The sequence below is a fragment of the Oncorhynchus clarkii genome, chromosome 14 (assembly GCF_045791955.1).
Source record: "Oncorhynchus clarkii lewisi isolate Uvic-CL-2024 chromosome 14, UVic_Ocla_1.0, whole genome shotgun sequence".
In the NCBI taxonomy this organism is placed as follows: Eukaryota; Metazoa; Chordata; class Actinopteri; order Salmoniformes; family Salmonidae; genus Oncorhynchus; species Oncorhynchus clarkii.
Window position 1 is genome coordinate 39,066,427 of NC_092160.1, and position 71,138 is coordinate 39,137,564.

Consider the following 71,138-nt stretch of genomic DNA (forward strand, 5'->3'; position numbering starts at 1 on the left):
GCTGGCTAACAGAGTAGAACAACTGTTCAGGAGAGGTGCTGGCTAACAGAGTAGAACACCTGTTTAGGAGAGGTGTTGGCTAGCAGAGTAGAACACCTGTTCAGGAGAGGTGCATGCTAACAGAGTAGAACACCTGTTTAGGAGAGGTTCTGGCTAACAGAGTAGAACACCTGTTTAGGAGAGGTGCTGGCTAGCAGAGTAGAACACCTGTTTATGAGAGGTGCTGGCTAGCAGAGTAGAACACCTGTTTATGAGAGGTGCTGGCTAGCAGAGTAGAACACCTGTTCAGGAGAGGTGCTGACTAGCAGAGTAGAACACCTGTTTAGGAGAGGTGCTGGCTAGCAGAGTAGAACACCTGTTTATGAGAGGTGCTGGCTAGCAGAGTAGAACACCTGTTTATGAGAGGTACTGGCTAGCAGAGTAGAACACCTGTTTAGGAGAGGTACTGGCTAGTAGAGTAGAACACCTGTTCAGGAGAGGTGCTGGCTAGCAGAGTAGAACACCTGTTCAGGAGAGGTGCTGGCTAACAGAGTAGAACACCTGTTTAGGAGAGGTGCTGGCTAACAGAGTAGAACACCTGTTTAGGAGAGGTGCTGGCTAACAGAGTAGAACACCTGTTCAGGAGAGGTGCTGGCTAACAGAGTAGAACACCTGTTTAGGAGAGGTGTTGGCTAGCAGAGTAGAACACATGTTTAAGAGAGGTGCTGGCTAGCAGAGTAGAACACCTGTTCAGGAGAGGTGCTGGCTAGCAGAGTAGAACACCTGTTTAGTAGAGGTGCTGGCTAACAGAGTAGAACACCTGTTTAGTAGAGGTGCTGGCTAACAGAGTAGAACACCTGTTCAGGAGAGGTGCTGGCTAGCAGAGTAGAACACCTGTTTAGGAGAGGTGCTGGCTAGCAGAGTAGAACACCTGTTCAGTAGAGGTGCTGGCTAGCAGAGTAGAACACCTGTTCAGGAGAGGTGCTGGCTAGCAGAGTAGAACACCTGTTTAGGAGAGGTGCTGACTAACAGAGTAGAACACCTGTTCAGGAGAGGTGCTGGCTAACAGAGTAGAACACCTGTTTAGGAGAGGTGCTGGCTAGCAGAGTAGAACACCTGTACAGGAGAGATGCTGGCTAGCGGAGTAGAACACCTGTTTAGGAGAGGTGCTGGCTAGCAGAGTAGAACACCTGTTCAGGAGAGGTGCTGGCTAGCAGAGTAGAACACCTGTTCAGGAGAGGTGCTGGCTAACAGAGTAGAACACCTGTTTAGGAGAGGTGCTGGCTAGCAGAGTAGAACACCTGTTTATGAGAGGTGTTGGCTAGCAGAGTAGTACACCTGTTTAGGAGAGGTGCTGGCTAGCAGAGTAGAACACCTGTTTATGAGAGGTGCTGGCTAACAGAGTAGAACACCTGTTTAGGAGAGGTGCTGGCTAACAGAGTAGAACACCTGGTCAGGAGAGGTGCTCGCTAGCAGAGTAGAACACCTGTTCAGGAGAGGTGCTGGCTAACAGAGTAGAACACCTGTTTAGGAGAGGTGCTGGCTAGCAGAGTAGAACACCTGTTTATGAGAGGTGCTGGCTAGCAGAGTAGAACACCTGTTTAGGAGAGGTGCTGGCTAGCAGAGTAGAACACCTGTTTAGGAGAGGTGCTGGCTAGCAGAGTAGAACACCTGTTTATGAGAGGTGCTGGCTAGCAGAGTAGAACACCTGTTTATGAAAGGTGCTGGCTAGCAGAGTAGAACACCTGTTTATGAAAGGTGCTGGCTAGCAGAGTAGAACACCTGTTTATGAGAGGTGCTGGCTAACAGAGTAGAACACCTGTTTAGGAGAGGTGCTGGCTAGCAGAGTAGTACAACTGATAGAGAAAACGAGAGCCTCACTCTAAAAGCTCAGATGCAATAATTGAATAACATAACATTTGCTACAGTTTATTAAAATATGTTTAGGAAGACTGTCTTTAATCCAATTAGTGGACTTTTAATTAACTCTTTGACTATAAACTGTTTTAATTTGGGGGGGGGTTGGATTAATTAAAGTACTTTAAGTGATTTTCTCTGGGTTACAACGCAGTAACACTAAAACGTAATATTCTTACTTCTGTTCATTACGAAATTATTCTGTAGTTTTACATTTCAATGTTTAGTACTACCTGAAAGTTTAACCTAAAATATATAGCTATCTAGCCCTCCTACCCCTTCCATATGTATGTTGAGTGGTATTTACAAATGGTACCCTATTCCCTATTTAGTCCACAACTTAGGTCCAGGTCCTGGTCAGCTACGATGTTTAGCATGTTCCAAACCCGTCTAGCACATCTCACGCAGACCAGAGATCCTTGTTGTTGTAACGGCAGACCAAAATGCAGCGTGAGGAGGACCAAAATGCAGCGTCGTTAGAGTTCATGTTTTTTAATGAGAAAAAACTAAACATAAACACAAATACAAAATAACAAATGTGGCCAAAACCCACCACAGCCCTATCTGGTGCAGAGAACACAAAGACAGGAAACAACCACCCACAAAACCCACCACAGCCCTATCTGGTGCAGAGAACACAAAGACAGGAAACAACCACCCACAAAACCCAACACAAAACAGGCTACCTAAATATGGTTCCCAATCAGAGACAATGACTAACACCTGCCTCTGATTGAGAACCATATCAGGCCAAACATAGAAATAGACAAACTAGACACACAACATAGAATGCCCACCCAGCTCACGTCCTGACCAACACTAAAACAAGGAAAACACACAAGAACGATGGTCAGAACGTGACAGTTGTATTGAAACTCCTTTCTGTTTGAAGTGGCACGTTTACTATTTTATGTTAGAAATGAACAGTGTCGCTGTTTCGTTAAAGTCCTCGTGATAATTCCACAGTACAAAGTCCTCATTATTCGCCTAATTAACTATATAAAGTACAGTACAGGTTTAAAAAGACACCACTCACAAACGCTAGAAGATTTCAACGTCATGGTTAAAGTTAAATTTAGCAGTATGTACATAATGGAACATTGTATTTGTCTTCCATTTTCCAAAGCCCATTTACCTTATCTAGCGAGAGGAGATAATATAATATATATATATATATATAATATAATAATATAAATCCTTATAATATAATATCATTTGACCACTTCAATATCCTTGATGCTCTTTTTAAAAAAAAATTATCAGATAGAAATGCAAATGAAGTGAAATTAAAAGGCTACATTAAAGTCTTCGTGATAATCCCACAGTACAAAGTCCTCATTATTCACCGCATGGCCTATGTAAAGTACACTATAGGTTTTAAAAAAAAAAATACACACCACTCATACTTGCTGTAAGATTTCAATCGTGCCGTTAAAACACTGTTAAGTGTCTTGGGAAGTCTATTAGCTGTATTAATAAAGAACTGGAGTTAAAAGAAAAATAAATGAAAGAAAAACAAGGTGTTCTTTACATCCAGTCTGAGTCAGATCGAGAGGAGCAAACGGATCCCTATTCCCTATGTAGTGCACTACTTTAGACCAGAGCCCTATGGAACCCTATTCCCTATGTAGTGCACTACTTTAGACCAGAGCCCTATGGAACCCTATTCCCTATGTAGTGCACTACTTTTGACCAGGGCCCATAGGGAAGTGCTCTATAGGGTGCCTTTTGGGACGTAACAAACACACTAACTACATGACCTAGTTGGTTCCCTGAGGGGATGATTTAGCTCATATCTGCTGATGAGGGCGAAAGAAGAAAGCAATGTTAACTTAGCAGGGAACGGGAGTAGCCTTGGAAAAAACAAATATGAATAAGTAAACAAACAAACAAGAAGTGGAGCAGAGCAGGACTTGATTCAAATATTGAATTAATAAGAACCTCTGGTTAACCTTTGACCATAGAAGATCAGGCTGGACATCAGGGTGAGTCTGAGCTGGCACCCTATTCCCTAAGTAGGACACAATATAGGGCACTACAACCAGGGCCCATTCACCCTATTTCCTATGTATGGTATTAATTTAAACCAGGGCCCATGAACCCTATTCCCTATGTAGGGGATTCGTTTAGACCAGGGCCCATGCACCCTTATTCCCTATGTATGGTATTCGTTTAGACCAGGGCCGTTGCCACCCTATTCCCTATGTATGGTATTCGTTTAGACCAGGACCGTTGCACCCTATTCCCTATGTATGGTATTCATTTAAACCAGGGCCCATGCACCCCTATTCCCTATGTAGGGGATTTGTTTAGACCAGGGCCCATGCACCCTATTCCCTATGTAGGGGATTCGTTTAGACCAGGGCCCATGCACCCCTATTCCCTATGTAGGGGATTTGTTTAGACCAGGGCCCATGCACCCTATTCCCTATGTAGGGGATTCGTTTAGACCAGGGCCCATGCACCCCTATTCCCTATGTAGGGGATTCGTTTAGACCAGGGCCCATGCACCCCTATTCCCTATGTATGGTATTCCTTTTGACCAAGGCGTCTGATAAAAAGCAGTGCTATTTCGTTAGGAAATCGAGTGTCAGACACAGTCCTAGATGATACAGTACACTTTCTAATACGCTACACGTTTGCAGGAAAATGATCACCAACCGAAGAGTGATCGAATTAAGATCCGACATCTGTAGGGATGTACTGACAGCCTGAAAACAGTGGCGGCAGATTGTCAAGTCGACTCCAAGTATTTTTCATGAATCGCAAGAGGAATATCTTATAAATAACATGGCTGTATCCGGTTCCAGTCGGGGATGGGGATTTATAAAAACACACACGTACAGCAAGCGTGTGCACACACACAAACACACACCCCTCCCTGCCCACACACCCTATACCACTGCATTCCTCCCTGTGGTGCGCCTGGACACAAACACTGCCTGCTGTGGCCAGTGTTTTTCACAACGTCTGTAAAGACCACCATTAGGAACTCAGGCTGACACCGTTATATTCCACATCTCTTCCTGGACATAGGAAATAGGGCAGTTGTTGCCTGCCAAATGGCCCCATATTCCATACATATATAGTGCACTACTTAGGGAAAGGAGAAAAATGACCCTGTGTATATATTAGGGATAATAGAACACGCTAGTTACAGTAGAGGGAGAGGTAGGGATAATATAACACGCTAGTGTCAGTAGAGGGAGAGGTAGGGATAATGTAACATGCTAGTTACAGTAGAGGGAGAGGTAGGGATAATATAACACGCTAGTGTCAGTAGAGGGAGAGGTAGGGATAATATAACACGCTAGTGTCAGTAGAGGGAGAGGTAGGGATAATATAACATGCTAGTTACAGTAGAGGGAGAGGTAGGGATAATATAACACGCTAGCTACAGTAGAGGGAGAGGTAGGGATAATATAACACGCTAGTTACAGTAGAGGGAGAGGTAGGGATAATATAACACGCTAGCTACAGTAGAGGGAGAGGTAGGGATAATATAACACGCTAGTTACAGTAGAGGGAGAGGTAGGGATAATATAACACGCTAGTTACAGTAGAGGGAGAGTTAGGGATAATATAACACGCTAGCTACAGTAGAGGGAGAGGTAGGGATAATATAACACGCTAGTTACAGTAGAGGGAGAGGTATGGATAATATAACACGCTAGCTACAGTAGAGGGAGAGGTAGGGATAATATAACACGCTAGCTATAGTAGAGGGAGAGGTAGGGATAATATAACACGCTAGTTACAGTAGAGGGAGAGTTAGGGATAATATAACACGCTAGTACCGGTAGAGTTGAAAGTTAGCTGAGGTAGCTGTATTGAACTGTGTGACCTGAATAATGACTTAGTAACGAGACCTGTCACGACTTCCGCCGGAGTCGGCTCATCTTCTTGTTCGTTCGGCGATCGGCGATCGACGTCACCGGCTCTCCAGCCATCGCCGCTCCACTTTTCATGTATCCATTTGTCTTGTCTTGTTTTCACACACACCTGGTTTTCATGTATCCATTTGTCTTGTCTTGTCTTCACACACACCTGGTTTTCATGTATCCATTTGTCTTGTCTTGTCTTCACACACACCTGGTTTTCATGTATCCATTTGTCTTGTCTTGTCTTCACACACACCTGGTTTTCATGTATCCATTTGTCTTGTCTTGTCTTCCCACACACCTGGTTTTCATGTATCCATGTGTCTTGTCTTGTTTTCACACACACCTGGTTTTCATGTATCCATTTGTCTTGTTTCTACACACACCTGGTTTTCATGTATCCATTTGTCTTGTTTTCACACACACCTGGTTTTCATGTATCCATTTGTCTTGTCTTGTCTTCACACACACCTGGTTTTCATGTATCCATTTGTCTTGTTTTCACACACACCTGGTTTTCATGTATCCATTTGTCTTGTCTTGTTTTCACACACACCTGGTTTTCATGTATCCATTTGTCTTGTCTTGTTTCCACACACACCTGGTTTTCATGTATCCATTTGTCTTGTCTTGTTTTCACACACACCTGGTTTTCATGTATCCATTTGTCTTGTCTTGTTTCTACACACACCTGGTTTTCATGTATCCATTTGTCTTGTCTTGTTTTCACACACACCTGGTTTTCATGTATCCATTTTTCTTGTCTTGTTTTCACACACACCTGGTGTTCATGTATCCATTTGTCTTGTCTTGTTTTCACACACACCTGGTTTTCATGTATCCATTTGTCTTGTCTTGTCTTCACACACACCTGGTTTTCATGTATCCATTTGTCTTGTCTTGTCTTCACACACACCTGGTTTTCATGTATCCATTTGTCTTGTCTTGTTTTCACACACACCTGGTTGTCATGTATCCATTTCTCTTGTCTTGTCTTCACACACACCTGGTTTTCATGTATCCATTTGTCTTGTCTTGTTTTCACACACACCTGGTTTTCATGTATCCATTTGTCTTGTTTCTACACACACCTGGTTTTCATGTATCCATTTGTCTTGTTTTCACACACACCTGGTTTTCATGTATCCATTTGTCTTGTCTTGTCTTCACACACACCTGGTTTTCATGTATCCATTTGTCTTGTCTTGTTTTCACACACACCTGGTTTTCATGTATCCATTTGTCTTGTCTTGTTTTCACACACACCTGGTTTTCATGTATCCATTTGTCTTGTCTTGTTTTCACACACACCTGGTTTTCATGTATCCATTTGTCTTGTCTTGTTTCTACACACACCTGGTTTTCATGTATCCATTTGTCTTGTCTTGTTTTCACACACACCTGGTTTTCATGTATCCATTTGTCTTGTCTTGTTTTCACACATACCTGGTTTTCATGTATCCATTTGTCTTGTCTTGTTTTCACACACACCTGGTTTTCATGTATCCATTTGTCTTGTCTTGTTTTCACACACACCTGGTTTTCATGTATCCATTTGTCTTGTCTTGTTTCTACACACACCTGGTTTTCATGTATCCATTTGTCTTGTCTTGTTTTCACACACACCTGGTTTTCATGTATCCATTTGTCTTGTCTTGTTTCTACACACACCTGGTTTTCATGTATCCATTTGTCTTGTCTTGTTTCTACACACACCTGGTTTTCATGTATCCATTTGTCTTGTCTTGTTTTCACACACACCTGGTTTTCATGTATCCATTTGTCTTGTCTTGTTTCCACACACACCTGGTTTTCATTTCCTCAATCAACCTACTTGAAATGTAACCCTCTGTTTCCCATCATGCTTTGTTTGTACCTGTTTTCATGTCAAAGTGATGTTCGTCAAAGCGCTTAACTTTATTGTTCCGTTTTTTTGAGCGCGTTTGTTTTTGTTGTGCTCCCGGTTTGGAACTATAATAAAGTGCGTTTTATTTAACCATACTCTCAGCTCTCTGCTCTCCTGCACCTGACTTCGCCTTCGTACACATGCTGACAAGATCTCTGCAATGTTAAGTGTTCCAGTGGTATTAGGATAGCCTTAATTCCACGTCTCTATAACAATTTAAGCAGTCGTCGTACCACTAACTTTTCTCTCCGAGACATTTCATTTTCCTATTTTTGATTTCATTTATTTTTTTCTGTACTTGTTATTGTGTGCTTGAGCAGGCCTCACTTGCGGAAGAGACGTTGGCCTAAATGGGACTTCCCTACCTAAACCAAGGTTTAATTGAACTAAAGAGGTAACCTAATGTATTGTGCTGAGCTAAGTATACTGTAGATTTGAATCGGTTAGATGTGAGTAGAGGTATGGAGTGAATGAGATGGTGCTGCTGTGCTGAGACGAGATCGAACGATGCAGGTAAGGTCTGATAGAGTTGAAAGAAAAGGGAAAAATCTCTTAATGAAAGCCATGTCCAATATGAAAAGCTGAATAAGAACGAGGTATGGTTGAAGAAAATGTGATGTGAGGACAGGGTGCTGGGAGGGCAGGGTGCTGTGAGGGCAGGGTGCTGGGAGGGCAGGGTGCTGTGAGGGCAGGGTGCTGTGAGGGCAGGGTGCTGTGAGGGCAGGGTGCTGTGAGGGCAGGGTGCTGGGAGGGCAGGGTGCTGTGAGGGCAGGGTGCTGGGAGGGCAGGGTGCTGTGAGGGCAGGGTGCTGTGAGGGCAGGGTGCTGTGAGGGCAGGGTGCTGTGAGGGCAGGGTGCTGGGAGGGCAGGGTGATGGGAGGGCAGGGTGATGGGAGGGCAGGGTGATGGGAGGGCAGGGTGCTGGGAGGGCAGGGTGCTGTGAGGGCAGGGTGCTGGGAGGGCAGGGTGCTGGGAGGGGAGGGTGCTGGGAGGGCAGGGTGATGGGAGGGCAGGGTGATGGGAGGGCAGGGTGCTGGGAGGGCAGGGTGATGGGAGGGCAGGGTGATGGGAGGGCAGGGTGCTGTGAGGGCAGGGTGCTGTGAGGGCAGGGTGCTGGGAGGGCAGGGTGCTGTGAGGGCAGGGTGCTGGGAGGGCAGGGTGCTGGCAGGGCAGGGTGCTGGGAGGGCAGGGTGCTGTGAGGGCAGGGTGCTGGGAGGGCAGGGTGCTGGGAGGGCAGGGTGCTGTGAGGGCAGGGTGATGGGAGGGCAGGGTGCTGGGAGGGCAGGGTGCTGGGAGGGCAGGGTGCTGTGAGGGCAGGGTGCTGGGAGGGCAGGGTGCTGGGAGGGCAGGGTGCTGTGAGGGCAGGGTGCTGGGAGGGCAGGGTGATGGGAGGGCAGGGTGCTGTGAGGGCAGGGTGCTGGGAGGGCAGGGTGCTGGGAGGGCAGGGTGCTGGGAGGGCAGGGTGCTGGGAGGGCAGGGTGCTGGGAGGGCAGGGTGCTGTGAGGGCAGGGTGCTGGGAGGGCAGGGTGCTGTTAGGGCAGGGTGCTGTGAGGGCAGGGTGCTGTGAGGGCAGGGTGCTGTGAGGGCAGGGTGCTGTGAGGGCAGGGTGATGGGAGGGCAGGGTGCTGTGAGGGCAGGGTGCTGTGAGGGCAGGGTGCTGGGAGGGCAGGGTGCTGGGAGGGCAGGGTGCTGTGAGGGCAGGGTGCTGTGAGGGCAGGGTGCTGGGAGGGCAGGGTGCTGTGAGGGCAGGGTGCTGTGAGTGCAGGGTGCTGTGAGGGCAGGGTGATGGGAGGGCAGGGTGCTGTGAGGGCAGGGTGCTGGGAGGGCAGGGTGCTGTGAGGGCAGGGTGCTGGGAGGGCAGGGTGCTGTGAGGGCAGGGTGCTGGGAGGGCAGGGTGCTGTGAGGGCAGGGTGCTGTGAGGGCAGGGTGCTGTGAGGGCAGGGTGCTGTGAGGGCAGGGTGCTGTGAGGGCAGGGTGCTGGGAGGGCAGGGTGCTGTGAGGGCAGGGTGCTGGGAGGGCAGGGTGCTGTGAGGGCAGGGTGCTGGGAGGGCAGGGTGCTGTGAGGGCAGGGTGCTGGGAGGGCAGGGTGCTGTGAGGGCAGGGTGCTGTGAGGGCAGGGTGATGGGAGGGCAGGGTGATGGGAGGGCAGGGTGCTGGGAGGGCAGGGTGATGGGAGGGCAGGGTGCTGTGAGGGCAGGGTGCTGTGAGGGCAGGGTGCTGTGAGGGCAGGGTGCTGTGAGGGCAGGGTGCTGTGAGGGCAGGGTGCTGGGAGGGCAGGGTGCTGTGAGGGCAGGGTGCTGGGAGGGCAGGGTGCTGTGAGGGCAGGGTGCTGGGAGGGCAGGGTGCTTTGAGGGCAGGGTGCTGTGAGGGCAGGGTGATGGGAGGGCAGGGTGCTGGGAGGGCAGGGTGCTGTGTTGTTTGTGTCAAACTGCTTTGCTTTATCTTGACCAGGTCGCAATTGTAAATGAGAACTTGTTCTAAACTTGCCTACCTGGTTAAATAAAGGTGAAATAAAATAAATTAAAATAAATATTGAGCAAAGCAGACGGATCCATTTTCTTGTTTTTAAAATGTACAGATAGCCAGAGGCACACTCCAACACTCAGACATTATTTACAGAAGATTAATTTGTGTTTAGTGAGTCCACCAGACCAGAGGCAGGAGGGATGACAATGTGTTTAGTGAGTCCACCAGACCAGAGGCAGGGGGGATGACCATGTGTTTAGTGAGTCCACCTGACCAGAGGCAGGGGGGATGACCATGTGTTTAGTGAGTCCACCAGACCAGAGGCAGTAGGGATGACCATGTGTTATGGCTGGTGGATCAGGACAGTAGAGGTGGATGGGTACAGTACTGGAAGGTAGATTTTGCTCCCCCTGATTTGCTTTGGGCTCTGTGTTATTGAAGAATGACATCAACAGCTAACACATGGTGCCATGATCCGGATTAATTGGTCTTGACCAACAAGAAAAAAACAAATCAACTGTGTGTTGATCCAGGGGAAAGATAAGTGGGTTGCGCGCAGCCCTCTTCGGGGGAGTCAGCTCTTAATCTCCATACTGCTAAGATATTGCTGTGTGAGTCTAGACCTATATCTAAAAGAACCAAATCAGGTTAAAATAAGTGTATGCATTGAGTGATACATATATGTGATGTATAGGGGTTCAAATCCTCTGTTAAAGCCCTAGCAGTTAAAATAAGCCACAATTGATTAAGGGTGTGAAACCTTGTTCCATAGAAGTGAGTTTCTAGTTGAGTAGCAATTTAAGGTAATGTAAAGCTTTTGAAGTGAACTCACGTTTTAGGGGTATCCAGACCCTGTAGAAACAATGTGTTCTATAAGATAGGAGGTTAGAGTGCTCAAGTGGTTGTAAAACTATAAATAGTTTTGAAGTTAATGTAATGCATTTTTTTTAAATGAGAGAACCACTCTGGAAAAGGGCAGGACAGCTGTTCTGGATGTGAACATGGAAAGTATAAAATTCACTGTCTAGTGATATGAAAAACCATTTCAAATTAGAGTGTAGGCAAGAAATATATCATAGTTGACAAAGATGGAATCTTTCTGATATACAAAAAGCTTGGGGAGAAATATAATGTCTAACTTATTGACAAAGACACAATGGTCTTTAACTGTATTAGCCAAAGTAAGAAAACATGATAAATTCCTTTGTGATTCTCATGATAGGACATTGCAGAGAGAGAGAATTTGAGGGCTCTTGGTGAACAGAGACATTAAAAGCCGAAATTCAACAATTACAGGAGGCAAGGGTGGAAAGGGCAGACTTGGCCCCTACCTGTGGGCTCTCTATTCCCTCAATCTACCCTCATGCTGAGTTGCGCAAGGCAGATCAGGTTTAAAGCATCTGGTCAGCACTTCCTGGCTTTGAGTCAACAGATTTTGACAGGGGTGACGAACGAGGTCTTAGGGAGTAAAGACAAACCTCCAGTGACAGTAATCACACAAATCAGCATCTCCAAAACAGTTGGATGAATGGTCAAAGACTTTGAAGCATCCACGAAGCGTGGGTATGAAGATGTGGGACCATTTAAAGCGATATAAGGAACTCCACAATCTACATCCTTATGATGGGTTACAGTTGTTCGCCTTTGTTTTGAACAACCATGAACATGGGGTACTTGAAGAAAAGGTTTATAGAGCTGTGGGTGATGAAGAGCAAGATGTGGCCGATGGATGGAGAGCCATTAATGTTTTCCTTAAGGGTCTGACCAATGCTGTGGGGATGTTTTTCAGCGGCAGGGACTGGGAGACTAGTCAGGATCGAGGCAAAGATGAACGGAGCAAAGTAGAGATCCTTGATGAAAACCTGCTCCAGAGCACTCAGGACCTCGGAATGGGCAAAGGTTCACCTTCCAACAGAACAACAACCCTAAGAGCACAGCAAAGACAACGCAGGAGTGGCTTTGGGACAAGTCTCTGGATGTCCTTGAGTGGCCCAGCCAGAGCCCGGACTTGAACCTGATCTAACATCTCTGGAGAGGCCTGAAAATAGTTGTGCAGCGACACTCCACATCCAACCTAACTGAGCTTGAGAGGATCTGCAGAGAAGAATGGGAGAAACTCCCCAAATACAGGTGTGTCAAGCTTGTTGTCATATCCAAGAAGACTCAAGGCTGTAATCACTGCCAAAGGTGCTTCAACAAAGTACTGAGTAAAGGGTCAGAATACTTATGGAAATGAGGTATCTACATTTTTATTTTTCAAAAATTAACATTTCTAAAAACCTGTTTTTTCTTTGTGTGTAGATTGGTTAGGGGGAAAAACTATTTAATCCATTTTAGAATAAGGTTGTAACGTAACAAAAAGTAGAAAAGGTGAAGGGGTCTGAATACTTTCCAAATGCACTGTACATCCCACCATGACACCAATGTAGCGAACAGTGGCGGTGAACGCAGCGTCCCTTGCGAGGATCGAACCTGGACAGTCATGACCCCAAGGCAAATGCACAGGCGTATAAACTTACATGACTTCATCTAAACATCCATTGAAGACAGAGCTCAAGTCAGGGATGTCGCAGTCCACAATGTCACAGCAGCAGCCAATATCACAGAAGTCTGGGGTCAAATCACATAAACACACTACAAGACAGCAAAGGTTAATCTCAAAACTATTGTAGTGCACTAATGTATTTTTTTCAATGACAATAGACAACCTACCTTTTGGAATCAGACTTGTTTTGGCAGTAGTTTCAACAGGAGGTGGGACAGTTTCAATGACTGGCTCGGGGGTGGCTTCAGATGATGGAGCCAGGTCCGTGGTTACCGTGGAAACACCATCTTGAGTGACAGTTTCAGCAGAAGCAGTTGCAAAAGTATCCAATGCAACAGTTGAAACGGTATACATCGGGTCAGTGGTACTGAAAGGCTCATAGGTTTTTGGACTGTTCGTTGTTATTGAAGACTCTGTGTTGACTCCTCCATCTGTGGCCGCATGGGTCACACGTGCAGAAAGTACAATAACTAGATGCACTGCGCGATACAAATGGTATGTGGACATTTTTGTCTAACAGGTGTGAACTCTACCGGCTAACGTTAGCTAGATAAAAACATGGCTAACGTTAGCTAGATAAAAACATAGCTAACGTTAGCTAGCAACGCGATTTGGCTTGAATAGGTTGCAAAGCTACTTCTGCATCACGTTTGCTAGCACCGCAAAACAATAGCTAGCATAAACTAGGAAACGAGACAAACTACTCACATGTGATCTATGCACGAAAATCCAACACTATTGAAGACATGCTAACAAAATGTAGCTATAAAAAGCCTCACGTTGCCAAGGAAGCTCAAACCGCTTAGCTTACATCCGTTTCTTCTTCTTCTATGGTATTTTGGAGGTCCGCGAACAATCAGCTGGCTACTGTGTACGGCCAGTCGTGTATACCCGTAACGGACATTTTGGTGACCTTATTTGACCTTTTCTGCTGCTTTTGAGACATGGTTCGATCCCTCCTTGGGGCACTACTTGAGAAAATAAAACATATAACAATACTGTAACTATTTGTCACTATGTATTATTATTCTAATATGAATTCATTACAGAATTGTGTCAGTTATTAAGGATAAACCTTTAAACTGCACTCTTCCACCCCTCCCTCCCCATCTCTCTATTTTTCAGTTCCAGGTGACAAAACCAATACACAGTCCAAGGGTTGCAGGTCTGCCAATTTCCTTCTGGTCACACATTCAGAGGCGGCCACTAGGAGGAGCACTCTTTTCTATTTGAAGATACTTTTTTTTATATGTATATCTACTAGGGTTGAGGTTAGTGCACCTGCCTAGTGATTATTTGGCTGGGTTTCAATACCTGCTATAGTCACAATTTTTTTGCTCTCCCAAAAGCAACACAGGCCTAATATTAGACAAATACCTGTAAAGTAATGAGAGTGACCATTTTAGAAAATCATGGGACATAGTCTTTGGTTGCATGCTATATTATGTCAATCAATGCCTATAACTGATGCTTCATGGTCTTATGCTGCCATCTATTGGAAATATTTAGCATTTAAGTTATTCATTTACAGACATTGGTGAAGCAGCTGAGAAAGTGTATTTTTCTTATTAATTCCTGAGATCAGTCTCAAACCTGCCCCACCTATCCCAGCCAATTGCTGTAATTTCACATATAGGTTACTAGGTCACACCCAGTTCAAACCACATTTGGAAAATAAAATGTGGCTTGTTTAGCAAGTGTTCTGCCTTGCAATAATCTATATTATAAAATAACTATAACAAAAATGGCTAAATGCTTGCATAGGGTTTGATTTAAAAAACATCTAAATGCTATTTAGTACTATAATGGTATTTACTAACATAATATTATTACAAAAATAGTTTAAAGTGTTCTAGGCTACCCTACCCAATAATTGGGGTTAAGGCTAAAATAGGTTATAACTAGGGTTAGGGTTTAAGGCAAAAACCAGTATGGGTTTATAGCTCTTGCGCCTCCCTGTGGCCTTCTGTGGTTACTACGTAACTCATCCGTGACACATGCTAGGCTCGTAATTGGAGATGGCAACTGCGTCAGATCTACAAATCAATGAGCTAGACCTATCCATTTGGTTTGCAACTCTGTGAACCTGCGCAGCGTTTGCTCCACCCGTTGCCTACTAACAAACCAATTGGCGCATATCAAATTACCCAGCAGCCATTTTGAAACAACAAATTGTCCAAAAAATAGGTTATTTCTTAATTTAAAAATGTCTTCTGGCTGTTTAAAAAAAAAAATCTGCCACATCTTGAAAAAGAGGACAGGGACATGCGTTTTGTTTAGGTTTACACCTTTTTCTGAAAGAAAATATAGTTATCCATGACCAGAAAATGTTTAACGCTATGCGCCAGCCATCGTTAATACTGTGGATCAGAATTGTGTACCCAGGTGAACAGTGAGTGCACACACCAAATAGCTGTAACCTAGTTAATTACCTGAGGTAAGCCTAACAGGCTGACTACACCGCAAAATATATTTAGACATACATGTTATTCAATTATTGCACCCACACTGCACGTGCGCGCCAATGAGCGTCTGCGTTGCCAAGGGCTAAAATAGAAGTCAGTTCTATTTCTAACCCAGATCACGCTGCAAGTCCTACCTCTCCCATCTCCTCATTGGTTTATAGAAGCAGGTACCCACGTGCCATCTCCTCATTGGTTATACCCACGTGGGTGACTGAAAGACGAACGAGGTCAGTGGCAGTAATGCACCTAATTTATGAAAGTTGCCAATTGCAATATAAAGTCAAGAGAAGAAAAAGCCTGGAAGGAGGAGAGATGTCTAGAAACGATTCGGTTGACTGTTTTATGTGTGGATTCATTGGCGGAGTAGAGGGCCTTGTGCATTTCAGGTAAAATAACAACTCAATGTTTTTATCCCGGGACAAATTAGTTAGCAAAAGCAAGCTAGCTAAATAGGACAAACTAGCTAGCAAGTGCAAGCTAGCAAAATTGCCATATATGTTTAATGCTTTTTGACCTGTCCCCAAAATAATATAATTGGTTCAGAGTTTGTTTTGATATTTTAACCTGCATGTCGTGATCGCGTTTGGTTTGGGGGGACAAAATGTATTTATGCACGATGGCGCACGTGCCACCGGTTTGGGTTCCGTGTATGAGTTTAACGTGGGCATGTCTCTTTGCCAACAATTGCGAAGCAGGCATTGTGACATAAAACAATAGGTTGGGAATAGAATCTTCGGAAGGCGAGTTGATGCCACGGTGCTCAATAGAACTAACAGGAGCTGGCAGGGTGAAAATGCCCTAAAATAAGTGCTGTTTTTTTAACTACGGCATGCAGTTGGGACAGATGGTGATATTATGAAACTGGGCTCCACGGCGGGGTGGATGCAATGAACTAGTTATCAGAAAAAAGCGTTGTTAAAAATGTTGTGTCCAGCCTACTGATATGCCTCTGTACTCTTCTAATTTTTCATAGTGGAACCATCCACTCCCAAGGAGAACACGAAGTAATAAAAAATGTCCCCATACGTAACTTCACGCAATTTTATCATGTCTCCTCATGGACTGCACCAGATTTGCCAGTTCTTGCTGTGAGATGTTACCCCACTCTTCCACCAAGGCACTTGCAAGTTCCCAGAAATTTCTGGGGGGTATGGCCCTAGCCCTCACCCTCCGATCCAACAGGTCCCAGACGTTCTCAACGGGATTGAGATCCGGGCTCTTCGCTGGCCATGGCAGAACACTGACATTTCTATCTTGCAGGAAATCACGCACAGAACAAGCCTACAAGCCTACAAGCCCTCAGCCCAGCCTCTCTCAGCCCAGCCTCTCTCAGCCTATTGCGGACAGTCTGAGCACTGGTGAAGGGATTGTGCGTTCCTGGTGTAACTCGGTCAGTTGTTGCCATCCTGTACCTGTCCCGCAGGTGTGATGTTCAGATGTTCGGATCCTGTGCAGGTGTTGTTACACGTGGTCTGCCACTGCGAGGACGATCGACTGTCCATCCGGTCTCCCTGTAGCAGTGTCTTAGGCGTCTCACAGTACGGACATTGCAATTCATTGCTCTGGCCACATCTGCAGTCCTCATGCCTCCTTGCAGCATGCCTAAGGCACGTTCACACAGATGAGCAGGGACCCTGGGCATCTTTCTTTTGGTGTTTTTCAGAGTCAGTAGAAAAGCCTCTAGTGTCCTAAGTTTTCATAAGTGTGACCTTAATTGCCTACCGTCTGTAAGCTGTTAGTGTTAACGACCGTTTCACAGGTGCATGTTCATTAATTGTTTATGGGTCATTGAACAAGCATAGGAAGCCGTGTTTAAACCCTTTACAATGAATATCTTTTGGATTTTTACAAATTATCTTTGAAAGACAGGGTCCTGAAAAAGGGGCGTTTATATGGATCACTCCAATATATTGGTATCACTCCGTGGCGGAGGGATACATCCGAGGTGAGTATTTACAGATTTACTCCCGTGTACACCTGTGTCACGGCTGGTGGTCCGCCCCTATATATGGCCGTGACACGTTCTCTACATCATTTTTGAGGCGCCTCTAGCACCATAGAGGATTTGAGTGATCCATATAGCTCACATAACCGTGGTTATATACGTAACCTTCGTTATGTTTCATTATATTGGATCACTCCAATATATTGGTATACACATACCAGATTAGTTGGTGCTAGAGGGACCTGACCAGCCTGCGGTGAAGTCCCAGCGCGGGACCGAGACGCAGGGGCCATCAATGTGGAAGGGGGTCGAGGCACAGTCCCAGGAAGGGGAGGCGACGGCCAGGACCGCTGAACCAAACGCAGAGGGAGGTGCCACATTTACCCAAAAGTACCTAGCAAAGGTGCAAGAGGAAGCCCAGCTGGCCGCAGCACAGATCTCAGCGAGGGGCACTCCTCTCAGTAGAGCCCAGGATGCAACCACACCTCGTGTTGAATGTGGCACCACAGATCCCAGCACTGTTATGCCAGCCAGGCGGTATGCTGTCATTATCGTGTCCACGATCCAGTGAGAGAGCCTCTGCTTTGATAGCCCAGCCCGTAGGACTTGTTCACCATAGCAGACAAAGAGCTGGTCTGTTTTCACTGACCGCGTCCGCTCCTAGCTGGACGCAGGCGACGAATCCCCTTCATAAACCTGGAGACCAAGAGATGGCGCCCCACTGGCCTGTCCATTCACCCCACATGGCAGGCAGATATAGCGGCCAAATACCCACTCAGTGTAGAGGCTGCCAAGCCCTCATCCAAGCGAGACTGCAGTTATTGGAGTACATACTGCCCTCCACATGACTCGGGCACAACCTCAATACCAGTTCACCAAGAGCAGAACAACCGCCAGCGCAACTGGTATGCCGCGGTTGTAGCCAGCGTCCTTGCGCTCTGCATGGTGTTCATGTCACCCTCCTGTAGTCCTAACATGGATCATTGGTGCCGTTCAGTGGCCAAGCCCACCGACTGAGACAGTGTGGTCTTGGATACCACAGAGTTCCCCCGGCCTGAGACAGCAAGTTCGGTCACAGGGGAAGTTGACAAGATGTCCCAGACAACAGGGATAGGAAAAGGCTGAACCAAGGTCGCCTGGGCCAGAAAGGGGCCACCAGAAGTAGACAATGCTCTGCCATCCTGGTCCTGTCCAGCACAGCCTGGATCAGAGGAAAAGGGGGGAATGCATAAAGCTCCAGCCCTACTGAGGTTACACATGCTGAGCCAGAGCATCCAAGCCCAGAGGCCCTGGAGACTCCGACATGGAGTACCACAGGGGGCAGTGTGCATTGTCCAGGGAGGAAACAGGTCCACCTGCGCCCTCCCGAACCTTCCCACAGGTGCTGCACCACCTGGGGATGTAGGCTCCAGTCCCAAAGTGGCGGACCCTCCCTCGAGAGCATATCCGCTGCCACACTCTGGATGTCAGGTACGTGCGCTGTGCATAGAGACGCTAGACAGCCCTGAGCCCAGAGAAGGAGCTCCCGTGCCATAAGATGGAGGCGGTGGGACCGCAGTCCACCCTGATGGTTGATGTAAGCCACCACTGTGGAGTTGTCCATTCTCACCAGTACATGTCTTCCTTTCAGATGTGGAAGGAAAGACCCCAGGGCCAGCAATACAGCTCTAGTGTATTGATGTGCCTGCCGCTCCAAGGGGGTAGCCAACAGCCGCTGACCTGCTCTTGGAGGCGTCTGTGCTGACCAACCCACCTGAGAGAAAGGAGCGACAGCGCCACCTCAACAATGCCTTGAGGCACTGTGCAGTCACCCGCAGCTGGTGATGACGGTGGCGCTTTGGGTGCAGCCGGTGGGAGTTGAAACACCGTTGAAGAGGCCGGAGATGGAGCAGGTCCAGGGGAATAGGCAACGAGGCCGCCGTCAGCAAGCCCAACAGGCATAGACAGGTCAGGGTGGATACCACTCACCTCTGCCGAAAGTGGTTGAGGCAAGATGGATCACCTGAACCCTTCTGGTGGGCAGGCGTGCTCTCATGAGGACTGAGTCCAGTTCCATGCCAATGAAGGCCACCCTCTGGGTGGGTGTCAGATCACTCTTTCTTGACATTTACAGTAATGACCAGCCCGCCGATGTGGGTCAGGAGCATGTCTGTCTGACAGGATCTGGGTCCTGGTCGGGGCACAAATAAGCCAATTGTCCAGGTAATTGAGGCTCAACAATCCTCGGGACGTGAGAGGTGCCAGGACAGCATCCATGCACTTTGTGAAAGTGCAGGGTGCCAAGGTAAGGGGTCCTGCCTGGGGCCCGCCTCTCCTCTGGCGCCCCAAGCACCTGGGTCTCCCAGGCGGTGATGGATGATACCATCACACCGGTCACAAAGGGAAGCCATAAACTCAACCAAGCTAACCATGCCACGGAGCAGGGGCCCGACACCCTGGGAGAGCTTATGTCGTGACCCCCTTGGAGGAATAGGAACCCGGTGAGGGATAATTTACCCAGTACCTCTGCAAACACAGGGGAAGACCCCTGTGGGAAAAACAGGCAGACAAAAAAAACAGCAACCAAGTAATGGATTTGTTTTTTGTTTTTACACCAACTGCAATACTCACACTCTGTTGCAGATACTCACACTCTGTAGGGGAAAGAAACAGCACGTACAGCCGGGGAGCAGCATGTTTTTTAAGCAATTCACAACAGACATAGAACAAGCCAGTCGGCAAGTTGTGTAAGGTAAATTACAGTTTGTGGCAGCAAGAGCTACCAATATATTAATTCACATGGAGTCGTAGTGTACACAAGCACGACAATCCACTGGCAGAAGATACAGATCACCCGTGTACAGCAAGTGGAGCAATCAAGAGGGGCTGGCCATGTGGCCAGCTGTTCCAGGATGCAAACAGCCAGAGAGTACACTTCCACGCAAGATATTACACTTATCAAGCGAACTTCAGAAAGCTTTTGTATTTTTTTTATTTTAATGTTTTTATTGTCACATTTCCTTTAAAAACAGCTCATACATTTTTTACATAATTTCATACACATAAAAATGGCAATAAAGCATAAAACACAGCATTTGAAGGTTACATTTAAATTAGTTAAAAAGTACATATTGTTAAAACCAATAAGAACAACCATGAGTAAAAGTACTTTTCATTGTAAAAACCTCAAATCTGTAAAAGCCATTTAAAATGTGTACAAATTATTTAACAAAGGTAAAACATTTTTAAGACATGAGAAGCATGTTAAAAAGTCACTTTGTTAAAAGGCTGTCTTCGATCCTTTGTTCAGGAGTGGGGTGAGTCCTTATCAAACTCGCCTCCTCCTGCTCTCCCGAATCAATCATTGTCCCGTCCTTCGGGGCCCAGAGGAGATCCCTCCCCTAGGCGCATCGCCCTAGGCGCTGCAGCGCTGTCAGGCCGTGGCCGCCGGGACCTAGGGTGTTGTGGGGGACCCTTCACCTGGGGTCGAGGCCCCCTTCCTTCCGTACCACCCCAGGGCTTCCGTGGCTACCATGGCCACTGCCTGGGGGGTGGTGTCTACTTGTTTCGCTACCAGCAGGTTACAGGAGGACCACAGTGCTTCCTTCAGGCACGTGAGGGTGGTCCAGAACTTGGTGAAGGCCTTCAATGGAATAGGCCTTCGGCCCACCCCATAGAGCACGAGCTGAGGTGTTAGGTCCTCCCCTGCTGGCAGACACGGGGTGATCAGGGGGCCTGCATCCTTCCACAGGTCCCTGGCAGCTCTGCACTCACAGGGCAGGTGCCTCACCGACTCTTCTTGGCCACAGCCTGGTCGGGGGAACGCGGATGTCCTCGCCATGCCCCGTGAGTGCATAACGGCCCTGACCGGGAGGATCTCGTGGGCGACCATCCAGGACAGGTCCTGATGCCGATTCAGGAGAGCAGTATGGGCCACATTACGCCAAACCGTTGTGGGCTCGCCTATAGCAAGCCCGCGTACTGGACACACTGGTTCCCGATCCTGCACAAGAGAGAGAAGAGAGCGGTGTTTAGTTAAAACTGTGACTGCTTCCTTTTCCAGTTTAAAATGTCTTAAACATTTCTGGAGCTGGGCATAGTGAGTGGGGAGCAAGAAAGAGACTGGGGCTCGCAGGTCGACTGGGATCAGCCTCAAGAGTCCTGAGGTAAGATACCAGCCAGAACCGTGCGAGGGCCTGGGTCTTATTGTTGACCGGGGAGGTGGCAAGAGTCTGTGTAGCGGCTGCCCAGGAACAAGTAGAGGTCAGGCAAGCCTTTACCCCCCTTGGACCTGGGCCTCTTGACCACCTCCCTCCTCAGCCTCTCCCACTTGCTTCCCCACAGGAAGTAAAAAAGCATCCGCTCCAGGGCTAAAATACTCCTTCGAGGGGGATAAAAACAGAACTGATTAGTAAAAGCACAGGTAAAATCACAGCTTTAATGATTAAAACCTTGCCCTCAAAAGTCAGCTGTCGTAGTCCCCAAACTCCAGTCTTACTGTCCCCAGGATCCCACTCCAATTTCCGCTCCCTCCTCCCTCCCGGTCAAACTTTACCCCCAGTACCCTTATGTCCGTCGGTTTAACCGTCAGTGGTAGTCTGGTCAAGTCTGGGTCTGCCCACGGTATGAAAAATTGGGCCTCTGTCTTGTCTCTGTTCAGTCTCGCCCCAGAGGCTCGTCTGTACCAGTCAGTCCTGTCCAGGGTCCTGTCGACGGATAAAAGGTCGGTACATAAAATGTTGACGTCATCCATGTAAAAAACGCACTTGGCAGTCATCCCCCCACTCCCCGGGATACCCACCCCACTGATCCGTTGGTCCCTTCTCAAGACCTGTGCCAGTGGTTCAATACAGGCCACGAACAGAAGAGGAGATAACGGACAGCCCTGACGGACGCCGCAGTGTACTCCCACTGCTTTTGACAGATGCTCATTTACAAGGATTTTGCTGGTAATGTCCCAATACAGCAGTCCCACCCAAGCTAAGAGCCTGTCTGGGAAACCCATTTTTGCAGTACCTTAAAGAGGTACTGGTGCGAGACCCGATCAAAGGCTTTTTCAAAATCTAAATTTAGGACTACAAGCCGCATGTTTCTGTCTCTCGCATAACAGATGGCATCTCGGATCAGTATCAGGCTGTCCGTGATCTTCCTTCCGGGAACGGCACAGGTTTGGTCCGGGTGGATCACCTCCCCTAAAACAGAAGACATTCTGAGTTACTTCTACCCCCTCCTTTTTCGAACATTCTGTTAAAAATCGCGCAACTTTTCAGCGTCCTGCTACTCATGCCAGGAATATAGTATATGCATATGATTAGTATGTGTGGATAGAAAACACTCTGAAGTTTCTAAAACTGGTTAAATCACGGCTGTGACTATAACAGATTGTGTGTTTCATTGAAAAACGCAAGAAAAACTGCTCTCTGAAAGCTAAAAATAATTTCCATAAGTCACTTTCATGGGTTGTTAAAAGAGGACAAAATTTAATATCGACCTGCATGCAATTCATACAAATTCCACACGATGTCGCCATTGTCGTCATTTTCAATTGAATTTTTTGTTGGAAAATCCAAGTATCTGGCATCCGTTTCTTCCAGTCTCCACCAGGACGCTGTAAATGTGGACAATGGCAGCCATTGATTTGCAGACGAGGAGCTATTGAATATACATCGCCCTGTAATCATTTTGATAGATTATAAACGTTTACTAATACCTAAAGTTGGATTACAAAAGGATTTCGAAGTGTTTTGTGAAAGTTTATCGTCGACTTTTTTAATTTTAAAAAAGCATGCAGCGTTAAAAAACAATGTTTTTTTCTGAATGACACAGCTTCCATAGAAAGCTATTTTAGGTATATATGGACCGATTTAAACGAAAAAAAGACCCAATAGTGATGTTTATGGGGCATATAGGAGTGCCAAGAAAGAAGCTCGTCAAAGGTAATTCATTTTTTATATTTTATTTCTGCGTTTTGTGCTGCGTCGGATAAGCAGAGTCTTTGTTTACGTCGCATTCAGGCATTTTCAGGTGGTGCATGCTATCAGATAATACCTTCTCATGCTTTCGCCGAAAAGCATTTTAAAGATCTGACTTGTTGGCTAGGTTCACAACGAGTGTAGCTTTAATTCAATACCCTGCTTGTGAATTTTGATCAAGGTTTGAGTTTTAACGAGTACATTTAGCATTTAGCGTAGCGCATTTGCATTTCCAGGTGCCTACTTGAGACATATGCGTCTCAAGTAGAATAAAGAAGTTAAAACCTTGGTAAAAAGTTACAATCAAAGTTTAAAAGGGTTATCGGTCTCCAGTTCTTCAGGTCCGTCCTGTCGTTTTTCTTATTTAAAAGAGTCACGATCCCCACTCTAAAACTGTCAGGTAGTCTGTCAAGATGTTCAAAGTCAGTAAAAACAGTCAGAAGTTCGTCGGCTAAAACATCCCAAAAGGTCAGATAAAACTCCAAAGGGAGGCCATCCTCCACCGGTGATTTACCTCTCTTAAAATGTTTCAGTCCTTGGTCGATTTCTGTCCTCGTCAGGTCTTTTGTCAGGTCGTCTGTGTTGGGTAAGGTCTTGTCAATGTATGTTAAATTGTTTCCTCACACACATCCTTTACTCCAAACAGTACCCCATAAAAATCCTCGACCACTTCCTTTATTCTGTATCTGTTTTTAAAAGCCCATCTTTATTTTTTAATCCTATCATTGTTCTACCTTTACTAACTATTTTCTTTAAAAAGTACCTAGTTCACTTCTCCCCCTCTTCTAATTCCCTTTCCTTACTTCTTAAAATAATCCCCTTGCTTCTCTGTTCTGCTAAAAGTGCCATTTCCTTTTTTACTTCTTTAATTTCATGGTTAAAATCAAGGCCCTGTTGGCATAGGTTAAAATACCTTTCCAGTCGCTTTTGCAGTACACCATGCGTCTATCTTTTTCTCCGCTTTTTTTCTTTCCTATCTCTCTAAAGAAGTTCCTCGTCCTTCCCTTCACCATTTCCCACCACTGTGCTCGTGTGTCAAAGAAGTCCTGTAGCGTCTGCCACTGGCTGAACTGCTCCCTGTACTGACTAACTACTCTATCATCTTCTAAAAGGGAGCAGTTCAATTTCCAGGGCCCTCTTCCCACAGTCACACCCGAAGTTAGTGAAAGGGTGCACGTCAGCATTACGTGATCTGAGAAGCAGGGGTTATTCTAGCATCAGTTGGGGGACAGTCCCGGGTAAACAAATAGTAAATGTGAGAGGCTCTGGTGCCGTCACCACTGGTCCAGGTGTAGCCCTCCTCTCTTGGATGCAGGGTTTTAAAACAGTCAGTCAGTTTAAATTCCCTGCACAACCCTTGCAATAAACACTTGACCTATCTACCTTAAAATCCTCTCCTGTCTGCTCTACTTAAAACACAGTTAAAATCCCCACCCACCACTAGAGGATCCCTCCCTAGCATGTGGGACTGCAGGTCTTCTAAAAGTGTGCACTGGTCATGTTTGTCGTTAAAACCATACACATTTAGCACATTAAAATCAATCCCCATAAAAGTGCAATTGGCTAGAAGAGCACGCCCGCCTACCACCACCGTGCTCCCCCTCACCACCACCTGTGGGGGTCTTGATTAAAATGGCAACACCGTCATTCTTGTTAAAATTGGAACCACTCCAAATGGAGGGCCCGTGCTGCCACTTATCCTCCCATTTGCTGTAAGAGGATAAAAAGGGTAGACCACACTCCTGCAATAAAAACACATCTGAGTTAAACCTTTCTAAAAAGGATAAAACTGACTGTGCTCTCATTGCTGTTTTTACACTTTTAAACTCACGTTTATAGTGGTGATTTTAAAAGCCATTAAAGGGGTGAGTAAAAACAGTGCTAAAAGAAAAGGCATTTGAACAGTTAAAAGGGGGTTACTTTTCTGGTAATTTCTCTCTCTCCCTCTGGGGTAAAGGGGGTTGGAAGGGAGAGGAGGTTAAAACTGGACTTAAAAAGGAGACTTAATTGGGGGAGTTGGAGGGGAAGGTTCTAGGTTCTTCCTCCCCCTGGGAGCTCTCCCATTCCACCTTTTCTTTTTTCTCATCACCCTGTTCGGGGCCGGAGAGCTCTTTAGCATTTCTTTTTCGTGGGGGGAGGTGTTCCTCCAGAATCTCCCCCCTTTCTCCCGTATCTCCTGACACCGTCTCCATGGTGCTTTCCGACACCGTCCCTATAATGTCTGACCCACTTGGGGAGCTCTCGCTAAAAATCTCTCCAGAGCCGTCTTTCTCGGCCCTTTCTCCTTAAGGGGTCACATTAGTCTGGGGCAGGGGGGTTGGGGGGGTTGTCCTCTCCTCCCATCACTGCACCTTCCGCGCCCTCCACTACAGCCACCACCTCCACCGGCTCCATAACTACCTCCTCCACCACCGGCTCCACAACCACCTCCTCGGGAACTGCCGTTCCAACCACCTGGCGCTCGAAAGCCCGGTCCGCAGCCGCCCACTCCCTCCTTCCAGCCCTGGCCTTATTGACCCAGGAGGAAGGGAAGCCGAGGATGAGGTGGGACCACTCGCCACTGACCTTCCGTTCGTGCACTCCTCGTAGCGGTGGCCCACCTCCTGGCACTTCATGCAGACAACCTCTGCAAGGTGGCCATGTTCACCACACTTACAGCACAGCTTGGGCTGGTCCTGGTAGTGAACATGGCCCCTGTTCTCTCCGAGGACTATGGTGGATGGGATGGCTTTCAACCCACCATAGCCCCCAGGGTCCTCCCTTTGCTGGACCCTCCAGGTCCCTGTCCAGATCCCATCGTGATCCTTCACCTGGACCAGGGGTCCCTTCACATTGCAGTACCTGCCCAGCCATACTGCAACATCCTCCGGCTGTCCGGTTTCATTGTACATACGGATAATAACGGTTTTAATGCTATTATCCGTCAGCTTGGTCACCTCAAACATTGCTGTGAGGGACCCCTGAGTGTTCAGGGCGTTCTGGAGTTTCCCCCAGAACTCCTCCAGGAAGCTGGCATTGGCAAAACTGACATCGAAGCCTTTCCCATAGGCGAGGGCTAAGATGCAGTTTACCTGCGCGGGATGGAAACCGAGTTCTTTTTGGAGGAATTTTCTGGAGAAATCCAATCGGGAAAGCTCTATTGTTTTTCCTCCCTTCTCCTTTAAGAGGAGGCGCACTGCATGGTGCCTCCTCATGCCAGCCTGTGCTGCTGACATGATGGAAGCCCACTCCCTTTAAACCCAACACCAGTGAAAAAGGGGGGAGGGGAGGGGGAAAGGAGAGGGGGTTGGGAGGAAGGGGGAGGGGTGTGGAACAACCGAGGGAGCTAGCAGGCTCAGCTAGGCTAGCTAAACAGGGCCTACCAGCACCACGGGGCACACAACAAACTATCTAGCACAGCACCAAGCTAATCTTATTAACAAAGGGAAGGGACACAAGGAGGGGAATTTTTTAAATATTTTTTTCCACAAAAGGGAGAGACAAAAAAGAAACCACACAAACTAAATAAAGGCTAGGAAGCTAGCAGGCCACACCAGCAGGCCAGGCTAAGCTTACCAGCTAGCAGGCCTTCAAGCCAAGAGGCCTCACAACAAAAACAAACAAAGCACACAAACCAAAAAGGGGGGACAAACTAGGGGGTAAGACAAACAAACAAAATAATTGAGGTAAGAGGGAAATAAGGGGATAACAAAAAGGGACACACTGACCAACAACACCTGCCAAACTTGGGGGCCGAGAAAGCTAGCAAGCCTCACCAGCAGACCAGGCTAGGCTAACCAGCTAGCAGGCCGGCCAGCAAAAGTCCCCCAGTTGACAACGCAAAACAACAAGGAACTGAGACAAAAGGCAAAGAAAAAGACCAGAGGGCCTTTAAACTCACCCTAGTCCACCACCAGAACCACCACCTAACCCAGGACAAAGAAAAACAATGGTGAAACAATACAACAACAATAATAACAATAATAATGATTTTCAACAAAAATAAAAAGCACAATTTTCCCGGGCGCCCTCCGGCCTGCGATCACTTCTCCGATCAAGTGCAGCACTGTCAAAGTAACTACACTTGATCTGAGCCAAAAGGCCGAGAAGCGACAGCAGTCCTCTGCTGTGGTATTTAATTTACCGGCTGCACCAGTTCCCACTACACTGGCCGTGGATGGAGAAACTTTTGAGGATTCCCAGATGGATACAGGTTATTCAGAATTATATTACATATGCTCACTCTCACCAACAGATGTGCACACAGACATGTTGTTGAGCTGATTACTTACTGTCACTTTGTGCATCTCTCTTTCAGATCTGCCATGCACTCCACCACTGCCCGACAGCCTCACCCAGAAGTGCATACACTGGGCCTGGCAAGACTGACAAAGCAGAGATGGGTGGTTGACAAGGAAAAATAAAACACAACATGCACACACACTCTCCGTCTCTGTCACACACACATTATCCCCAATGTAAATAAATTGTAATTACTTGTTTATTTTATGTATGTTTCATTTTATTTTAGGATTGGAGATATCTACGCCTACATATCCATTATCAATATCTACATAATTACTCTAAATATCTATCCAATAAAAGTGTGACTGTTAATATTGTATAAGACTATTGTGTAATTTTTCTGAGTTGAAAAACAGGCCTCACTCTTAAGAGAAAACACACATTAGACCCAATGTAAATACATTGTTTATTTTATGTATGCTCCATTTTATTTGAGGATTGTGTGCAATAAAGTACATTCACAGTTAAAGCAACAGTTTGGTTTATAGATACTTCTCTGATTAAAATGAATGACCAAAAGGAAGTCGGCAGACCTGCAACTCTCTGGGAGTGTGTGCAGGTTTTTGTCATCTGGAGCTGGAACAGGGCCTCAACAGCACTCACATGTGAACAGGGTTCCCAAAAGTGGCAGGCTAATGTTTATTGTCCTGCAAAAAAAATATTTTTTATGTACCAAAGCCATTCCCTGGCTACCCATCCACATCTTTTGTTCTCCACAATGAATGTATGTAGCGATTAAAATTCAGGGTGAGTCATCAGGCCAAGGAATGGAGAGAGAGATGACCTGGAAGGAGTTCCAGAACTCAGCTTTTTATGAAGCAGAAAAGCAGAGTTGGTTGGCTAACAATAAAAAGTAAAATATATACACTCTCTCACACACACACGAGTATGTAAATATGTCAATATAGTGTAACTACTTGTTTTTATATGTATGCTCCGTTTTATTTTAGGATTGGAGATATTTAGGCCTACAGGTTGTGTTATCCATTTCCCACAACGAACATGTGCAGTTGTGCTTACTCACAGTTGGTGGAGAGGTCATGGTTAGGAGAGATGGTGGCTGACAAGGAAAAAGAAAATACAACATGCACACACACTCCCTTGGAGTTTGTCATCTGGGGTGGAAAAATAGAGAGATGGGAAGGGAGGGGAGGAAGAGTGCAGTTTAAAGGTTCATCATCAATAACTGACAATTCTATAATGAATACATATTAAAATAATAATACATAGTGACAAATAGTTGTTGTTTTGTGATTATTTAGCGTTTTATTTACTTAACAGTAAGTACCCCGAGGAGGGATTGAACAGTGTCTCAAAAGCAGCAGAAAAGGTCAAATAAGTTTACAAACATTAGTTGTGGTGGGAAAATAAATATAGCCAGCTACAACTGTTATGGCTTAACAGATCACAAAAAAATATACATTTTTACCTGGCTAAAAGAGAAAAAAAATTCATAGGCAAAGAAACTCAAAAGGGGTGATTATATTAACAACAATTTTGATACGATTGTGCAAACTGTGCTAAACGATCCTCAAAGAAAATTGATAATTTTAAATGTACTATTGGACCAAAAACATATCTGGCTAATTAACCGGTATGGGCCAAATAATAATGACTTCTTCGAAAATATACAGGGCATTCGGAAAGTATTAAGACCCCTTCCCTTTTTCCACATTTTGTTACGTTGCAGCCTTATTCTAAAATATATTTAAAAACATATATTATCATCAATCTACACACAATACCTCACAATGACAAAGCGAAAACAGGTTTTTAGCTTTATTTCCTAATGTATAAAATATTAAAAACAGAAATACCTTATTTATATATGTTTTCAGACCCTTTGCTATGAGACTTGAAATTGAGCTTACGTGCATCCTGTTTCCATTGATCATCATTGAGATGTTTCTACAACTTGATTGGAGTTCACCCGTGGTAAATTCATTTGATTGGACATGATTTGGAAAGGCACACACCTGTCTATTTAAGGTCCCGCAGTTGACAGTGCACGTCAGAGCAAAAACCAAGCCATGAGGTCGAAGGATTTGTTTGTTGAGCTCCAAGACAGAATTGTGTCAAGGCACAGATCTGGGGAAGGGTACCAAAACATTTCTGCAGCATTGAAGGTCCCCAACAACACAGTGGCCTCCATCATTCTTAAACGGAAGATGTTTGGAACTACCAAGACTCTTCCTAGAGCTGGCCGTCCGGCCAATTTGAGCAATCGGGGGAAAAGGGCCTTGTTCAGGGAGGTGACAAAGAACCTGATGGTCACTCTGACAGAGCTCTAGAGTTCCTCTGTGGAGATGGGAGAACCTTCCAGAAGGACATCCATCTCTGCAGCATTCCACCAATCAGGCCTTTATGGTAGAGTGGCCAGACAGAAGCCATTCCTCAGTAATAGGCACATGACAGCCCGCTTGGATTTGCCAAAAGGTACCTCAAGACTCTCAGACCATGAGAAACAAGATTCTATGGTCTGATGAAACTAAGATTGAACTCTTTGGCCTGAATGCCAAGTGTCACGTCTGGAGGAAACCTGGCACCATCCCTACGGTGAAGCATGGTGGTGGCAGCATCATGCTGTGGGGAAGTTTTTCAGGGGCAAGGACTGGGAGACTAGTGAGGATCGAGGCAAAGATGAACAGAGCAAAGTACAGAGATCCTTGATGAAAACCTGCTCCAGAGCGCTCAGGACCTCAGACTGTGGCGAAGGTTCACCTTCCAACAGGACAAGGACCCTAAGCACACAGCCAAGACAATGCAGGAGGGGCTTCGGGACAAGTCTCTGAATGTCCTTGAGTGGCCCAGCCAGAGCCTGGACTTGAACCCGATCTAACATCTCTGGAGAGACCTGAAAATAGCTGTGCAGCAACACTCAACATCCAACCTGACAGAGCTTTAGAGGATTTGCAGAGAATGGGATAAACTCCCCTAATACAGGTGTGCCAAGCTTGTTTAACTGCGACACAATGTACAGGAAATTGTGTATGGTTCAATATGTTCGTACAATTTGAAAAACGGAATGGATTTAAACTGATTGTCCTGATTGCTTCAAAATTAGCAGCATCTGGGGGTGTTAACTCTGGATTTGGAAACTAGAAGTGCTCATTGCTGCAACAATGTGCAGTAAATTGTGTAGACACAACATTGTTGATCTAATTCTTTGTATCATAACTTGTATATAACAGAACGAAATTTGTGCACATTTTCCACAAATGTCGCTCTAATTATTCATTTACAACGTGTTCAGGATAGGACCTCTATTCTGAAGCGTCCCAAACAAATTAGTAACCCGGAAGTACTTCGTTATTCTTGCTCGCTTCTCAGCGGTCCTTTTGTTGAGGGCTGGGTGCTATCCAGTTGAAGGTGAAACAAATTGAAATATAACTCGGTGAAATCTAAACCGGTATGAAAAGTCGATAATTAAAGCGTTTTGTTCAAATATTCTTCGGGGAAATCCATTAAAGTTTCCCCCCCAACTTCAATTATTGAGGCATTATCTGGCGCAAGGTTAGCGGGCTAACATTAGCTGATTAAACTAGCACACCTAGTTAACAAGCCTGCTACATTTTTTAAAATATTATTTTAAACGGAAAAATTATCACAGGAATATTATGGCAGAAGCCGATAAATTAAACATCGACTCCATCATACAGCGACTTCTGGAAGGTAAGAACAGCTCTTTTCCCCACTTTTTTTTGTGGTGAACTAGCAACTTCACAGGCTAGCTAGCATCAACGACTAAAGCTCACCGTATGCTTCCCAGTCGAAACAGGTCGCGCATATATTATGACGACATTTTGTGACGTTTTTGTTATTTTTGGTGTAAGCGATTTTTTTCTTTTTCGTCTGATCGAGCAAATTATTTATATTGTAACGACCCTTGGTTTATAAGCGCGGATATCGACTTCCGCTTGAGCATGCTTTTGGGGCACAGTCGATAGCGCGCTGGACTTTGGGCAAGAAGGTCGAGGGTTCGAGGCCTGCTCCCTGCCTGTTTCGTTACAATTACAAATTACAATTTGAAGTTACCACACCCCACCATTGTAAAAAATATTTGGGAAGATATAGTAATGCTTTTATTAATGTCTACCTTTGTTTTTACCATATTTATTATATTCCAGACACCTTAATGCATACTTACAAATGTTATTATGTGAGAAACATTTTTAAAAAATGTCAACATTTTCCTCAAAGTATAATTTTTATTTTTTAAGTTCAAATGTTCTTGAAATGTTCAAACACGTTAACACATGTACTTTTGTCCTTTGACAAAGCATTGAATAAATACATTGTGTATTTATTCTGCTTCTTCTCGGTAGTGCCAATATGGCCGACCGGAGGCTTCTTGGCCTCTCTCATTGGCCTATAGATAGCATATGCACTCCAGGGTTTATATACATTATGTTAGCTTCACATAGTCGGGTTGTGCTAAGAGCAAACCGAACCTAGTATGCAGACACCTTTATCTGGCTAGCTGGATAGGTAGTTGGCTAACCCTTGAACATGACTCTCAGTTACGTTACATTACGTATAATTCATTGGACGAAGGTGTCTTCTTTACAGGGGGTTTTGTTATGAGTCCCAACGCTCATTCTGAACATTAAGACGCATCTCTTGCGGTATGGTTTTGGAAGCATAAGGGCCTTTATATTTCATATTAGAGGTCGACCGATTATGATTTTTAAAAAAAAAAGCTGATACCGATTAATCGGCTTATTTATTTGTAATAATGACAATTACAACAATACTGAATGAACACTTATTTTAACTTAATATAATACATCAATAAAAATCTATTTAGCCTCAAATAAATAATGAAACATGTTAAATTTGGTTTAAATAATGCAAAAACAAAGTTTTTGAGAAGAAAGTGAAAAGTGCAATATGTGCCAAAAAAAGCTAACATTTAAGTTCCTTGCTCAGAACATGAGAACATATGAAAGCTGGTGGTTCCTTTTAACATGAGACTTCAATATTCCAAGGTAAGAGGTTTTAGGTTGTAGTTAATATAGTATTTATAGGACTATTTCTCTCTATACCATTTGTATTTCATTAACCTTTGACTATTGGATGTTCTTATAGGCACTTTAGTATTGCCAGTGTAACAGTATAGCTTCCGTCCCTCTCCTCGCTCCTACCTGGGCTCGAACCAGGAACACATCAACAACAGCCACCCTCGAAGCAGCGTTACCCATGCAGAGCAAGTGGAACAACTACCTCAAGTCTCGAAGCGAGTGACGTTTGAAACGCTATTAGCGTGCACCCCGCTAACTATCTAGCCATTTCACATCGGTTACACCAGCCTAATCTCGGGAGTTGATAGGCTTGAAGTCATAAACAGCGCAACGCTTGAAGCACAACGAAGAGCTGCTGGCAAAACGCACGAAAGTGCTGTTTGAATGAATGCGTACGAGCCTGCTGCTGTCTACCATCGCTCAGACTTCTCTATCAAATATCAAATCATAGTCTTAATTATAACATAATTAACACACAGAAATACGAGCCTTTGGCCATTAATATGGTCTAATCCGGAAACTATCATTTCGAAAACAAAACGTTTATTATTATCGCATATACCCTGACTCTGCGTGCAATGAACGCAAGAGAAGTGAGACAATTTTACCTGGTTAATATTGCCTGCTAACTTGGATTTATTTTAGCTAAATATGCAGGTTTAAAAATATATACTTCTGTGTATTGATTTTAAGAAAGGCATTGATGTTTATGGTTAGGTACACGTTGGAGCAACGACAGTCCTTTTTCCGTGAATGCGCACCGCATCGATTATATGCAATGCAGGACATGCTAGATAACTACACATGGTTGATGATATTACTAGTTTAACTAGTGAATATGATTGATTGTTTTTTACAAGATAAGTTTAATGCTAGCTAGCAACTTACCGTTGCTTCTTACTGCATTCACGTAACAGGTAGGCTCCTCGTGGAGTGCAATGAGTGGCAGGTGTTTAGAGGGTTGGACTAGTTAACTGTAAGGTTGCAAGATTGAATCCCCGAGCTGACAAGGTAAAAATCTGTCATTCTGCCACTGAACAAGTCAGTTAAGAACACGTTCTTATTTTCAATGATAACCCACCCTTCCTAGGCTATCATTGAAAATAAGAACGTGTTCTTAACTGACTTGCCTAGTTAAATAAAGGTGTAAAATAAAACATTTAAAAAAAAAAAAATTGGCCAAATCGGTGTCCAAAAATACCGATTTCCGATTGTTATGAAAATTTGAAATCGGGCCTAATTAACCGGCCATTCCGATTAATCGGTCAACCTCTATTTCATATCAGCAATAATTTTCAGAAAACAAAAGGTTAAATTGATATACGCCTTTTTCTAGGTTAGGGTTATTGTTCCCACACAGCCATATCTTCATGTTAAGCGCTTGTTTATGGAAAACAGACTGAAGACAGACACGACCACCTGTGCTAAATAGCTATCTAGCTTGCTCCGAATACCTTTGTGTAAGCTTAACTTGGGATGTTTAGTCCAGTCGGATGGAGGCACCTATAGCTGTATGGATCTGGGAAAAACCGCTACAGTAAGTGTCTTTTATTTGAAGGATTCCTTCTCACTGATGAAAGATATGTTTCGAAAGCCGGATAGCAAATGAAGTACATTTTTTGTTCAATATTATTACATTTTTTTTGACAAACAATACAAAACGGACAACCTACAGACCTCACCCCTATCCCCAGTACCTGCACTACTCTCCACCACAAATTGCACCATTTTGGTCTTCTCCGTCACCCACGCTCTTTCAATAATTAGATAATGAATCATATTTTTTTATTTTACCTTTATTTAACTAGGCCAGTCAGTTAAGAACAAATTCTTATTTTCAATGACGGCCTAGTAACAGTGGGTTAACTGCCTGTTCAGGGGCAGAACGACAGATTTGTACCTTGTCTGCTCGGGGGTTTGAACTTGCAACCTTCCGGTTACTAGTCCAACGCTCTAACCACTAACCCTATGATTTTTCCATTGTCTTAACAATGGAGGATTGGTTGATTTCCAGTTTAAGTATAATTTATTTCAATATAACTGACGAGAAGAGTATCGTCCAACACATCAGGTACCTTACTGCACCCTCATGACATGTCTTGAAATATGCAGACAGACAGATTAAAAGTACATTTACATTGTAATACTTCTGACAGCAAACTTTCTAACTCCACCCATACCTTTTGGACTTCATAGCATTCCCAGAAGGCATGGATTATTGAGTCATTGTTAGTTTTACACAAAAGACATGACTCTGTCGTTGTGCTATATAATTTGTGAATTTTGTGTCTTGTATAATAAATTCTATACATTTGAACTGGATTAAGCCTACATTTTTGTTAACTGTATTTTTATTAGTTATGTTCCAAAATTCCCCCATCTTGTGCCAATATCAGTTATTATTAAGTATTGGGTTCACTAGTTTCTTTTTTTTCCCTAAGAAGTTGTCAGTTGGATAGGCTCTCTGCAAGTTTTTGTATATCTTACCTATCATATGAATATCCTTTTCGACTCATAGGATTCCCTCAAGATTTTGTCGAGTTGCTTAGATATTCGCGGCTGCTCAAAAGTCAGTTGAAAACAGCTACACAGTTATCTTGCTCCACATGAGGCACAGTGTTGTGTATGAACAAGTATTCACTTTGTCCTTGTCTCCTGTCCAGTGAAGGGCTCCCGACCTGGCAAAAATGTGCAGCTGACGGAGAACGAGATTCGTGGCCTCTGCCTCAAGTCCCGGGAGATCTTCCTCAGCCAGCCAATACTGCTCGAACTCGAGGCGCCACTCAAGATTTGTGGTGAGGCCAAGTTGTCATTTCTGGGGTTGGGAAACGGGTGCCTCAAATGTTGTTCATCAAAGTAGTAGAACTTTGTTAGTTCCAAGAAGGGAAATTGATTAATCATCATCACCATTAACATCAGCTATACAACGTGTAAAGACAGGAGATGGCTCAGGAACAGAAGACATGCTCCTTAGCAATAAGGGAAGAATGTGTAGAAAAGTGAAGTTCTGCCGGCACCATATGTAGACTATGGCAATTAGGAAAACTATTCTCTGTCTGTTTACCAACACTCTACAGAAAGGAATCATTACAATGAACACTGAAAACAATAATACTAGGCCTACTAGCTAATTTAACTGAAGTATTTTGTTGTGGGTGACGGTGCCCAACAGCCTATTTTAGTCCCCTCTCTGTTTTGAACACAAACATCAATACAGTAGTAACAGGAAAATGTTTGTTCAGGTTGTTATCTTGTGACCTTACACACCATGGTCAACTCTGCCCACTCACAGGTGACGTCCACGGTCAGTACTACGACCTGCTGAGACTATTTGAGTACGGAGGCTTCCCTCCGGAGAGCAACTACCTGTTCTTGGGGGACTATGTGGACCGAGGAAAGCAGTCATTGGAGACAATCTGCCTGCTGCTGGCCTACAAGGTCAAATACCCAGAGAACTTCTTTCTGCTGAGGGGCAACCACGAGTGTGCCTCCATCAACAGAATATACGGCTTCTACGATGAGTGTGAGTTGTTGGGGCTTGGACAGATGCATAACACAGACAGACATGATAAAAAACACGATAGAGCACCTGCATCCACATGAGGCTTCATAAATGAGCATAACAGTCATGGGCACACACACAGTAAATGCATATAAAAAATAATGTGAGTACATAAGGATAATTGTAAGCACTACAGCATGAGCGGTATTCTGACTTCTCCATCAGGATTGGGTGGTATATCGTATTTGGAAATAGCCACGGCGTGTTTTTATTATTATTATTTTTACCGTTGAAGCTATTTATTTGAAGTTTTTCCATAAATGTTTATATTTGTAGCTACTTTTTAAGGAAATACCTGCAGTCAACTTTGCAATGCGTTAGGGGATAAAGCAGATCGCTTTCGTCATTTCACCAGTAACATTAACTTACATTATGAACAGTTGAGCCATTCACGTGTTTGTAAATACAGTGGTTCTTTCTTTAAAAGTTGCAAGTTTATGCTTTGACCGTTTGTGGTAGATGGTGGCATTCTGTCATTGCACCACACTATCACAAGGGGAGTTAGAACGCTGAACTATCGGTAGCCTAAACTGTGGTAATTAATGGAGGCGTTTTCAGTCTGAGTCTCTCCTCTGCTGCTAGAGTCCTGTATCAGGTGGTCCTGGAGTTAAGAGAGAACTTGGGGGAATTTCACTTGACATGTGGACTGGTGATTTTACAGAAAATGGGCACGGTGTTCTTTTGGTTTCTCTCCCTCTTAAAAACAGAAATAAATCATTCTAAATAACAAACTGGGTTTATTTACAAATTAGTAAGAATGTCTCACCCCATGTTCAAGAAATTCCGTAAAGTTCATAGAAACATGTCAAACAATGTTTATATTCCATCCTCAGGTTGTTTTTTACCCTAAATGATCTATAATATTTTGACCGGACAATAACGTTGTCAATATAAAAGGTAAACAAGAAATGCACATGCGCCTGAAAAAGCTCTGCGACGCGTTAGGATCCACTCGTTCAGACTGGTCTTACTCCCTCATTTATAAGAATACAAGCCTGAAACGATTTCTAAAGACTGTTGACATCTAGTGGAAGGCATAGGAACTGCAAATGGAGTCCTAAGTCAATGGATACTGTAATGGCATTGAATAGAAAACTACAAAACCACAAAAAAAACTACTTCCTGAATGGATTTTTCTCAGGTTTTCGCCTGCTAAATCAGTTCTGTTATACTCAGACACTATTTTAACAGTTTTGGAAACTTTAGAGTGTTTTCTATCCAAATTAAATCTATGTATATCATATCTTCTGGGCCCGAGTAGCAGGCCGTTTAATTTGGGCATGCTTTTCATCCAAAATTCCAAATGCTGCCCCCTACCCTAGAGAGGTTAAAGACCAAAATTGGTTAAAGAAAATTGTAATAAATTTAAATGTATAGCACCGTCTCTTGTGCATGTCGTTTTCCTTTCATAATGCATCCTTATTTACAAAGCTATTAATTTTATTAACCCTGCATTATAATTATATAAAAGCCCCTTATGGCAAATCTGGTCTGTGAGAATATCTAACGAAAAATTCCCCTTTGTATATTAATTTAGAATCCTCTAAATGCAACTTTTGGCGGAGAGTCGCATCATTGGCAGAGTGTCAAGATGGAGGCACAATCCATGCCAGGCAAACATGCAGATGTTTATTTCAACTACATTTTAGTTGCAAGACATTCGATCGGGTTTAAATCAGGAGATCTACAATGTGAGATGAAAAAAAAAATGTTTAGATACAGTGGGGCAAAAAAGTATTTAGTCAGCCACCAATTGTGCAAGTTCTCCCACTTAAAAAGATGAGAGGCCTGTAATTTTCATCATAGGTACATTTCACCTATGACAGACAAAATGAGGGGGAAAAATCCAGAAAATCACATTGTAGGATTTTTAATGAATTTATTTGCAAATTATGGTGGAAAATAAGTATTTGGTCAATAACAAAAGTTTATATCAATACTTTGTTATATACCCTTTGTTGGCAATGACAGAGGTCAAACATTTTCTGTAAGTCTTCAAGGTTTTCACACACTGTTGGTGTGGGGCTGTTGCTGGGGAACACGGACTTTCAACTCACTCCAAAGATTTTCTATGGGGTTGAGATCTGGAGACTGGCGAACCTTGAAATGCTTCTTACGAAGCCACTCCTTTGATGCCCGGGTGGTGAAAGACCCAGCCACGTTTCATCTTCAATGCCCTTGCTGATGGAAGGAGGATTTCACTCAAGATCTCACGATACATGGCCCCATCCATTCTTTCCTTTACACAGATCAGTCGTCCTGGTCCCTTTGCAGAAAAACAGCCCCAAAGCATGATGTTTCCACCCCCATGTGGGGGCTTCACAGTAGGTATGGTGTTCTTTGGATGCAACTCAGCATTCTTTGTCCTCCAAACACGACGAGTTGAGTTTTTACCAAAAAGTTATATTTTGATTTCATCTGACCATATGACATTCTCCCAATCTTCTTCTGGATCATCCAAATGCTCTCTAGCAAACTTCAGACGGCCCTGGACATGTACTGGCTTAAGCAGGGGGACACGTCTGGCACTGCAGGATTTGAGTCCCTGGCGGCGTAGTGTGTTACTGATGGTCCCAGCTCTCTGCAGGTCATTCACTAGGTCCCCCCGTGTGGTTCTGGGATTTTTGCTCACCGTTCTTGTGATAATTTTGACCCCACGGGTGAGATCTTGCGTGGAGCCCCAGATCGAGGGAGATTATCAGTGGACTTATATGTCTTCCATTTCCTAATAATTGCTCCCACAGTTGATTTCTTCAAACCAAGCTGCTTACCTATTGCAGATTCAGTCTTCCCAGCCTGGTGCAGGTCTACAATTTTGTTTCTGGTCTTGACCATAGTGGAGTTTGGAGTGTGACTGTTTGAGGTTGTGGACAGGTGTCTTTTATACTGATAACAAGTTCAAACAGGTGCCATTAATACAGGTAACGAGTGGAGGACAGAAGAGCCTCTTAAAGAAGAAGTTACAGGTCTGTGAGAGCCAGAAATCTTGCTTGTTTGTAGGTGACCAAATACTTATTTTCCACCATAATTTGCAAATAAATTCATAAAAAATCCTACAATATGATTTTCTGGATTTTATTTTCTCATTTTGTCTGTCATAGTTGAAGTGTACCTATGATGAAAATTACTGGCCTCTCTCATCTTTTTAAGTGGGAGAACTTGCACAATTGGTGGCTGACTAAATACTTTTTTCCCCACTGTATACTGTAGGCCTACCGTAGATGACATGAGTCTAGCTAGTGTTGAGTAATGTGCAGTTAAAAGTGTTGGTCTTTTATGTATTTTTATTTAACCTTAATTTTACTACATAAATATCTACTTACTCTGCTGGCATGTTGAACCAGTTTATGCCCTCATTTGCAATGCAAACTAAAACAAATTACTATGAGAATGAATGGAAGAGGCAGGTGGAAGAGGGAAAAAGTAAGCAACTTCTGTCGGCCCTGGAGGCCTTTTGAAAACGTGTTTTCTTCACAAGGGCTATTAGCAGGACAATAGACGCAATGTGGTCCCAAAAAAACCTCTCTGACATAGGGTCCAGCATATCTATTAATGATGTCATTGAATGTCTCGCCAGCTTTGATCCATGCCTTGGCTGGCACTACGCAAAGTTCTTTGTCAAATGAATCATTGGGTCAACTACAGAACAGTACAAAACAAGAGTACAAACACATGGTTAATGTTAAATAAATAAAAATATAAAACATAAAAATGTCTTACAAAAGAGCCTTTCCATATGTCCACTCAAGTTTCTTCAACTGTCTTCTGACTGTGATTAGAGTGATGCTTTTGCCAATCGCTTATCATCTTCAACCATCAGTGAGTCCAACCCCAGCTAGCACACTGGATCTGGGCCAATTCTGGCTGAGAGTCAGGGCACTCAGATTGAGCTCAGGCCGATTCCGGTGTGAGTTATCTGGCCCAAATGTGTTAGTTGGTGCTTGGGCCGATTGTGGCTACTCTCTGGCATATGATTACATGGGCTGCTTTATATAATTAGCATTTCATAATAAATTTTCTGTGATCATAAAATAAACATTTTAAATTAAATTGTTTAATAGTCCTGTTTTAGTAGTATTTTAGTATTTTGATACTTTGATCAACACAACATTTTGTGGATGGGGCCTCCTGTGTGGCGCAGCAGTCTAAGACACTGCATCGCAGTGCAATCTGTGTAGCTACAGATGCTGGTTCGATACCCGTGCTGGCTGTGACCGGGAGACCCATGAGACGACGCACAATTGGCCCAGTGTTGTCCGGGTTAGGGGAGGGTTTGGCCGGCTGGGATGTCCATGTCTCATCGCGCTGTAGCGACTCCTGTGGCACGCCAGACGCGTGCACTCTGATACGGTCAGCAGGTGGACATGTTTCTTCTGACACATTGGTGTGGCTGGCTTCTGGGTTAAGCGTGCATTGTGTCAAGAAGCAGTGCTGCTTGGCGGGGTTGTGTTTCATGGACGCACGGCTCGCAACCTTCGCCTCTCCCGAGGCCGTGTGATGGGATAAGACAATTGACTCTTACCGAGTCCACCAAATCCATTGTCTGGATGGATCCATAACAAATTACTATTGGAATAAATATCACTGAATGACAGAAATATTGGAATAAAGTAGGCTAGTGAAGGCAACAAATTGTTGCTTACTGGAACACCCAAAGTCATCCAATTGTTATAATAGGATTTGAAGCAATAGCTTAGCATGTGGTCAACTATTTCAGCTGCGTTTCGCGCTGCTCTGAGACAAGCAAGACTACTTAATAAACATATACATTTTTAAACGGTATTTTATCAAATTCAATGATTTGTCCTCTTGTAAAGTGTAGCCTAAAGGCCAAAATGGGCGAACTTGCAATGTATTCATTCGATGCTTAATTACTCTAAAACCACACTTGTGGAAAAACAAAATGCCTCCAGCTGTCCATCCCTACTGTAAATAAAAACACAATATCTATCTAAGGGGCTTTTATATAATTATAATGCAGGGTTAATAATAATGATGATGATGATCGTTGGATAACAGATCACAATATTAAAAACTTTCACATGCATTCATTAATTAAATCTCTTTAGCCGACATGTTGCAGTTCATCTGATGAAGGGGCACATGGGCCTATTTATATAATGAATATGAAATCGGAGGGAAGGAATTATAAAATAATAAAGCATTAGACCTCTCACTAATGGTGTCAGTCATACAAAAGTTATATTTAAATCCGAACTGGTTGGAAATTATGAAAGTACATGGCCATAAAGGCCAGATAATTTTTCAAGCTGTTCAAACATTCATAAATAACCAGCAGGGTTAAATAATATAAACAGTGGTTATAGAGGGTGCAACCGGTCAGGCTTTTCATAGCCGAGCATTCAGAGGTTGAGAGAGGTTGACTGACTGACTGCATATGGACAGGGGTCGCGTTTTATATTGTTATAGTGTTTTTTACACACGTTAATGAGCTTACAATGAAAAATCAAGGTATTTTTTTGCACATGCTGTATATAGATTTTGTTCTACTGTATTATTGATTGTATGTTTGTTTATTCCATGTGTTACTCTGTTGTATGTGTCGAACTGCTTTGCTTTCTTGGCCAGGTCGCAGTTGCAAATGAGAACTTGTTCTCAACTAGCCTACCTGGTTAAATAAAGGTGGGAGGAAAACATTCTAATGTTTATTATAGAAAGAATGTAGCCAGCTACCTTTCCTAATTTTTTGCTTAAAGTTAATCTTGCATTTTACTGGAGAAAAGTAGACTGGCTACACCAAAAAAAAGTAGCTACACATCAGTCAGAGCGCTGTTTACTGATAGAACGCTCGTTCGTGCATACTCATTCGAGTAGAGAAGGGCAACTGAAGGACAGAATTGATGCAGAGCAGAAATTACAATAAGAAGCATTTTAGATCTGCGTTTACAAAAAGCCGCAAAATATTTCTTATTTGATATCTTTTCCTATGTGGAAAACAAAGAATTCTGTGTTAACGCTACACCTAAGTTTAACTTGCTAGTTATCTAAGTGGCTGAATTAATAAGATGACAAGGTATCATATTGTATTAGCTTTTGGCCGTGTTTGAGAAAACTCATCCAAAGGGCTTTGACATCTGTGCAGCTGCCACTGCTCTCTTGATTTTCCTTGTTTTTTCTCAGCCTGTGGCCTCCTCCCCCATCTTCTCCAAGTAGAGCAGTCAGGCCCATTGCCCTAGCGACTCCACACAGACACAGTGTGTACACATGCTGCTCCAGAGCCAGTACTGTACTGTTCTTCCTCCAGACAAGCATGCGTCAAAAATGTGTTCATTTGCACAATGTCTCTCGTTCACATTCGCTTGTAAAGTTCCAAACTCACCAAAAATGACATTAGGTAGCACCTACCTAATGTATGTATAACTTTGTGAGCTGGATGGCCTGTCTTTGCACTTCGTGGGCTTTTCTTTGTGTGTACTAAGCTGATAATAACGTAAATCCCGGGATGAGAGAAGAACAGTATGACAATATGAAAATCTGGATGCTGCCCAACCCTATTCTCCATACACTTAACTTGAATTTTCATGGTTAGGCATCGGATCTTGCCACACGGATCTCAAGTCGTCCCATATCTTCAGTATATAGAATAAATGTATTAACAATTCTGAACTCTTATGCACCCAATGCCATAATGACTTTAATTCAACTTGTCTGATAAAATAAAACATTATTAAATAAAAGTTGCGCAAACGAGCTGAACTCTTGAGTTTTTGTGAGAAAACATTAAAGCAAAGACTAGGTTAATTAGCTTTGAAGATCAGGGTTCAGTTTTGACGGGTGGAACACATTACAAAACATTTCGATAGAAATGCATTTTGTATAACAGAAATTATTTTATGTCATGAAGAATTGGGCATCGTCATCTCTATTCATTACGTTGCAATTCCCAACATTCTGAACTGTTCATTTTACTGAATACACCCTAGATTAATTTAGATATTGCCCCTTGTAGGTAAGAGGCGGTACAATATCAAGCTGTGGAAGACCTTCACCGACTGCTTCAACTGCCTGCCTGTGGCGGCCATCGTTGACGAGAAGATATTTTGTTGTCATGGAGGTATGAAGTTGTAGTATTTATCAAATGGCTCCTCTGCACACATTTCCGGTTGATTTTGAAATACCCTTGTGTCCTTGTCATAATGTGCCATGTGATCTCCCATTGCAACTGTAGAATATCAACTGCGTAGAAAGAGTGAAAGGAAAAACTCAGCTGAGAGAGAGAAATTACATATTTTGGATAGGGCTGGGCTGTAGGCTGTAGTTTTTGTCATTCAGACCATGACAGATGAGCTTTAGGCAGACTGAGAAATGGACATCACCGAGATTAGTTCCATTATCGTAAAGGGTATTCTTTTTAATGATCTTTTAGGTGGTTGTAATTGAAAATAAATATTAAAAATATATATTATACAAGCTTTACACCCAAGCTATCTCTCGTGCGACAGTCTATACCTCATAACATTTTTTTAAAATCCTCCCATCCCCCAGGCCTGTCCCCTGATCTCCAGTCTATGGAGCAGGTGCGGCGGGTGATGCGGCCCACGGACGTGCCTGACCAGGGCCTGCTATGCGACCTGCTGTGGGCAGACCCGGACAAGGATGTGCTGGGCTGGGGAGAGAATGACCGTGGCGTCTCCTTCACCTTTGGCGCCGACGTGGTCACCAAGTTCCTCCACAAGCACGACATGGACCTCATCTGCAGGGCCCACCAGGTCAGTGACTACCGAGGGGGAAGAGGTAGGGTTTAGGGAGCAGAAAGATCCCGGGCAGGTATACTGTTTTTATTTAACCTTTATTTATACAGGTAAGTCAATTAAGAACAGCTTCTTATTTGATGACATGTTAGAATGCCAGCAGCATGCCAGCAGCATACCACCCTGCATCCCACTGCTGGCTTGTTTCTGAAGCTAAGCAGGGTTGGTCCTAGTTGGTCTCTGGATGGGAGACCAGATGCTGCTTGAAGTGGTGATGGAGGGCCAGTAGGAGGCACCCTTTCCTCTGGTCTAAAAAATATATCCCAATGCCCCAGGGCAGTGATTGGGGACATTGCCCTGTGTAGGGTGTCGTCTTTCGGAAGGGACATTTAACAGGTGTCCTGACTCTCTGTGGTCACTAAAGATCCCATGGCACTTGTCCGGTAAAAACACTGGTGTCCTGGCAAAATTTCAAATTGAGCTTGAAGACTGGGTCAACACACGGAGAGTAGACGGCCGAGGTGTTTCAACTGAGGCTATTCAATTCCGACACCGAAGGAGATGACTTCAGTGGTTTCAGTGCACAGGAGGAGGAAGATAGTTTTATTTTTGTTACAAGCCGTGTTTCGTTTAAAAGCCTTTATTTTTGTTACAAGCCGTGTTTCGTTTAAAAGCCTTTATTTTTGTTACAAGCCGTGTTTCGTTTAAAGGCTGTGTAAAGTTCATTTGTTTCAATGTACCGGTAGGCACCTGCGACTTATAGACATGTGCGGCTAATTTATGTACAAAATACATATTTTTTTAAAAATCAGTGGGTGCGGCTTATATTCAGGGGCGCTTAATAGTCCAGAAATTACGGTAAGTCATTTTAGAAGCTTGCCGTATGCATTACTTACCAACAGCTGCAATTCCCAATAAAACATCACATTTTAATTTTTATTTTCATTGCTAAGTCTAACACATCATGAATCCTAGTCAAAGTTTTGTAGTTCAGAGTGAAATATTTATTTTGTTTCATAGCGCTAGTTTCTCACCCTGGCTTTAGCAGCTGGGGGAGCATGCCTGCCCAGGCAAGTCCAGGGGGGTTGCCTAGCAACACATGCCTTGAAAGGGAAGCAACCTCAGCGCAACAAATTCCCATGATTCTATGCTAGATTAGGACCGAACAATTAGTGTGACAGCTAAAATAGCTTAGAAAAAATATGATTTCAGCTAATAGGGAGAAATATCTAACAAAATAACTACATTATGCATTCACTGATCATATCATAAACTCTTTACTTATAATTAGTGTTGCACGGTATACCAGTACCACGGTAATATTACAGTACCAAAACGTCATGATGCTTATGATACTAACATTTTAGAATACCGTAGTGCTGTTTCTAAAAAATACTACCAAATTTGTCGCTCCCTCTGATCTAAAGAACCAGCTGGCGCCTGTTATAAAATGTTTATAAAGTCAATTTTATTTATAATTTCAGTTTAAGGAGTTTCTAGCTCAAACAGTAAAAAAAAATATGATACATACTACCAAAGTTACCTTTTTTCTTCCAGCGCGATTTCGCACGCATTTGATATCATTTCACAAACCATGTCACTGGCCGTTTGAAACTAATCCTGTGTTGCTAATTATAGGTTTGTTAACAAATGTTGTTCAGTCATGTTACCTAGCCTGCTAACAACCTTCTAACATTTGATTGGCACAGGAAGAAAGGGAAAGGGTCTGCTACTCATGAGATTCAAAGCTAGGATTCATATAGGCCTAATGTAAGCTTAAACTACAGTTGAAGTCAGAAGTTTACATACACCTTAGCCAAATACATTTTAAACTCAATTTTTCACCACTCCTGACATTTAATCCTAGTAAAAATTGCCTGTCTTAGGTAGGTTAGGATCATCACTTTATTTTAAGAATGTGAAATGTCAGAATAATATTTGAGAGAATTATTTATTTATTTCATCACATTCCCAGTGGGTCAGAAGTTTACATGCACTCAATTAGTATTTGTTAGCATTGCCTTTAAATTGTTTAACTTGGGTGAAACGTTTCAGGTAGCCTTCCACAAGCTTCCCACAATAAGTTGGGTGAATTTTGGCACATTCCTCTCGACAGAGCTGGTGAAACTGAGTCAGGTTTTTAGGCCTCCTTGCTCCCACACGCTTTTTCAGTTCTGCCCACACATTTTCTATTGGATTGAGGTCAGGGCTTTGTGATGGCCACTCCAATACTTTGACTTTGTTGTCCTTAAGCCATTTTGCCACAACTTTGGAAGTATGCATGGGGTCATTGTCCATTTGGAAGACCCATTTGTGACCAAGCTTTCACTGATGTCTTGAGATGTTGCTTCAATATATCCCCATTTTCCTGCCTCATGATGTCATCTATTTTGTGAATAGCCTCAGTCCCTCCTGCAGCAAAGCACCCCCACAGCATGATGCTGCCACCCCGTGCTTCACGGTTGGGATGGTGTTCTTTGGCTTGCCAGCTTCCCCCTTTTCCTCCAAACATAACGATGGTCATAATGTTGCAAACCGTAGTCTGGCTTTTTTTATGGTGGTTTTGGAGCAGTGGCTTTCTCCTTGCTGAGCAGCCTTTCAGGTTATGCCGATATAGGACTCGTTTCTACTGTGGATATAGATACTTTTGTACCTGTTTCCTCCAGCATCTTTGCTGTTGTTCTGGGATTGATTTGCACTTTTCGCACCGAAGTATGTTCCTCTCTAGGAGACAGAACTAGTATCCTTCCAGAGCGGTATGATGGCTGCGTGGTCCTATGGTGTTTATACTATTGTTTGTACAGATGAAAGTGGTACCTTCAGGCGTTTGGAAATTGAACCAGACTTGTGGAGGTCTGGAAAAATTACTTGTCATGCACAAAGTAGATGTCCTAACCGACTTGCCAAAACTATAGTTTGTTAACAAGAAATTTGTGGAGTGGTTGAAAAACAATTTTTAATGACTTTTAATGACCTAAATGTATGTAAACTTCCGACTTCAACTGTGTATACAAAATCTATTTTTGCTTCTCCTTTAGATTCTGTTTGGTGCCTAACGTTTTTAAAGTTGGGTGCAGTGTGTGTATATGTTTGTGGGAGAGAGTGATGTGTCTCTTTATGAGGCATAAAGATCATTATGCATGTACAGTATATTCCTTCCTCCCATTCTTCCAGCCAAATCACAGGTAGGCTTTGCAAATATGAGCAAATCAAACATTCTACGCACTAATAAAGTGAACAGTGTGAAGTCAATATGTGTTGTATTGAGTAGAAGTGGGAATATCAGTGACAGTTTTTTTGCGCAGCACATCTGCATAACGGTTAGAAAACGGGCACAAGCATTCAGAGCAAACAGGGCGCTAGTCCACTCTGAATTCCCCGATTACACCCCGTGGTATTGTGATACTTGGCCTGTTTTGTGACGCCACATATATTGGAAATGTGGGTGGGTACATTTGTGGATGAAAATCCAACTAATGAAACATGCTCAATTTGGTTTAAATGCAAAAACAGTGTTGGAGAAGAAAGTAAAAGTGCAATATGTGCCTTGTAAAAAAGCTAATGTTTAAGTTCCTTGCTCAGAACATGTGAAAGCTGGTGGTTCAATATTCCCAGTAAAGAAATATTAGGTTGCAGTTATTATAGGAATTATGACGCGTCGACTATTTTTCTCTATACCATTTGTATTTTATTTTTCATTTGACTATTTATGTTCTAATAGGCACTTCAGTATTGCCAGCCTAATCTCAGAAGTTGATAGGCTTGAAGTCAATAACAGCGCTATGATAAAGCATTGCTAAGAGCTGCTGACAAACGCAGTAAAGTTTGAATTAATGCTTACGAGCCTGCTGCTGCCTACCACCGAAAAAATGCAGATTACCGTTTGTTGTGAAAACTTGAAATTGGCCCTAATTAATCGGCCATGCCAATTAATCGGTCGACCTCTAGTATGTTTGGTTAAAGGTGTGGATCTTATCTTACACCTTTAACACAACAGTAGGTTTACTACCCGGCTCAGCCTTTACTACCCGGTCCGGCCTTAAACCAGTTTAGTGGTTTTGTTTGTGATATGAATAAATTACTTCCCTCTAGTACAAGCTCTATGTGGTTTGAAAGTGAATAAGCCTAGAATGCCTTGCACACTTGTCCACAGTGTTACAAAGCTAAAGGAGGAAGGATAAAGCTACCTTGGTTCCTTAAAATCACAACAATCCCTGTTAACCCATTCCAAACCGGGATTGGTTTTGCAATGGAAAACAAAAACTAGCATTTATTGGTCAATTTCAGATTGTACCTCCTCATTTCACTCCATTTCATACCGGTTCGTGCCTACTGAACACAGCCCTACTTCGTTCCTCAGGTGGTTGAGGATGGCTACGAGTTCTTTGCGAAGAGGCAGCTAGTGACACTGTTCTCAGCCCCCAACTACTGCGGCGAGTTTGACAACGCCGGAGCCATGATGAGCGTGGACGAGACCCTCATGTGCTCCTTCCAGGTAAAGGGATATCACTAAAATAACTTTCTAATCTTTAAGTTTTGGTAATGTGTTGAGGACGTTGTCTGCGTGTCCTTTCTTTTGTCTGTAATGGTACTTGTCTGTATTAGCTGGTGTAAACAGATTTCCCCTTTTTGGGATCAATATAGTACTATTTTAAAACTGCACTAATGTTTTTATAGTATTATATAGTTAGCATGTATTATAGGGTTTTCTTGATTTTGAATGCAAGTCTCTTATTTGTTTGTTCTCAAACCTTCCCAGATCCTGAAGCCTGCAGACAAGAAGCTGTTCTATGGGGGTGGAGGGGGCATGGGCTCCGGACGTCCTGTCACCCCCCCCAGGAAAGCCAAGAAGTGAAATGACTCGCCCCTCCCTCAGCCTCCACCTGCACTCCCACCATGTTTGCCCTCTCTACCTCTCTTTCCTCTCTTTCACCAAACAGCCAGAAATCAAACCAGTACCCAGGGCTTTTTCCTTTTTTTATCGTAAGAAAAACATGTAATGCTATGAATTGTCTATGAGTGGGTGTTTGAGAGAACGAGACATGGAATGCGTGTGTTTCCGTCTGCAAGCAAACATTAAGTGTGTGCGTGTGTGTGCATTATGTGCGAAAATTTGAGAGATTTGTACTATCCCCTTCTCTTACCACTTTGCCCCATTGAAAGGATGGAACCACAGTGTCGTTCTGTACAGTAATTGTGACTGATAAAAGCTGGGTTCGGGAGACAGCTGACCAGATGAATTTAGCAGCAAACTTGTGCAAACAGATGGTGTGTTTGTGCAAAGGGGGATTAGTTTGTTTTTTCCCTGTCCCCTGTACTGTAAAATATCAAACAGATGTGTATGTGCCGTGTGACTACTCCCGCTTCAAGAAAGACATTTGAATATCCTCGAGCAGGAGAGGTTAAATGTGTCAATTGTCTCAAAGGAAAGCAAGCATGCCCTCCACTCGCACACACATACAATGACCCTTTTCACAGATTCATAGGAGCCAGAGCTGTAAAAACCACACAATTTAGGTTTGTACAGATTTGATTACTTGAAAGAGATTTTTTGTGAATTCGTTTTGTAGTCTCATCAAGTTGACCAATAAAGCAAGAATCTGAATGAAGTTCTTCATTCATTGCTTGTCTTGTCTTTGCTAACCACTGCAGTTTGTTGTCATATTAAAAGGAATGATACCCTTATCCCCCTCTTTTTTTGTACTGTGGCTTTCTGGCTCTAATGTTTCAGGTCGGCAAACCCTTCTGGGGGCTTCATAATTTAAATCCCATTTCTTAATCCTCATTCTATACCAACCTAAATTGATTTTGAAACTGACATGGACTAGTGCTTTTGTTATGAAATCCAGTTTAGTTATATATATATATATATATATATATATATATATTTTTTTTTTTAAGAACTCCTGCACACACTACCTCTACATGTTTTTTTTATTGTGGCGACGTTTTGTTCAGGGACCTTTTTATGACAGTCAGCTTTGGGGCTGTAATTCTCTGCGCCTCAAATGAGAGAAGCATGGCGCCGCGTGTTCACATTTCGCCATGAAATACCTTCCAATAGCTTAGTCACATATCAACCAACAAAGTGTTGTCTATTTGCTGTCCATAGGGTGGCGCTCTGAGTTGCCACACTGAAGTGGGCTGAGGTAGAATGTAGTCACGTGAGGGGTCATTGGACTTTCATATGGTCAACGTTTCTCATTGGTTAACCACCCCAGTAAGGGTTATTGTCAATGAATGGCTTACGGCAGAATCTCAAGTAATACTATTAACTCATTAATGAACAACAGAACGCATTACTTGATGCTGTAGAATTTGACTTTTCGCTTGCTATACCCCTGCATGAAGCTTCTGCCGCAAAGAAATGACTAGGTGCAAATGTCATTTAAGTAATTCAATAATATTGATCCCATGTTGCCGGGTGGACTCGTGCAAAAAAAATGTGGATCACTCTCGCACTCCATTCTATATATAAAAAAAAATATCACATTTCTCTCCTGTATCTCCCAGTCTCTGTTTTCATTCGTCTTGCTGTCATCAACACTCGTCCTTCAAGGCGCTCTGTCCATCAATATGCCTTCCTTTCACAACCCCAATAAGGTGAGGGGTGAAGGAAGTAGCAGTGTTAAGTTTAGACCTAAAAATGCATCATATGACCATGCTCTATGATCATTGCTCTGTGAAAAACGGGATGTCTACTCAAACCTTTCCCTATAGTTTCCCTGTACTATAATTTCCCTGTACTGTACTTTTCTATTCTTGGCCACATCAATTCCTGCAGTGTCCTTCCCTAGCATGCGCCATTTGCAATTACAGATAGTCATTTGAAGAATGAAGAAAGAAGAAAGAAGTTCAAGAGAGTAGGTTACGAATGCACATACAGTACCAGCCAAATGTTTGGACACACCTACTCATTCAAGGGTTTTTCTTTATTTTGACTATTTCCTACATTGTAGAACAATAGTGAATACATCAACATGATGAAATGACAACCAAAAAAGTGTTAAATAGATTTTAGATTCTTCAAAGTAACCACCCCACTGCCTTGATGACAGCTTTGCACACGCTTAGCATTCTCTCAACCAGCTTCACCTGGAATTCTTTTCCATCTGATGCAGCACTCCATCACTCTCCTTAGTCAAATTTAGCCCTTACAGAACCTGGAGGTGTTTTGGGTCATTAACCTGTTGAAAAACAAATGATAGTCCCACTAAGTGCAAACCAGATGGGATGGCGTATCGCTGCAGAATACTCTGGTAGCCATGCTGGTTAAGTGTGCCTTCAATTCTAAGTAAATCACAGACAGTGTCACAGTAAAGCACCATCACACCACATGCTTCATGGTGGGAACCACACATGCAGAGATCATCCGTTCACCTACTCTGCGTCTCACAAAGACAGCGTTTGGAACCAAAAATCGCACATTTTGATTCATCAGACCAAAGGACAGATTTCCACCGATCTAATTTACATTGCTCGTCTTTTTCTTATTGGTGTCCTTTATAAGTGGTTTCTTTGCAGCAATTCGACCATCATCACGCAGTCTCCTCTAAACAGTTGATGTTGAGAAGTGTCTGCATTTATTTGGGCTGCAATTTCTGAGGCTGGTAACTCTAATGAACTTATTCTCTTCAGCAGAGGCGATTCTGGGTCTTCCTTTCCTGTGGCGGTACTCATGAGAGCCAGTTTCATCATAGCGCTTGATGGTTTTTGCGACTGCACTTGAAGACACTTTAAAAGTTCTTGAAATGTTCTGTATTGACTGACCTTCATGTCTTAAAGTAATGGTGGACTGTTGTTTCTCTTTGCTTATTTGAGCTGTTCTTGCCATAATATGGACTTGCACTTTTACCAATTAGACCATTCTGTGCTTCAAACTTTGTGGGAACAGTTTGGTGAAAGCCCTTTCCTGTTTCAGCATGACAATGCCCCCGTGCACAAAGCAGAGGTCCATACAGAAATGGTTTGTCGAGATCGGTGTGGAAAAACTTGACTGGCCTGCACAGAGCCCTGACCTCAACCCCATCAAACATCTTTGGGATGATTTGGAAGCAGACTGCGAGCCAGGCCTAATCGCCCAACATCAGCGCCTGACCTCACTAATGCTCTTGTGGCTGAAGTTCTGGCAGCAATGTTCTAACATCTAGTGGAAAGCCTTCCTAGAAGAGTGGAGGCTGTTATAGCAGCAAAAGGGGGACGAACTCCATATTATTTCCCATGATTTTGGAATGATATGTTCGACAAGCTGTTGTCCACATACTTTTTGTCATGTAGTTACCTCAATTGCTGCCACACTTATTGCGCCATGAATGGAAAAGTCAAATGCTAATGCCTATTCAAATCTGACAAGCTAGCAAAACGAATGACACTATGTCAGAAACAAGGAGGCCTCTTTTGCTCCCATCCAACAGGGCTCGTTTTCCTGTCGGCTCCCATGAGTCTTGTGCGTGGGATATCCCTAAGTGAAAGGAATGGTGTGAACAACCATGTACTGCTGAATGCCCTTTACGACAAGTAAAGGCCCCAGCATGATGCAGGGAAAAGTCCTAAAATGGCCCCCGACATCTAAAGGTCCCCACTAATGCGTAAAAGTATGACTTATGGAACTAAACCTTATGGAACTGCATTCCCGAAATAAAATGACACTGGGTGCTATGCCCAATTGCATGGTGTCACCTGGGCTATTTATATCCAGTGAGTCATTCTGACTACATAGAGACTCAGCTGCCACTTCTATTCTTACTGTATCTAATGCTGTAACAAGTAACCCTGCTAATACCAACGGTATAGCTACTTTATCTATAGCCTTGACCGTGTACTACTAGTTAACGCAGCGCTGTCAATACCTCAACACAGCAACCTTCATGTTTTTCATTCATTTCATTGCTAACACTGAATTTGCAGAACAAATCGGTCTTAAGGCCTGCACAGAAGGCATTTGCTTCATACGACAGCTAATTAACGTTACGCTAACTACAGAACTTGGCCAGAGTTAAAGCTATGTACATTCCTTTCTCTGTGGATAGGCTCTGAAGTATTTTGGAATTGTGCACATGTTGTAAACAGGCGTTTTGTCCCTATTGGTTTTCAATACATATTGAGTTATGTCACTGTATGAACTTATCAGTGACTGGGCCAAGGGAACTGGGTGGTATCTCACAAACAGGATCCATGAAGCAGACCTTTGATGAACACCCAGTGAATAATTGAGTTTATGAAGAAAGACCAAATGTACATGTTATCTCAAAGTTTAAGGGATAGTTCAGCCAAATTACAAAGTTAATGTTCCCCAATTAGCATTCAAATATTTCATGCCCATTTCAATGCGGACGTTAGTGGTTGGTGGCAGTGTTAGTTTATAAATCCTTAAGAGTCTATTGACGCGTCTCATTCTACCGCATCCGCCTATGTCGGCCTTCCGCATCTGCGGTGGAAGGTGGCTGAGCTACAGTGGTGTTTGTCAGACCATGAGACATCCTGAAAATGTCTGCAGCGTCCAAACTATTATGATCACTCTATGATGTTCTCAGTTTTGCTCAAAGACCCCCACAAGTGTCACGGGACTCTTCTGAAGGTAACCCATACAAACTAATGGAAGTATGGAGGTAGTTTTGTGCCAACAAAAATAAGGGGTTGTGTCCCCCCCCAAAAAAGCTACATTTTTCTGTTCTTTCCTAGATGTAGGACAGACACTTCAAAACCTTATTCCTTATGATTCATTTTTGGACTGTCTTTTTTGCCACTTATGAATGTGTTATTCAATGTGTTTCTAAGGGCTATAGTAGTAAATGCCAAATTCTATATAATTCAACTTTTTTTAATACCTAAAGGGGTCCTAAAAATCAAATAGCTAAATGATACATGGTATGACCATCTTAAAACAATTCCATATGTTAGCTGAGTTACTTGCGCCTCCATAGCTCTGACATTTTGAGTTAGTGGAAGTTTAACTGTGCAAGTCAGCAGGAACAGGCTGCGTTCATGTTTCATAAGTTAGCTACCCACACAGCTGCAACACTGCGATAGTTATCACTCGCACAGAACCGGGACGCATATAGGATCTGGGGGTGGGGGGTTAAGGCAGCACATGGCGATCTTTCAGGCTGGCATGACGGTGTGGCACGTTAGCGCTGCTGTTGGAGTGGCAGGAAGGGGTGTTGTGGGTGTCCCGGGGTGCCTGGGTTACACCACCCCAAGTTATCACAGGCAGCACAGAGGGTACTGACTGACACTGCACCCATAGACAGAGATCAGCAAGAGTGAGGGAGGGAGGGAGGTAGGGAGTGAGAGCGAGAGAGCAAGAGAGAGAGAGCAAGCGAGGATATTGAGTTAAATGTCACTGCGCTACCCTGAGGGAGACACTGACAGGCCGACCCTTTTCACAGCCCCCAAATCTCAGAGGTCAGGCAGGCCATACAACAGCTGAGAGGACCCAGCCTGGCTGAAGAGGGGAGGAGGGGGGGGGATGAAGGAGAGGAGAGGGGTGGTGAGAGACATTGGCAGAGGAAAAGAAGCATAAAATGTGTCATAAAAATGTCAGGGGACACCGAAGGAAAATTAATTCAAGGCTGAGAATAAAATAAGTGCCTGTACAGCTATCATTTGTTTTTGGTTGATATACATGTATGGTCGGGACGTTTGACATGTGTACTGTACACATTGAAGTTATCAAGAGTATGTGTCTTGCCACTTGTTCTGTACGCTAATGTAATGCCTATGAAATAGTTGAAGTCAAGGCTATCTTTATTCAGAACACAGATATGGCGTTTAAAAGAAAACATATGTATCAAGCCTTATAATATTTTGTTTGTGACCGTGTGTCAATTATTGTATGCATGCATACATAGAGTGCATCACGTTTTAATTTGCTCATCTATCACTTATTCCCAAATCAACCCCTTGGCACTTGTGTAGATGTGATTTAATTAGATGGGTGTAAGCAATATGGTGGTAGCTCCATCTTGCCCTCTGATAGGCCAGGTGTAGTACTGCCATACTGCAGACATCTATTGAATCCTTTTAAATCAATACAATTGCCTAGAGGGCAGGGCCTGAGGGTTAATTTGGCATTCGGGATATGTATGTGCCCTTCACTACTCACCTACTGTACAATTCATTTTATGGGGCTGCTTTGCCCATCTGCAGGGAGAGGAGACCTAGGTCATAAGGTCAGCTGCAGCTGCCTGGGCATCTGAACTCAAGGCCTGGAAAGCCCATTGCTTCTCAGTATTTGTCGATGTGCCCTTGAGCAAGGCGCTCAACCCTAATTGCTCCTATAACCTGTTGAAGCCAGGGGTTCCCCAACCCTAATTGCTCCTATAAGTTGCTCTGGATAAGAGCGTCTTTTAAATGTCTCATATGTAAATGTCAAATGAACACTCGAGTCATGGTAGGTGCATTGTTTAAAGCAAATGGTCACCCACAAATCCATAAATTGTTTGTTTAAACCAAATGAGAGTTCAAGAAATGTCCCTCCATTGTACTACATTCGACCGAGACTTAACCACAGACCCACGAGTAAGGCAAACGGGAGCAAATGGAATCGTTTCCTCCTGAAGTGTCTTAATCAATGAACCATGACCATAGGTGGTGCCCGAGAGGACCGCTTGTCAGGTTATTCATCAGGGATGAATGACAACTTCTGTTTCTCTCTAGAAGAAACCCCGTAACAGCCTTTAGGTCAGGAGGTGTCCATTTAAAATGAGCTAATAAACCAGTGGGGAAGACAACAGTTTTTTATTGAGTATTAGATTTAGAGAAATATCTGGACTTGCATGGTGTCATCAAACTGGGTTACTGGGTTTTTTTTATCTATAAAACTGGCCACCGTTTTCTCTTACAAGTGAAGTAAGAAAAACAACCATACTCTGAGAATATTTCAAACTTGAAGTGAGATACATTACAGAACTGATTGAAAGTGCATAAATCTAAATGATCAATGACCCTTTGACCAATGACATATGATACTTCCATAAAGTCCAAGTAATGCACCAGTTAACCACTGACCTAATTCCTAGAGATTTATGTCTTTGACTTTCAAAGTCCATTTTTGGTAGCTTTAATATTCTATGCCACTATCTTTTCTCTTTAAAATACATTTTACCTGGGTCTTCTCTTTTGTTTCTCGTCAGTCGGCAGGCATTAACCGAATCAATGCTTTGGTTCTGCCACAAGAAGACATTGTACAGTTGCTGCATGAGTGTCGATTTCGGGGATCAACTGTCACACATCTACTTAATCTGCGTCATATCTCCCAACTGCCTTTCCCTCCTTCCCCTCCCCTCTCTCCACGGCGGGGTTCTCTCTACTGAGCGATAGTAAGATATACCTGCTCTCCTCTCCTGCTGCCCCACCAGTCATTCCTTTAACTCATACTCTAACGCCTTTCTTCTTTTATTCCCTCACTCCTTTTCTCTGCCCTTCTATTCACTCTCACTCCCCTTCTTTTGTTCTTTCTCTTTGTTCTTCTCATTTGCTCTCACATTCTAACACACTGTGTTACTCCATGCTTCCCAAGGTCCCCCAGGCCTCAAATGGTATGCAAATGGTATGCTTCTCATCATCTCTCTCATCTGTCCAGCAAGTCTTTTGATACTTGTTTAATGAAAGGAAAAGAGGTGCAGTGAGATAATTACGATGATAAATGCCCCCCAACATTGCCCAACAGAAGTGGGCATAACCACATAACTGTGGTTTGAGCTATCTGTTCGGTTCCATGTGAACCCCCATGCATCAATGTACCACCCTGGTTGCCTAGGCTTCGATGTCACTGCGCTCCGCTAATGCTTGTACTAAGTTAACCTTCCACCACCTCTCTCTATCCATCTCGCTCTCTTGCACTCTTTCTCTGTCTCGGCCCCCTTCCTCAGCAGAAACCAGTTGAGCCGTCACTCAATGTTTCCCCTCCTCCCCCTGCAAGATCTTCTGTCTCACTCTCTCACCTTCTCCCCTATCCTTATTCCACTGACCATGCATGTTCCAAAAACAGTTCTTATTCCATGGTACACCCCCCCACACACCCCCTTCCCCCCTCCTTCCCCAGGCCAAGTCCACAATTCCTGTCCAAGTCTACCAGCTTACCTCCCTATTACTCCACCTCGAGCCCCACCCTCACCATCCCATATCTCTCATGCTGGAATTTAGAGGCGTGTACAATTGGGGTCCCCACCAATAGTGTGGCCGTGCTGATATAAAACCCTGCAGCAGTGTTTGCTTATTCGCCTTTCTGTCAGTCCAGCACTCCTGCTTGTGGAGGGGTCGAACAAAATCAAGGGACCAATACAAGTCCTAGTACCACACACAAAAGAAAAAGGAGCAACACAACGAAAATCAAAAGAGCACGCCTAGACACTGCTAGTAGCAAGGATGGAGAACGCGCACACGAAGACGCCGGCAGAATGCCTGGCCTTCTTCGGGGTGAACATGGAAACCGGTCTCACCCCAGACCAAGTCAAGAAGAACCTGGCCAAGTATGGCCCCAATGGTGAGACCCACGGAGGGATGGAGGGGTGCATGAAGACAGGGGGACATAGAAAAGAAATGGAATCTGACGGTAGAATAGACTAAGTACGGGAGGTGTGCCCTGTAGCATAGAGGCCACTGGGTTAGGCATTTACAACCAGTAGATGTGATGTTTAATATGTGAAGGAAGGATCATATCTGTTAAGGACATCACAAGGTTTCCTCACTTTGAAGTTTTATTTTTTCTTCTTTAGGGACACTTGCAGCGGGCAGTGAGGTTCTGTGTTGGATTATTTTTTTTAGAAAAGGGTTAGGTTAAGTTGCCACAGGTGGTAGACATGGACATACAGAGACGGAGAAGCAGAGACTTTTGGGGGCTTTGAAGGGCTATTTAAAGAGGAAAGGAAGAGGAGTGGGAGGCAGAGAGACGGGTGATGGCTCAAGAGTCTTCATGGGTAATATACAGGGCGAGCATTTTATATATTTTTTTATTTCACCCTTATTTAACTAGGCAAGTCAGTTAAGAACAAATTCCTTATTTACAATGATGGCCTACCAAAAGGCAAAAGGCCTCCTGTGGGGATGGGGGCCTGGGATTAAACAAATTATTTAAATACAACATAAATATAGGACAAAACACACATCAAGAGAGGCAACACAACACTACATAACGAGAGACCTAAGACAACAACATATCAAGGCATCAACACATGACCACACAACATGGTAGCAACACAACATGATAGCAGCACAAAACATGGTACAAACATTATTGTGCGGCACAAAGGGCCAGAAAGTAGAGACAACAATACATCACACAAATCAGCCACAACTGTCAGTAAGAGTGTCCATAATTGAGTCTTTGAATGAAGAGATTGAGATAAAACTGTCCAGTTTGAGTGTGTGTTGCAGCTCGTTCTAGTCACTAGCTGCAGCGAACTGAAAAGAGGAGCAACCCGGGGATGTGTGCTTTGGGGACCTTTAACAGAATGTGACTGGCAGAATGGGTGTTGTATGTGGAGGATGAGGGCTGCAGTAGATATCTCAGATAGGGGGGAGTGAGGCCTAAAAGGGTTTTATAAATAAGCATCAAGCAGTGGGTCTTGCGACAGGTATACAGAGATGACCAGTTTACTGAGTAGTATAGATTGCAGTGATGTGTTCTATAAGTAGCATTGGTGGCAAATCTGATGGCCGAATGGTAAAGAACATCTAGCCGCTCGAGAGCACCCTTACCTGCCGATCTATAAATGATGCCTCCGTAATCTAGCATGGGTAGGATGGTCATCTGAAACAGGGTTAGTTTGGCAGCTGGGCTGAAAGAGGAGTGATTACAATAGAGGAAACCAAGTCTAGATTTAACTAAGGGTAGAGAAAGCTTGTTTGACACTAAGAAAGCTTCGTTGTAGAGCATTTAAAACAAAATCTGAGGGGCCAGCTGAGTATAAGACTGTATCATCTGCATATAAATGGAAGAGAGCTTCCTACTCCCTGAGCTATGTTTTTGATGTAAATTGAGAAGAGTGTGGGGCCTAGGATTGAGCCTTGGGGTATTCCCTTGGTGACAGGGAGTGGCTGAGACAGGAGATTTTCTGACTTTATACACTGCACTCTAAAAGCATAATTTCTGTCCTAGTGCAGAGGGGGAGGTCCTTAGATGGCTAACAGGGATGAATGATATGAAATATGATCACTGAGTTGCTGATCATTGACCAATTGCATGCAGCGTGAACTAGATAGACCAAGCAAAGTTAGATGGAAGTCTGCTTCGATTAGCTCGCTGAAATGCCCACACCATTTTGTGTTAATTTAACATTGCATAAGCTGGTCACAATTGCATTTCTGGCCACAGTTTGTTAATGATCATGCTTTTGTAGCAAAAAAGTATTTGATGAATAAGCAAGTGTATCGATACACTTACAGGAAAGACTACAATCAGCAACATGGTAATTGCTATTATCAGATAATTGTCCACAATTCCATGGGCTACATTTTAATGCATTTCTGGTTTATGGCTAGTTTATGGGCAATCCAAATGTTATGTTGAATTAGTGTGTTCTTCCAGATTTTAAGGCTTGTTGATACAAAGCAATAGTTAAAACACTGATACATTATTTATTGAATCTGTTGTACACTAAGACACTTTAAAGTACAATTTATCTAGGTGAGATTTTTGTTTTTGGTTCACCCAAAATGGTGGAAAGTAAGTATATAGACATTCACCAAACTGTGCTTTAAAATGTCTTAGTGTACAACAGATCCAATAAATAATGTATCATTGTTTAACTATATTATATATCTGCCCAGTCCAAGTGGTGATGAACTAAGCTAAGTCTGACATATCATACAATATCATGCAATTTATTTTGTGCTAATATTGTTTTTTGGTTTCTGCCCACCTTCCCTTCCCTGCATCGTGATTGGACAACCCCAGCACTGCCAGCTGAGGAGGGTAAGTGTTTTTTTCCACATCAACTGTCACTCATCCGAATTCACAAATAAGAAGCATATTGTGGAAATGTACCAACGTTTATCAATATTATGAATACTTTTTTACACGTGATTCACATCATTTTAAAAATGACTACTGGCTTCAATCCAAAATAAGATCAACCTTTATCAGGAGTTAATTGAAACATGCAAGCAATCGTTTGATTGTGGAGTTTCTTGCACATTATTGTATAATCCTCACACTCTTGTATAATCCTGGTAACTGAGCAACCACATTTATAGGTGTATGACTCCAAATCATTCAATACATGGGTCATTTCCCTTTTTTATATGATAATCACTTATTTGGGGTTGGAAATCAAGCAAAACATTACATACATTATCTCTCTTACACAGCATTCGGCATAATGCTTATCTTGCCTCCAGACACCAGACAAAAATAACAAATACACACAAATTCTCAGAACATTATTTAATAATCCTTTTTTTTATATTTCTCTCTCTCTCTCTCTCTCTCTCTCAGGTAAGACCACCTGGGAGCTGATTGTGGAGCAGTTTGAGGATCTGTTGGTCAGAATCCTGCTGCTGGCTGCCTGCATCTCTTTTGTGAGTAAACAAAGTCTATGCTTGTATTATTTCATCCGGGTTATTTTGCTCACGATAATAGTAATTGTAGCCAAGAACACCTGTGAAATTATTTCAAGATGTTAACATCAAGTTTAATTCCCTTCCCACCCCAGAGTGAGAAGAAAAAACTTATTTCATATTTTTTTTAGGGGGGGGGGGGGGGGGACCACCCATCATACACCCTCATACCTAATCTACACATATTTTGTTAAGACCCGTAATTGATATCAAACAGCTGTGACAGTGGCACTTAAAGTTGTAGGCCTACACCTGTAACCCAAGCCACTGGCCTGAAGGATGATCCTGCATATCACTGCTTTGGCATTGCTGTCTTGTCACCCTATCAAACAACTTGTACCTTCTCTTGGCACTCCAAGTCCCCTTCCCTCTTAAAATATATTTTTGAACAGGAGAACTTGGAGTGGGGGTACATTGAACAGGACAAATATAAGCACCCCCTATTTGATCTTGAGAGGGGTGGTTGGAGGTGTATTAATTCCTACCACACGCTTTCCACCCCTTGGGGCAGCTGTCAGGATGGCCTTAGAAGGCAAATATTGAGGAGTGGGTGAGAGACAGGGGGTGCAAGGAGTAAGGGGGGGTCGAGGGGGTAATGATTTATTTTAAGAAAGACTCAAGCCAGGGAAGAGAAACTGTATCCTTCGGGAAAAGGTCAGGTCTGATGGAAGGAACGATGGGCTTCCACAGAAAGAGGTAGAGAAGGTTGAAGTGGATACTGTAGGAGCATGGAGTTATGGGACATGGAGATCAAGTGTACAGGGATGGTGTCGTTATTGTGAAATACAGCAAACTGGAGCATTAAACTGCAAACTGGAGCAGTTGCTTCACTTTAGACAACAGCTGAACATCATCAACACAATTTAAGAAAACATTTTAACACAGCCAGCTGATTCGGTGTTTACCCATTAAAGTGTTGAGAGCATATATGGAGTGTGCGACTATTTTTTTAAAATATTTTGACATAAGTTTACTATTCCAAAATTGCAAATGCACAAATGCGAAATTTCAAATGCATAAAACATACGATTTACACAATTCAAACATTTTTGCACACAGCACTTATAAATGAATTAACAAAATGCAAGTTAAGTAGGTTTATTTCTGAACCTGTAACAATTTTGCCACCTGTTGTTGTGCCCATGTACACTAGCATTGAGTCTGTGTAAGAGTATCAGACAGTAAACAGACTAAAATAGAACAGTGATGGAACACACACATGAAATCATTTTCTAAATGCCTGATAGTGCCCTGCAGTGCCCTCTGAACACTGCTTATTCACAATCATCTGAAACATCCTCACAAGCTTCCCAAGGGCTTTTAAGCCAAGGGCTTCCCTCTGGAGAATTGTCATGTCCTAAAATCCATAACATCATTATAAACATGTGTAAACCATATATAAATCAACAGAAACCTACAGACAACCACAGACTATCAAATAGCCCATAGACATTCCTTGCTTTGCGGCAGATTCAGAATCAGACAACTTTATTGCCATGCCACAAATGTTACTAGGAATTTATTTTGATGTTTTACACAAAACCACTGTATCAGATAATAATTGCATTGATTTAACATTGATTTGACTGTGATCAAACACGGTTTCTCCTGCAGACAGCGTGACTGTATGCTGTGATGCAAATGCTAACACCAAATGCTAACCATTTTCCTCTGTTGTCCACCTGTTTGTGCTCAGGTGCTGGCTTGGTTTGAGGAAGGTGAGGAGACCGTCACTGCCTTTGTTGAGCCCTTCGTCATCCTCCTCATCCTTATCGCTAACGCTGTTGTTGGAGTGTGGCAGGTCAGTCGTGTTGACATACACACGTACACGTTGAGCAATGATACATACCCGCAGATTTGATGACCTATAGCATGTGGGTTGGTGACATAGTGCACGTGGGTTAGGGTTACTGAGAAAGATCAGTTTGCTCAATTGAAACAGAATTATTTTTGGACACCAGTGAGAATGACAGCCGGGAATGTTTTGAGTAATAACAAACAAACAGACAGCCACCTGCAGGGTAGCCTAGTGGTTAGAGCGTTGGACTCGTAACAAGAAGGTTGCAAGTTCAAATCCCCGAGCTGACAAGGTACAAATTTGTCGTTCTGCCCCTGAACAGGCAGTTAACCCACTGTTCCTAGGCCGTCATTGAAAATAAGAATTTGTTCTTAACTGACTTGCCTTGCTAAATAAAGGTTAAATAAAATTAAAATAAATTGACTGTGGCTCTGTTAGTTTTACCATGGTCTATTTCCTTAACATTTCTAACAGTTGTATTGTCTGTAGTTGTGTTATGAGTTAGGGCTACATGTTGTGACTAGTTATGCCTGCATTATGTTATGACTAGGTGTTTGTATTGTCTGTGGCTACGTCAGTGTTGACTACAGTTGGTGTTTGCATCGACTGTAGCTGTGTTAGAGTTGAAAGTGGGTGTTTGTATTGACTGTAGTTGCACGCGTGTCTGGTTGTCTGCCACAGGAGCGCAATGCCGAGGACGCCATCGAAGCTCTGAAGGAATACGAGCCTGAGATGGGCAAAGTCTTCCGTACTGACAGAAGGAGCGTGCAGAAGATCAAGGCCAATGTGATGGTTCCTGGTGATATTGTGGAGGTGTCCGGTGAGAGACCCATCTTTCTCTTAATTACCTATATTTTGATTCTGTAATTTCTTGTATACCGTTTTAAAGACCTAGAGACTAGGGACTCTAGACTATAGACTCATGCTGCAAGCTAAAGCTCAAGCTAAAGCATGATGGGACAATTCATCTGACTGTTGATGACTCAATGTGCCAATATTTTAATTGTATGTGTCCCCCTAACAAATACATGCATTTTATTATCGCTTACCCAATCAAATGTTTTCCTTCCTTTTTTACCACTTTAGGTGTTAAGTGGCTTTATTGTGTAAACTGTTGAGAAAGAAAGTTAGGGACCCACAGAGTGTATATTTGAAAGGATTTTCAAGAGCAGGATGGAGGGGAGATGGGGAGGCCTATTACCCATATAAGGCAGCGAGAGGGAGGGAAGGAGGGAGGGGGCAAACGGCTGTGAAATCATGCTGAGGGAAGGAAAACAAAATCTTGGGTATAAATACCCCCCTACCACCTGCCACACCTCTTCTCCCCTTCTTGCCCTCTCTCTCTCCCATCTCTCCCATTACCCACTGGTGTTCATTTATCATAGTACACCTGTTGCCCTTCAAGCCAGTCATTTCTATGGCATTCCTACGGCTTATTTTGATTGGTTGGTGTATAATGTGTCAGTTGAGGTTAAGCATGCATACTTATCTCCCCCCTCCCCTTCCCCAGTCGGTGACAAAGTCCCCGCTGACATCAGGATTGTTGCCATCCGTTCCACCACCCTCCGCATTGACCAGTCCATTCTTACTGGTGAGGATCCTTACACACCACAACTCCCTACCATATAATACATAACATGTTGTTTCAACTATGCAGAAACTAAAACAACAATACACAGTTACATGATTAAAAATCATTACGGATAAAGAACACAATCAGGTCTAAAGACCTATTTACATTATAGTCCTATAAGAAATGTGAGAAAGGGTACTTTTTAGACCTGTATAAGGCATTGTCTTGCATACTGTTTTCTTGTTATGTGTCCTCTCGTTGACCATTGTCTGTGGGTCCCCCTCAGGTGAGTCCGTCAGTGTGATTAAGCATACTGACCCCGTCCCCGACCCCAGAGCCGTCAACCAGGACAAGAAGAACATGCTTTTCTCTGCAAGTATCCCTCCACCCCTCCTTCCCTCCATACCTCTATCTCTCTATTCTGTTCTCCCCTCCACCCCTCCTTCCCTCCATACCTCTATCTCTCTATTCTGTTCTCCCCTCCACCCCTCCTTCCCTCCATACCTCTATCTCTCTATTCTGTTCTCCCCTCCACCCCTCCTTCCCTCCATACCTCTATCTCTCTATTCTGTTCTCCCCTCCACCCCTCCTTCCCTCCATACCTCTATCTCTCTATTCTGTTCTCCCCTCCACCCCTCCTTCCCTCCATACCTCTATCTCTCTATTCTGTTCTCCCCTCCACCACTGTGTCACTACATCCTTCTTTTCTTTATTCACCTGTCCCTACCTGCCTCCATCCTTTTTCTACACCTCTATCCCTCACTCTGGCCCTCGGTCTTTCTCGCTCTTTCGTAAACACACCCTCTAGCGTTCTCTATTCATGACTAGTCAACTTTTCTTAATCCTCTTGGTTCCTAGATGAACAGAAGGCCTGCAGTAGTGTATAACAGTTTGTAACAGGGTGTACAGTGTGAAATAGTGTATAACCATATCAAAAAAAATGTTTTTACGTTGTATACTAAATTCGACGTTATTTTCTCACTGTCTATCCACCACTTCCACCTCTACCAACCACAGGGCACCAACGTCGCTGCCGGCAGGGCCATTGGCGTGGTTGTGGCTACCGGCGTCTCCACCGAGATTGGCAAGATCCGCGACCAGATGGTCGCCACCGAGCAAGAGAAGACCCCCCTGCAGGCCAAGCTGGATGAGTTCGGCGAGCAGCTGTCCAAGGTCATCTCCCTGATCTGTGTTGCCGTGTGGGCGATCAACATTGGCCACTTCAACGATCCCGTCCATGGAGGTTCCTGGATCCGTGGTGCCGTCTACTACTTCAAGATCGCCATTGCCCTGGCTGTGGCCGCCATACCTGAGGGTGAGGGAGAGAGGGATGGAGGGAGGGAGGGATGGATAGGGGAAAGAGAGATGTCATGGGGAGGGGAAGGGGGCATGAATGTGTGTCTTTGGGGGAGAGATGGGTTGTGGTGTGTATGTGCGTGTCCGTGTATGTGTGTCTGTGTGTGTACTTGTGTGTGGTTGTTCAGGTATGTGCGGTTCACACAATGCTTGTTGTATGTGATATTCCATTGTGACTAAATGCACACTATGTTATTCTCACTATATCACTACTATTTGATTTACTCACGGTTTCGACTATCATCTCTCTACCAGGTTTGCCCGCTGTCATCACTACCTGCCTGGCTCTCGGTACCCGCCGTATGGCCAAGAAGAACGCCATTGTCCGCTCTCTGCCCTCTGTGGAGACCCTGGGTTGCACCTCCGTCATCTGCTCTGACAAGACCGGAACCCTGACCACCAACCAGATGTGTGTGACCAAGGTGGGTGCAGCACAGAACATAGTACCCTATAACGGGTCTGCAACTGGCAGCCCACGGGCCAAATCCGGACTCCGAACCGATTTAATGTGGCTTGCCAAGGTTGTCTTAGTAGAAACATACAGACACATTTGTACACAGACACACATTACACTGGGACATTGGGCAGCATATTGTTCCCTATGTGACCAATTTGGGCACATTCAGACACTTGACAGACTCGCGCACATACACAAACTGAACAGTAATTTCACAACTTCCCTTTGTTCCTTCCTCTCTAGATGTTCATCATCAAGAATGTCGACGGCGACCATGTCAACCTGGACATGTTCGACATCTCCGGCTCCAAGTACACCCCCGAGGGAGAGGTGTAAGTAGTCCCGTTTCTGTGGCAACCAGCGTTAACTTTACGACATAGGTACCATTCAAGCTACCGAGCCTCATATGACCACTATGTGAACGCATCTTCTCTTTATTCCCTCTTTCTCTATTCTCCCTATATCTTCCTTCTTTCCCTCTGTCAATCTCTCTCTCCCTTTTTCTTCCACCTCTCTACCTCTTCCCTCTCTTAGCTCCCAGGGAGGTGCTAAGACCCCCTGCGGATCCTACGATGGCCTTGTTGAGCTGGCAACCATCAGCGCCCTGTGCAATGACTCCTCTCTGGACTACAACGATGTAATGAATCGATTTATTTGTTATTTATTTATCACATTAGTAGGCAGGCGCACCATTCATTCATTCCCGTCTGTCAATAGTTCAGTTTTCCCATCAAGTTCTCGCTATGTCGCTCATTTTCTTCTGTAGTCCCCTAAACACAGATAAAACGACATGGCCAACACATATGTATGCTCTGACAAAGTCATTGTGACAAAGCTTTGAACTCTGTTGTTTAGTCGTCACATACAGCGGAAAGGTGCAGTGAAATGTGTTGTTTTACAGGGTCGGCCGTAGAAGTGCGGCGCCCCTGGAGATAATTAGGGTTAAGTGCCTTTCTCAAGGGCACATTGACAGATTTTTCACCTTGTCAGCTCGGGTATTCAAACCACAACCTTTTCCGCTTGGCAACTGAAATGTACTCCCTGCCGTCGTGGCGAACAAACATTGAGTAACATGTTTTATGATTACGAAGGTGTCCCGTTGCTGTAGATTCCACCCTCGGCCTCTTCTTAACTTCTTTTCTGTGACACTTTATCTCTATTTATCTCCCTTCCCTACAGGCCAAGAAGATCTATGAGAAAGTGGGCGAGGCCACCGAGACTGCCATGTGCTGCCTGGTTGAAAAGATGAACGTGTTCAACTCCAAAGTTACAGGCCTCTCCAAGCCTGATAGAGCCAATGCCTGTTGTGCTGTGATCAAGCAGCTGATGAAGAAGGAATTCACCCTGGAGTTCTCCCGCGACAGGAAGTCCATGTCTGTGTACTGCACCCCCTCCAAGGGCGATGGTGGAGCTAAGATGTTTGTGAAGGTCAGCTCCTCTCTCTCTCTCTCTCCACTTTCGAGCTCTCTTCTTCTAGTCCTCTTCCTCTAATGCGTTGAACATGGGCTTACGCCTTATTGTTCCGTTGCAAGTAGTTTATTAGCCACTAAATTATAGTCTCTCAACAGTTCTAGTGACAACTGCATTTTCAAAGCAGTAATGGAAGGAGTTTGATTTGGTCCCTTTGTGAAAACCCAACCTCTCTCCGTTTCCTCCTCACTCAATAGGGTGCCCCCGAGGGTGTGATTGACAGATGTGCCTATGTTCGCGTTGGCACCACCCGCATTCCCCTGACTAGTGCCGTCAAGGAAAAGATTTTGGCTGTGATCAAGGAATGGGGTTGCGGCCGTGATACCCTGCGTTGCCTGGCCCTTGCCACCCGTGACACCCCCCTGAAAGTCGAGGAGATGAAGCTTGAGGATGCCACCAAGTTCATTGATTACGAGGTGAGAAAAAATGTTTTCTCTCTGTAGATAGATGGATGGATAGATGAGAGGATGGATGGATACATGGACAGATACGTGGATGGACACCTTTTTTGGATGGATGTCTAGCCAGATATATCCAAGTTGGTTTTGACTCATCTTCACCTTTCTCCCTCACTCCTCTCGTCCCCAGACTGACCTGACCTTCGTTGGCTGCGTTGGTATGCTGGATCCCCCACGTAAAGAGGTTACGCCCGCCATTCTGTTGTGCAAAGCTGCTGGAATCCGCGTCATCATGATCACTGGTTAGTGTACCACTACCTCCTCTCTAGCACCCATTCCCAATACAGACCATCCTCCTTTACAAAGTGACTGTGTATATGTTTCCTTTATCTATGAGTTTGATCGAGTTTGTGTTGTCTGTTTCTAAGTAAATATTATAATCTCCTGTGACTTTGATCTAGTTTGTGCCGCCTCCGTTCTTAAGTAAATATTATACTTGTCTGTGTTGAAAGTGGTGTTGCATCCACAATGGTTTTTGTTGTGTCTGTGCTATCACGTGTCTATTGTGTTAATATCTCTGTTTACATAGACTGTATTCCATGTATTCCACGTTATATTAGCATGTTTTGTTTGTTGCTAATTCCCAGTCACAAATTACCTGGGGTTGAATTGGAGAGAAACATTTTTTTCCTGTAAAATTACTGTAAAAAACAACAACTGTAAATTCACCAGTAATTCAACTAAAATGTCAAAATGAGTTTCACGTTGAAAACGCAGTTCCCCTTCGATTCCACCCCTGGTCATTACTGTATTACTGTACAGTACATCTTTCTCTTTATCCTTCATCTGATTGGCTAATGTCACCCTTCGACTCCCTCAGGTGACAACAAGGGAACCGCAGTGGCCATCTGCCGTCGTATTGGCATCTTCACAGAGGACGAGGATGTGACTGGAAAGGCCTTCACTGGCCGTGAGTTCGACGACCTGCCCTCATTTGAAATGCAAAGCGATGCTGTTAGAAACGCTAGTTGCTACGCCCGTGTGGAGCCCTCCCACAAGTCCAAGATCGTTGGGTTCCTGCAGGGCCAAGACGAGATTACCGCCATGGTGAGGCCAAGACATATGTGTAGATACACATGCAATATACTATAAAATACACAAGTCTTCAAACGTTTGATAGTAGTTCAAGTGAATCCAAAGTTTACCCCAAATTCCTGTAACGTAACTGTTAGTGCACTGGAAGTGATCCAGTACTCCTCCAGCGATCTTTGAATGACTGACTTGTACATGCACCACTTCAACTGACCCTCTCTCTCTCCCTCCCCTTAAACCAGACCGGTGATGGTGTGAACGATGCCCCCGCCCTAAAGAAGGCCGAGATCGGCATCGCCATGGGCTCTGGCACTGCCGTTGCCAAGTCTGCCTCTGAGATGGTCCTGGCTGACGACAACTTCTCTTCCATCGTGTCCGCCGTCGAGGAGGGCCGCGCTATCTACAACAACATGAAGCAGTTCATCCGCTACCTCATCTCCTCCAATGTTGGTGAGGTCGTCTGGTGAGTGTTCTGTCCATACGGGACGGACTGGGTTCGAACCCTGGGCTCTCTGATACTGTGTTAGCCCATCGAGCTAAAACCTAGGTATTAGGTCGTCTGGTGAGTGTTCGTATGGGACCAACTTTTGAACCCGGGCTCTCAGAGATTGTGTTAGCCCATCAAGCTAAAGCCTAGGCATTAGCTTAGGGACCTAACTTCTCTCCTCCTTGTCCTCCCCATCCCTTCAACTGTAGTCTGCTTTCATCTATTATTCTCTGGGATTTGTACTTTTGTAACTTGTAACCACTTGTAAAACCTAAATCAATCAATCCACCTTTTCTTCCCTTCACTCATTCAGTATCTTCCTGACTGCTGCCCTGGGTCTGCCCGAGGCTCTTATCCCCGTCCAGCTGCTGTGGGTCAACCTGGTGACTGACGGTCTTCCTGCCACCGCCCTGGGCTTCAACCCCCCCGACCTGGACATCATGGGCCGCCGCCCCCGTTCCGCCAAGGAGCCCCTGATCTCCGGCTGGCTGTTCTTCAGATATATGGTCATTGGAGGTAAGTGTGGAAGAATAGGACAGGGGAACTATCTGTTTTTGTCCCAAATGGCAACCTATTCCCTTCATAGCGCACAATTTTTGTCCTGGGCCAATAAGGTTTGTACTATATAGGGAATATGGGCCCTGGTCAAAAGTAGTGCACTATGAAGGGAATAGGGTGCCATGTAGGACATATCCCCTGTCTACTTTGCATTAGTAGGGTCCTGTAAGGGCAGGTTGAACACCACCAAGGTGTTCACCACCTGAGTCTGTGTCTGACGGTAAGTCTCTTTGGTCCGCATCAGGATATGTCGGTGCCGCCACTGTCGCAGCTGCCGTCTGGTGGTTCATGTACGATCCCACCGGCCCCGGAGTCACCTTCCACCAGCTGTCCCACTTCATGCAGTGCCACGACGAGAACGAAGACTTCGTCGGCATTACATGCAAGGTGTTCGAGGCCTCTCCCCCTATGACGATGGCTCTGTCCGTGTTGGTCACCATTGAGATGTCCAACGCCCTCAACAGGTCAGACGCAGAATGCACACGCACAGGCACATGCACAGACACACACTCATACACATACAGATGCAAGAGCACAGACACACAAGCACACACACAGGCATGCACTCGCGTACACACACACACACACACACACACACACACACACACACACACACACACACACTAATCATGTGATGTTAAATTGTCTCCTTTAACCCCCCTCCCTTACAGCTTGTCTGAGAACCAGTCTCTGGTGCGCATGCCCCCATGGAGCAACTTGTGGCTGGTTGGAGCCATGGCTCTCTCCATGTCCCTCCACTTCATGATCATCTACGTCGACCCCCTGCCCGTAAGTACTGTCGCTGTGGAAATGGTCTGATCACAGTCCTCTGTCACTGTGGAAATGGTCCCATCATATGCTTATATGCTTAATAAATTTGACATTTATATTGCTCAGAAGACATTACTGAGTATTTTCTGCCAGTAGTTTGTCAGTTGTTCTTCCCTAATAACCCTGTGTTCTTCTCTTCCCTTCTCCCGCCCAGATGGTCTTCAAGTTGACTCACTTGAACGTGGAGCAATGGTTGATTGTCCTGAAACTCTCTTTCCCTGTCATCCTGATTGACGAGGTGTTGAAGTTTGTCGCCCGTAACTACCTGGAGAGTAAGTGTGCCTCTAACACACACACAAACACACCGTTACCATTGTAACCAAATGAATGGTATTCTATCCTTGTATTTGCAAGCAATTCTGCTTCTAAAGTACTTTGTTAAACAGTTATACCCTAGCAGTTCTACTGTATAACATTCCTTGTTCTCCATTTGAATAACAGCTTCGATAAAAATCTTAAATGAATTCCTTCTTTCATTCACCCTGGTTATCTTTTATTTGGTATGAAATGAATAATCCTGCCATCTGGTTAAGACCATTTGTATCATAATGTTAATGCTTGTTTAACCTCTTCTAAATGTCTCTCTCAATTGTTTCAATAATTTTATCATCGGCTCTCACTGCCTTTATTTCTTCTTTATCTGTATACTCTGCTCTCTCTTTCTCTAACTCCCTGTATTCATCCTTTTTCTCTAATCTCCTTTTTCTAACTCCCTGTCTTCCTTCTTCCTATCTTCATACTCGCTCTCACCTCTCTCTCATTCTCTTTTATTTAATCATATAACTCCATCCTTTCATTCCTCAATAACACGTTGAATCATCTTTTTACAGACTAATCCTGCCTATCACCCACCATTAGCCTGTAACCACAGCAAGGTATCCCACCAACTGCGTCGCTAGCGGTTCTCTCTTTGTGTGTATGTCAT

The 71,138-nt window shown here is 44.0% G+C and overlaps 3 protein-coding genes and 1 long non-coding RNA gene across 5 annotated transcripts in view; 2 read left to right on the plus strand and 2 right to left on the minus strand.

Annotated features, from left to right (window-relative positions):
• Nucleotides 1-26: 26 nt before the first annotated feature.
• On the minus strand, nt 27-10,444 carry LOC139365892 (uncharacterized). Its single transcript, XM_071102948.1, has 4 exons — nt 10,423-10,444; nt 9,709-10,075; nt 8,477-9,547; nt 27-96 (listed from the first exon to the last, which is right to left on the minus strand). Exons 1-4 carry the CDS (start codon nt 10,442-10,444, stop codon nt 27-29), a joined length of 1,530 nt encoding a protein of 509 aa, XP_070959049.1.
• Nucleotides 10,445-20,060: 9,616 nt separating this feature from the next.
• Nucleotides 20,061-28,453, minus strand: LOC139366591 (uncharacterized). Its single transcript, XR_011626779.1, has 5 exons — nt 28,363-28,453; nt 27,872-27,985; nt 27,326-27,418; nt 26,935-26,959; nt 20,061-21,085 (listed from the first exon to the last, which is right to left on the minus strand). It is a non-coding gene; the product is annotated as an uncharacterized lncRNA (long non-coding RNA).
• A 2,177-nt stretch (nt 28,454-30,630) lies between these two features.
• LOC139366590 (serine/threonine-protein phosphatase PP1-gamma catalytic subunit B-like) lies at nt 30,631-49,242 on the plus strand. Its single transcript, XM_071104267.1, has 7 exons — nt 30,631-31,010; nt 35,023-35,154; nt 35,652-35,882; nt 42,892-42,996; nt 43,428-43,651; nt 47,994-48,128; nt 48,393-49,242. The coding sequence occupies exons 1-7, from the start codon at nt 30,956-30,958 to the stop codon at nt 48,486-48,488; spliced, it is 978 nt and encodes a 325-aa protein (XP_070960368.1). The 5' UTR covers nt 30,631-30,955; the 3' UTR covers nt 48,489-49,242.
• A 7,447-nt stretch (nt 49,243-56,689) lies between these two features.
• Nucleotides 56,690-71,138, plus strand: part of LOC139365827 (sarcoplasmic/endoplasmic reticulum calcium ATPase 1) — a 15,560-nt gene continuing 1,111 nt past the window's right edge. Inside the window, exons 1-21 of one of the 2 annotated variants that reach the window (XM_071102897.1) lie at nt 56,690-57,119; nt 59,532-59,549; nt 60,072-60,154; nt 61,890-61,994; nt 62,673-62,811; nt 63,502-63,582; nt 63,851-63,936; nt 64,582-64,879; nt 65,176-65,342; nt 65,621-65,709; nt 65,912-66,014; nt 66,557-66,805; nt 67,045-67,263; nt 67,436-67,547; nt 68,126-68,352; nt 68,580-68,800; nt 69,138-69,340; nt 69,627-69,846; nt 70,054-70,171; nt 70,368-70,485; nt 71,044-71,088. In XM_071102897.1, coding sequence (XP_070958998.1) covers nt 57,002-57,119; nt 59,532-59,549; nt 60,072-60,154; nt 61,890-61,994; nt 62,673-62,811; nt 63,502-63,582; nt 63,851-63,936; nt 64,582-64,879; nt 65,176-65,342; nt 65,621-65,709; nt 65,912-66,014; nt 66,557-66,805; nt 67,045-67,263; nt 67,436-67,547; nt 68,126-68,352; nt 68,580-68,800; nt 69,138-69,340; nt 69,627-69,846; nt 70,054-70,171; nt 70,368-70,485; nt 71,044-71,048 — 2,979 coding nt within the window. In that variant the 5' untranslated portion in view covers nt 56,690-57,001 and the 3' untranslated portion in view covers nt 71,049-71,088. The remainder of the gene's footprint in view (nt 57,120-59,531; nt 59,550-60,071; nt 60,155-61,889; nt 61,995-62,672; nt 62,812-63,501; nt 63,583-63,850; nt 63,937-64,581; nt 64,880-65,175; nt 65,343-65,620; nt 65,710-65,911; nt 66,015-66,556; nt 66,806-67,044; nt 67,264-67,435; nt 67,548-68,125; nt 68,353-68,579; nt 68,801-69,137; nt 69,341-69,626; nt 69,847-70,053; nt 70,172-70,367; nt 70,486-71,043; nt 71,089-71,138) is intronic. The other variant, XM_071102896.1, reaches the window with a different exon arrangement.

Bases quoted from the DNA above. Each gene is read 5' to 3' on its own strand.
- LOC139365892 (XM_071102948.1), bottom strand. From the start codon at position 10,444: ATGGTCATCCCCCCTGCCTCTG. The intron at 10,076-10,422 runs GTCAGGTGGACT...CTGCCCTCCCAG, and splicing joins GGTCATCCCCCCTGCCTCTG to CACCCTGCCCTCCCATCACC. The intron at 97-8,476 runs GCACCCTGCCCT...TCTCCTGAACAG, and splicing joins CACAGCACCCTGCCCTCACA to GTGTTCTACTCTGCTAGCCA.
- LOC139366590 (XM_071104267.1), top strand. From the start codon at position 30,956: ATGGCAGAAGCCGATAAATTAAACATCGACTCCATCATACAGCGACTT. The intron at 35,155-35,651 runs GTGAGGCCAAGT...GCCCACTCACAG, and splicing joins GGCGCCACTCAAGATTTGTG to GTGACGTCCACGGTCAGTAC. The intron at 48,129-48,392 runs GTAAAGGGATAT...AAACCTTCCCAG, and splicing joins CCCTCATGTGCTCCTTCCAG to ATCCTGAAGCCTGCAGACAA.